Source organism: Pinus tabuliformis, chromosome Q, assembly GCF_031772625.1.
Source record: "Pinus tabuliformis cultivar Carrire ecotype Pingquan chromosome Q, CPIR1, whole genome shotgun sequence".
NCBI lineage: Eukaryota > Viridiplantae > Streptophyta > Pinopsida > Pinales > Pinaceae > Pinus > Pinus tabuliformis.
Genome location: NC_142296.1, coordinates 41,813,602 through 41,885,690, shown reverse-complemented (window position 1 = coordinate 41,885,690; position 72,089 = coordinate 41,813,602). Strand labels below are relative to the sequence as shown.

The window sequence follows — 72,089 nt, the reverse complement described above, 5'->3', positions numbered from 1 at the left end:
ACGCCTTATAGAATGTCAGCTCCAGAAATTCAGGAATTGCAAATTCAATTAAAGGAACTACTGAATATAGGGCACATTCGGCCCAGTACATCACCTTGGGGCGCTCCTATAATTTTTGTGAAGAAGAAAGATGGATCTTTAATATTATGCATAGATTATCGAGACTTGAATCGAGCTACAATAAAGAATCAATACCCTATGCCTCGAATCGACGATCTTTTCGATCAAATGAAAGGAGCTGCTGTCTTTTCAAAAATTGATCTTCGATCAGGCTATCATCAGCTAAGGATTTCTGAAAATGATATTTCTAAGACTGCATTCTAGACACGTTTTGGACATTATGAATTTACTGTGGTACCATTTGGGTTAAAAAATGCGCTAGCCGTATTCATGAATCTTATGAACAATGTTTTTTCGTGAATATCTTGATCAATTTGTGCAAGTCTTTTTAGATGATATTCTCATCTATTCCAAGAATAAGAAAGAGCATGAAGATCATTTGCGGATAGTATTGTCCTGTCTTAGAGAACGCCAGTTGTATGGAAAACTATCTAAGTGTTCATTCTTTCAGGAAAGGATTCATTATTTGGGACACATCATATCAGGTGAAGGGATTTCAGTAGATCCCGAGAAGGTAAAAGCGATCATGGATTGGCCAATACCGAAAAATGCACACGAGATACGAAGCTTTATGGGTTTAGCTGGTTCTTACCGAAGATTTGTGGAGGGATTCTCCAAAATCGCAAAGCCAATTACAACCCTTCAGCATAAAGTTGTTAAGTATGAATGGACCGAGGAATGTAATAAAGCATTCTCTGAACTCAAAAGACTACTCACCAGTACACCAATCCTAAGAGTCCCTGACATGGACAAAGATTTTACGATATGTACAGATGCATCCAAACAGGGACTGGGTGCAGTGTTGATGCAAGATAGAGGAGTGATAGCATATGCTTCCAGAAAGTTAAAACCTAATGAAGAACTCTATGCTACTCACGATTTAGAATTAGCCGTTGTAGTGCTAGCTTTAAAGATTTGGAGACACTATCTAGTGGGACGAAGTTTTACACTTAAAAGCAACCATCAAAGTCTACAATATTTGTTCACCCAAAAAGACTTAAATGCTAGGCAAAGGCGATGGAATGAATTCCTAAGTGAATATGACTTCGAAATATCATACATTAAGGGAAAATAAAATGTAGTAGCGGATGCTTTAAGCAGAAGACCTCGGATATTTTCTCTCATACCCATTAAAGTAGACTTAAGACAACGAGTATTGGATCATCTTATAAAAGACAACTGGTATTTAAAGGTGAGAGCAAGTTTTGAGGGTAAAAGGGCAAAAGAATCTACATTTGAGGGATATGATTTAGAAAACGATGGGATCTTACGATTCCATGGAAGGATGTATATTCCTGAGGATAAAGATCTTCGAGACACCATCCTTGGGGAAGCCCACATAGTAGTATATTGTGCTCATCCTGGAGTAGGGAAACTATATGCGGATACCAAGAAACTCTTCTTTTGGGCAGGCATGAAGCGTGATATCACTCAATTTGTTGCAAAATGTTTGGAATGTCAGCAAGTAAAGGCAGATCATTGTCACCCAGCGGGCCTCTTACAACCCCACGACATTCCTATGTCTAAATGGGAGACCATTTCTATGGATTTTATCATTGAACTACCTCTTACTTCTCAAAGACACAATGCCATTTTGGTAGTGGTGGATAAATTAACAAAAAGCGCCCATTTCATTCTCGTAAGAGATACTTACGATGTTGCTGACGTAGCTCGAGTATTCATAAATGAAGTTATTAGATTTCATGGAGTACCTAAGAAGATTATATCCGATAGAGATTCGCGATTCACTTCCAAATTCTGGACTTGCATGCAAACAGCCTTAGGTACTTAGCTAAATTTAAGAATTGCTTACCATCCTGAGACTGATGGGCAAACTGAAAGAGTAAATCAAGTACTTGAAGACATGTGTGAATGTATGTGATGGATCAGCAATCACACTGGGAAAAGTACTTACCCTTAGTCGAATTCGCATACAACAACAGTTACCACAATTCAATTGGGATGCCTCCATTTGAAGCTTTATATGGCAGACCTTGTAGAACACCGTTAAGTTGGGACAGTTTAGAAGATCGAGTGATAATAGGACCAGAATTAATCCATGAAATGGAAGCGCAGGTAAGACAAATTAGACAATGATTAAAGGAAGCACAGGATAGACAAAAGAGTTATGTTGATGCTCACAGAACTGATAGGAGATATGAAGTAGGGGATCAGGTCTTCATCCGCATCAAACCAGATAAAAGTACTATTCAATTCAGAAAAGGGACAAAGTTGTCACCCCGATTTATTGGACCATTTAAAGTCGTGGAAAGAGTTGGACCTGTTGCCTATCGTCTTGCCCTGCCACCTCACTTGCATAAAATTCATAATGTATTTCATGTTTCTGTATTAAGGCATTATATAGCTGATCTATCTCATAACCTTCAATGGAAGGAATTGTAGGTATCGGACGAGGGAGTCATAACGGTCGAACCGTTACGTATACTGGAACGTAGGGTTCGACAGCTGAGGAACCGCCTGGTGGACCAAGTTAAGGTCCAACGGGACCAAGTATAGTCTTGGATCAACAACTTGGGAAAATACAGAGGACATATGTCAAAGATACCCTAGTCTATGTCAATTTTGAAGAACTTTAAACTATGTTTAGTATATATTTACTTCACTACAATCAGAGACTCAGAAACATTTTGAATGATTATAGATAAACGTGAAATTTTGTGACATAATATATGTTTAACTTCTGCTGGTACGTGGATACCAAAACGATATATGTGGTTCATTTTACTAAATTATAGTTGTCAAAGTAAAGTTAAGACAGTTGAATGATTTTACTTCTGATAGAAATTAAGATATTGTAAATCTGATTTATTTATACATGTCAATATGATCAATGGGATAGAAATCAGGAAGTGAATACATTCTAGATAAAAGTCAAAAGACATGCATGGAATATCGCAAAATATGTTGTACTATAGTCTCCTAGGTGAATAATACATGAGTTATTTTGAATATGTTGATGCACATTTTACGAATGCATGGATAAGTGTATGATTGCAGGTAATAAACAGTTATCAGGATGACCACGTGATGACAGAACCTCAGAACAATTAAAGCTCAAAGTGATCCTATGATAGGGTCTTAGCCCTAATTCTACTGGGAGGGGTGGAGGTGTTACCCACCGTTTATCCTCCGAACCCTGGAGTCATGGGAGGACTGTGTGAATCACGCTCCCCTAGACGTGTGATGATGACTGCCGGATGCCTACTGGGAATCAGGTCGGTATAACCGACGCTGTCACCTTAGAGTTTATGAATGGTTAGGTCAGTAAAACTGACGCCATGGCATACTCCAGTAGAGGATGGATAGGATGGGAGCAGAAGAGATTAGGAAGGTGTTGTGCTCTACAACAACCCCCCATTTCATACATATTTTTATTTTGCGTTAACTATAATATGAAATGGGTCCCTTTTTATTTAAATTGGTATCAACTTGTCATTATTCAAAAAGGTCCGAAACGAAATAAAACATTATAAAACCTTTTTGATAAATCACTTAAGCGGTCTTATAATAAAGAATGAGTAATCTTTTATTATTGCGATAAAGCGATCACAAGATCGCATATCGCAATGAAAAAGGATGCATGACTTAAAAGACCCATTGATTTTCCCCGACGCGACAATGCACAAAAGGCTATCGGATATCGGGAAGGTAAGCGATCATAACAAAAGGCCCCTCTTTGCTCCGATGTGATATCGCTATCAGCGATCGGGGATATACCATGCATGCATCTAAACCCCTCATTTAAATCTCCCGATGCGAATTGGCGATATCGCTATCGGCGATCGGGGATATACCATGCATGCATCTAAAGCCCTCGTTTAAAACTCCCGATGCGAATTGGCGATATCGCTATCGGCGATCGGGGATTCCGAAAGGACACCAATATAACAACTTAAGCTTTCCCCCGATCGCCGATTGCGATAAAGCTAAAGCGCAAATTTAAAAAAAGATCGATAAAAGTCGGGATATATTATGGTTATTTAGTATTAAAGGCCTTTCTCTTCCCGATAGCGATTCACTTACGCTCAACCGCCAAAACATCAAAGCCACGCTTAAATGAATCATTCGGCCAATAAACGATATGATGAGCATTTAAAGGATTGACAGGTTTAAACGGCCATTTAATGAAACAGTAAGGCTAAAATCTCTTCAGGGATTGTATCCACGACCACCTTAAGTTAAATCCTCCATTATTCATTGATTAAAATATCTCGTTCAGCTTTGGTTTGCGCTACCAATTCTCTGCATTACGTTCATTTTCTTTCCTGTGCAGAACTCTTCCGAAGCAGCAAATTCAAGCCAAATGGGGAAGAAATCTAAGAAAACTGCAATAGCTTCCGCTTCGGCAGCTACAGGACAACACATTGCCAATCCAGAAGCAAGCAAAAAGGGACTGATATCCAATACTACATGTCTAGGACTTGGTAAAACTACTTGGCTGAGCATCTACAATCTGATTGAGGCCGAAGAGCCTGAAGTAACAACGGTGCAAGCCACAGCAGACACGACTCGGAAGTCTGATGCTACTCTAAAGGATTTAGCCGACTCTTACCTTCATCGGTTAGCAGCCCGAGAACAAGTTCTCCCACATACAGATGTGGTGATATGGGCAATTGAAGAAATCCCAATCACAAACAGGACATTTTGCACCATGGACGGGAGAGTCTTCGGCTCGTTTCAACCTGATGATTTGAGGCAAATGTACCATTTGGCTCCACCGGAGAAGAAATACAACAAGGCATTCTTGGAGAAATTCAGAAATGAGAACGACATTGAATCAGAACCCATTCAGGATTGGAGGCAAAACCCAGCAAAACACAAGCATGAGTCTTTGGGTAAGTACTCTGTCAATTCCTTGTGTTCTCCTTATTGTTATGCCGGAGTAATGATGTGTAGATTGTGGGGGTTATGTGATTCCGCAAACTTCACTATAGAGATGGTGCCTTTGATGGAGGCAGCATGCAATAGTGAAATAATGGATTGGGGAAATATACTGTCTGATAAGTTAGCAATCGTAGTCCTTGAATTTAGAAACAAATCCCGCATTACTGAAAGGTTCATTCCCCCATTTTACTATAATGCCTACATCTTGGACACCCTGTGTTTTAATTCCGAATTTCCTGTGCTTAGGTGGAGATGGACTCCACAAGACCCCATGCCCATTCATATATACCACCAAAAGTTATGGAAAGCCCACTATAAACACCATTTATATCAAGTTTGCAATGGTTTTATGTTACCCATTCACTATGCCATTTTTGACAAACCTGCTCCTAAGATTTCCTACCAAGCGGAGATTGACTTGACATCCATAGGGAGATGGTTCGGAGAAGAAAAATTCACCTATGTAAGAGTTTTCGGCAGCCAGGCCAAGCCTCATGTCCTCCCTTTGTATATACACGACAAACTGTTAGCCCGAGAGGTAGGATATCAGATTACATCCGAAGGAGTTACACAAACTCTAAGGAATGAAAAGAAGCAGGTTTGGCCTTCTTTTCCTCTAAGATGCGGTGTCTACGCTCTGCATGACTTTAAACATGCAGAGAAAAAAGCAGATAAGATTAAGGCACTGAATCTAGCCACTCTTCCTAATAGGCGATTCGATCCAAACAAAGTCGCCTACAATGCACTTGAACAGGCAAAAATAACTAAATTTGACCATAAAGATGATATTTTTGATGACCTGTTCTCCTCAGCCGAGTCGCTATTCTAGGTTAAATCACTAGCCAGAATGAAATATCAGGATGATGGGTTAGTTGAATTTAATAGACTTAGAGAACAGAGGTTGCAAACTCTGCCTCTAGATCTGTTAGCAACGACCCCGATGACACAATCAAGTGAGCCTGAGCAGCGACTCACTAATGAACCTCCTGCTACATCAGGAATTGCTGGAGAAATCCAAACAAAAGAGCAGGAGGAAGTGCAGAGAAGAGAGCAGGAGGAAGTGCATAGAAGAGAGCAAGAGGAAACACAGAGGAAAGAATAGGAGAAAAGCAGCACGGAAGTGAATGTAGATGCCCAGATTGACCCGAAATTGCTCCAGGAATGGCAGCAATTCGACTCAATCATAAGCAATCTTGAGAGCTCAAAGGAAGCCGATACATCAAAAGCGGCTGACACACAAGATACAAGATCTAAAGAGGTTCCAAGTGGAGCCAGCGGCCTACATTTCTACAGGAATAGAGATAATTCCTAAGGATCCTTCCGATCAGATTTTTTTGCAAGTGGAGGAGATACCTCCATTGGATGTCTTTTACAGCCCAAAGCACAGGGCTGTAGTAAAACGACAGCGGAAAAGGAGAAGAACTGATCAACCTTCCTTATTCCCTGAACAAACAGTGACAGCCAATGTGGTCTGGAAAGAGGAATTTGATCCTTTTGATGACCTCACTAAATTGTCCCAATATGCTGGAGCCTATTCGGCGGCCACCATGGACAAGGCATCAGAAGTGACTAATCTGTTAAGAGAAAAGGACCAAGCAATCGCCTCGCTACAAGTACAGTTATCGGAGGCACAGCAGAAGGCAGAACAACTTGAACAGCAGTTGTCTACACAACAACAAATAAACAATCAACTGAATAAACAACTGCAGGAAGAAAAACAAAGAATTGATTCAAGTGCCATTCAAAAGCAGAAGGAGTTGTCGGAAGCGCTGGCGAAATTGAAAGCAGTGCATGAACAGATGGAGAAATCTAAAGATGAGCAAATTGCTCAATTATCAGCCCAAATAGAAAAGTCCAAGAATCTTCCACAGTCAGCTGAGTACAGAGCTGAAGCATTACAGATTAACAAATCATTGGTGACACAAATAAGGTTGTTATGTCAACAGATCGCCCAAGCAGAACCCTTATGTGACTTAACAGCATCAATAAGTGATAAATCGGTTGATGCTAGAACAGACTTGGAGCAGGCCGATGAGACCTTGACCAATTTTCTTGAGTGGCAAGACACTGATGAGGAACAGGCAGCTAATTTGCCAAAAATCTTAGAATCCCATAAAGAGATCCTATTTATGGAATGGCGGTCCCAGTTAATGAAAGCAGAGAGAGCAGTTTCCATATGCAAGTTAACCATAAATAGTTTGGTTGAATTGATTAATGATACTCTCTACTTATCTAACATGATCTCTCAATGTACCCCAGGTAAATTTCTATCGGTTAAAACATTGGAGCAGTCATGTTATCAAGAGCTGGAGAAGAATGGGAGATTGATCGCAGGTATTAACAGTTTGACTTGGGACACCTATTGGTTGTTCCTAGTCAAACCATATAGCCAGAGAGCTGCCCTCAAGTGCCTGACAGATGCAATCGGGTGTATCATTCCCGATATACAAGATGCCACCTATGTTGCCCAACTCAATTCTCGTCTCGACCGATCACCAGAAGTGGAACCAATGCTTTCAATATGCCAACTCAGGTCGAAAGGCAAACAGCCTAAGTGATGAATCATGCTCGCGACTGCCAGATTGCTATGAGGAACATACTCCAAATCAAGTTGTACCAATTAAGTAGGATTTTAATTTCATAGTTAGTTAGCTTTAGTCAAGTATTTATAGACCCTTTTGGAAAGGGTCGTAAGTTTTTGTATATGACTTAAACCTGAAGTTGCACTATTGTACTTCAGGCATATTCTTTTATAAAGACTGGGCCAATTATTCCAATTTTGATAACGAAGCTTTTATGTGGATGTGCACTATTGCCTTTGTTTAAAAGCATTTCTGCGTCGGAAGAAGGAATTCAAATAGCGATTGATATTGGGAATGATTTACAGCTCATATGGTACTACTATCTATGTCTGAGTTCATTCTGTTTATGTGAATTGTTGTTTGATCGCTCTTGCTATTATAGGATATATGTGTGTGCTTTTAACAACATTCTTTATTATTTCCACTATTGGATGTTTACAGCATGCTTTTCTTTTGTCATACATGTATCGATAATATAAAAGGATAAGTGTAACAATGTTTTGTTAATCACTTTGTTCAACTACTTGAACAAAGTAATCATTAAGTAAAAGAATTTCTATGTTTGTTGTGTAGAGTCATCTATATGCTTATCAATGAACAGAGATCATCAAGAGTTGCACTTAAGAGAATAGAAGCCTCCCGGGATAGAATAGTCATTTATGTTTTTACTATTAGATTAAGTCATCCATTCATTATCATTTATTAGAAACCAATCATTCATCCATCCCCTTTTATTCATTATTGGGAAACTGGTCCCATTATATCCAATCGGAGCCACCATTCCAAACGGAAAAGGAGCTGTATTAAGGTCCAGACCGGGTGGTTATCCCCCAATGTTGATACAACGATTTTCGGGGCATCAACAGAAGGATAGGACGATTTTAGAATAGCTTGGGAACCTGGGTAGGGTAAGATTTATCCATTAAAATCGTAAACCTAAAACTCTAATTTTATAGTCTCTTGATATTAAAACAAAAAATTTAAAATCTAAGAAGGGGGTACTAATTACTATCATAAGTAATCAGATAAGATAAAAGCTCTAACATCGGGACGAAGTTTTCTGAAGGGGGAGTGTATGTAACGACCCATCTAAACTAATTAACTAATATAAAGTTCTAAACTTTATATTAAAACTGATATGATAAACTTCATATTAAAAATAAATATGAGTTAAACTTTAAAATAAATATGAATTAAACTTTATAATAAATATAAATTTAAACTTTATAAAATATATAAAATTAAACTTCATAAAAGTAAATTTTATAATAAAAATAAAATTTAAAACCTTATATAAAAGGTGACGCTTAAACCAAACCTGGTGATATAAACAAAGTACATGTATAAACAAAATAGATCAGATCGATAATATCTGCGGGTCTGGAATGCATGCGAAGACGTGGCGGGAGGAGAAAGAGCGGTGGCTGCAGGGGGAGGGCGGCCACCGCCAAGCCGCAATTATAAAACCGCAGATCTGAGCCGGGCACGGGGGGAAAAAGACAGCGGAAAAAGGAGGAGGAGAAAATCAGGAGAGAACCAGGAGGGCAAACCAGAGGAAGCAAATTGACCATTGGAAGAGCTTTAGGCATTCTGAGGTTCTGGGCACGGGGGATAGTGAGCTCCTGTGAGAAGCTTACTGGATTGAGCAGCCAGGATCTGCTCAGTCTGGCTGGGTGGAATTGGTCTCCCGATAATTGGAGCAGAGCAGTGGCAGCATCATCAACTACACCAGATCAGATAGCAGTCCAGGTAGGTACCTGCTTTTAATTTGTACTGTTTCCGCATTTCCATTTTATTATGGTTATTACACATTCTCATTATATACTTTACAACCTTAGGTTTATGTCAAACGGTCCTTGGTCCCTTCTCCATAAAATATCCCATAATCTTATCACATGTTCTTTTAATAGCAAGTACTTTGTCCTCAAATATCAAATGGCTCTTGGTTGTCCAAATGTCCCATGCTATGTATATAGGAAGTGTTGCCCAATTTGGGTGTACATTGTACCAATCTTTAAAGCAAGCCTCAAAGATTTCCCCATTCCAACTAAAAACGAGATTAAATTACTTGAACAAAAAATGCTAGATAGTCAAAGAAAATGGGCACTTAAGAAATAAGTGTGATATATTCTCCTCCTCCTCCATATAAATAACACATCTTACTGGACCAAAGAAACCTCTTTTACGAAGGTTATCCCAAATAAGAATTTCATTCCTCAAACAAATCCACTCAAAAATATTTTGGCTTCATAGGGATTTTCCAATTCCATAATTTTCGATGCCACCAAATAGGGGTTGGGCTAATCACTGTTGATGTTATACATCAATAGACCTCCTTAACCGTGATCTTCCCTTTTTAGTATTTCCGTTCCATATAAGGATATCTTCCTCAGAATTTAAATAAACTCCTGCTTGATGTAAATCCAAAGTATATTCCTTCCACAAATGGGCCAAGTCTTCAAAAAATCCTAGGTCATTAGCTGTCAACCAAATAGTGCCAATGTTGTGTTCCAATTCCTCTTCTTTAATTTGCTTAATACAGTAATAAACTCTATTGTGTAAGATATTAGTGAATAATGTTGAGGAGGATCCAATGAAGTCTTCTCTGATCCTAACCCTCGAGCCATCTCCATTTTTTCATTTTATGTTCCTGGTTATCCAACGTTTGACTAATAACATACATTCCCAAATCAAAGATGCATTATGAGTGCCCATGTTAGGAGATTGTATTCAGACCTCAACCACTATTTCAGAAAAATACTTATCCTTGCAAATGTCTTGCCAAAAGCCTACTTCAAACGGATTCCGCCATAGTGATTTGGATGCCTAGAATTCCTATCTAAACCAAAGGAGGTTTTTTAGCCCCTAACCTCCATCTAATTTCAGCCTCGATAAATCCTCCAATTAGCCAAGTGAATTTTACGATGCTCAGTATTGCCTCCCCAAATAAAACCAATAATGATGGAATTAATTTTATGGAAAATTGAAACAGGGATCTTAAAAATATGGAGCTAGTAGACCAGTAAATTCCAAAGAATAACCTTAACCAGCATGAGTCTACCTCCAATTGTCAACTATTCATCAACTTATGACCAAATTTCCCTATCAACCACCTCCAATTCTAGACCAAATATTTATTTGGTTTGAGGGAAAACCCCAAATATTGAAACCTTGTGTAAGTTTAATAACCTTGAAACCAAAAAGATCAGATATTTCTTGAAGAACCTCCCTGTCAACCTCATGCTCAATAAAAAATTACTTATTACTGATGATCAGTAGGTCCATCGCCTTGCGGAAAACATCAATAATCTTATAATATCGCTCCCATTCAAGGAGTGTTCCCATCCCAAATAGCAAGACATCGTCTACAAAAAGTAAATGGGAGACATAAATGTTTTGTGAAACCTGAATGCAAACTGTTGTAACATGCATCTTCATTGTTTATAATTTTCATTTTTCATTTAAAAATCAATGAAAAATAGATAAGGCACAAAAGAGGCGATGCAATAATTGCATATTGAAATAAAAAAGGCGATGTAATAATTGCACATTGAAATAAAAAGAAAACAAGTATTAAAGAGTCGGCCATAGTTCAGTGATGCGATTAAATCACAATCGCAAATCACAGCGGAAGCGGTTATATATGAAGTGCTGCCTCCGCCGATTGCGATTTGCGATGGGCGGACCCGAAATATATATATATATATATATGCACCGTGTCTAATAGTCCCGGCGGGTCTGCTTATCGCAGAGTTTATGTACATTGGTTCCACTGATTGCGATTTGCGATGAGCGGACTCGAAACCTATATACATTATGTTTAATAATCCCGGCGGGTCTGCCATACAGCAGAGCTTATGTACGTTGGTTTCGCCAATTGCGATTTTCGATGATGGGCCAGACCCGAAAAACTATATGTTGCATTTTATAAGTCTTGGCGGGTCTGTAAAGCACCAAATGTATATGTATATAGTTATGCCGATTGCGATTTGCGATGCGAAGTCAATGGAGCGCTGAATGGGTAGATCCGACGGATTTATGAAGCAAAATTAATTCTTTCTGAGTTCCGTATTAATCAAAGGTTTACGTTAATTTTGTTGTGTAAAGGGAAAAATCAGTATTAGAGCCGAATCCGAAGAGGAAGGCAATTGGTGTTGTTTCCTTTGTATTTTGGCCAATCAAAATGCCCGATACATATGTAAGCCCAAATTTACGCACGGTTAACATAGTTTATGACGACTAAAATGGATTAATCATTATTTAAGCATATACAGAATAACTCAACGGTCGATTAGCAGAGCAAGCTAGCAATTATCCTCATCTTCTAGTTTAGATATTTCTTGTTATTTGATGTTCTTGGAGGTGTCTTTTACCCTCTGTAAAATTCTGTAATAGTTTTTACTTCATATAGTTAGAGAAGCAGTTACATAATTTGGGCAGTTTCAGAAATCAACAACTGTTCCACAATGTAGAAAAAGATGAAAATTTACAAAGAAATGGTTCGGAATTTTGGGGAACCTAGAGACTAAGCTACTATATTCCTGATATAGTTGTTGATTAATGAAAGGATCAGAAGTTTCCATGAATTGTTGGGTATAATTTTGTAACTTCTTTGTCATGTGTCATTTTATGTTTTCTTCTTTCAAGTATAGTAATGAAGCTGCAGGTCTTTATTTGCTTATGTAGATAAAGTTAAAATTCCTTAAAAGAGCACTCCTATACTTGAAGTTTTCACCTTCCTTTCTAAGTTATAGATAACAGTTTCTATGTAAGGCAACATATTATCTTTAACTTCTCCAAGGGTTGCAGATAATAGTTTCTGTGTCAAGCAGCATATTGTCTATGATTCAGTTCTCATTTTCATAATTCTTCTAAGTGACGGATAGTAGGTTCTGTGTTAAGCAGCATATTATCTTAAACTTCTCCTTCAAGCTTTCTTCATTCATCATTTATATCTAGCAACAAATGGCATTCTGAGATTTTACGGTCACATATGTATTAAGGGTTAAAGGCCAAGTTTTCCAGGTCCTTCATTTAAGAATACAACAAACAATAAAGTGACAAATAAGTGACAACAAACAATAATCATTAATGTCTTAAGCACAATTTCTCCACAGCCAGGAAAATGGTTTCTTAAGGTACAACATTAATTGGCGTCGTTGCTGGGGAGAGAAGATAAGAACAATTTTCCCTGGGTTTTTAAGATTTTCCTCTGGTTTTTCAGTGAGGAGGAAATACTTGGTTGTTTTGAATAAAATCAATAAAAGGCGACTCCATAATAGCAAGGACCACAGCCTGCAAAATAATTGAATAAGAACACTTTTCCATAGGTTTATTAAGTTTGAAGTTGATCCTTGAGAGTGACAAGTTTCAGCAGTTGGATGTACATTCACCCTGTGATTTTCACTTACAACATTGATTGGCGACTCCACTATACTTTGAAGTTTTCTTTTATGGGTTTTAATGGCTCTCCCTGCATTCTTAGTCCATAAATTTGATCCAGTTGATTTTACTGGGATCACCGACTATCCTCATGATATGCCTGCATTTTATGAGTGGAATGAGTATCTTCCAAAATTCAATATGAAGGAATATGAAGATCCAGCTCAGCACCTCCAAGAGTTTCATGAATGCATGGAGCAGCAGGGCATCATTCATGAAGATGTGGAGATGAAGTTGTTTTTGTTTTCTTTGGAGCTAGAAGCTAGGCTTTGGTTCAGGTCTCTGCCTCTTTCAAGCATTTCATCTTTGAAAGATTTCCATTCAATGTTCAATTCTTCTTGTAGAACTTATTATCCTCACAAGTTTCTTTTTGAAGGTTATTGTGAATATTATGATGCTAAAGAAACTTTAAAGGCTCAAGATAATCTTGTTGATGAAACTAATCATTTTGTTGATAATATATCAAGCATTCAGAGAGGTTATAGCCAGATTAATCAGATCCAAACAAACGCATTAGAGATAGAAGCAAATCTGGTGTTTGCAGGAAAAGCACCAGAGACACAGCCTATCCAAGACAAGGGAGAGGCAAAGATGGAATCCTCTCAAAGTCAAACATTGGAGGATATGTGGAATGTAATTAAAACTTTGCCAGATAAGTTGAATAAGTTAGAGTTAGAAAATAAGAATTCTCAGAGACCTATGTTATATGCAGTAGATGAAGATGAACTTGGTATCGAAGGAGAAGAGTATGAATACGATTAAACAGATGCCATTCATGATGAAAATAAAATTGATGAATATTGGAAGCAATTCTCTGATTTTATGCAGACTGAACTACTTAATAAATATGACTTGAGATTGAGGAAAAGATCAAGAAATCAAGAAAATGAAAGTGAGCAACAAGTTTCAACTTCCTCACCAAAGGCGACTCCACAAGAATCTCGGCCTGCAAAACAAGTGAATAAATCAAATCAAGAGAGTATTTAGATAGAGGAAAGTTCAAACATGCATCAAGAATTTCTGCTCAGCAATCAAGAAGAAGAAGAAATAATTGAGTTGCAAATAAATCCCCAGAGATCTTATTTTGATAAATTTGATGGTCCTCCTATCTATAATGAAAATGGTTTAAATGGGGAGCAGGATGAAGCTCTTCAAGTTCATCAGTTGGGTGTTGAACATACAGGAAGAAACCAGCAAGTGGGATATGTTGGACAATAATATATTGAGCCATCTATCATAGCAAAAGAGGCTATCCTATGTAAAAATAAAGCTGATAAAGAGATTGTATATCAGTGCATTGAAGAACACAATGATGCCCATGGATTAAAGGTAGACAACCTATTTGAAGTTGATCACATGTCGTATAGTAATGTGAAAAAATTTCTTTTTCTTCCTGAAGTTAGAATTACAAATTATTTTCAATCAAAGCTTAGAGATGAAAAGTAGAGACATGAAAATGACATAGATCATTTTCTTAAAGATGTTGTTGATTGTTCTGTTGAACATATTATCCCAACAAAAAGGGTTTAATCGAGCAGAAACCTTCACACATAGAGAATTTATTTTTTAGAGCTGATCAAGACCATAATTTTTCCTTATACTTTTGAAGATCCTGTGGTAGATTACATGGAGGAATTTATCAGCAGCCTACACATCCTACCTTGTGGATATATTCCTAACTTTTGTTGTGAGCTGCCCTTATGCATAATTTATTTTTTGTTCAGGATGAATTGTATTTTCAAGATTAACTGGTAGAATGGTTCTAGATCAGGCAGTCAAATGCTAACCTGGTACCATTGGAAGATTGACTTCACCTGATGGAGATCAGTCATGCACATAGGTAGGAACCTGTACATAACTACGCTCAAGTGTTGAGAATTTGGTTTTCAGTTGGTGTTCTTTAGTTTAATTTTAGCGGATAAATAAGGATCACTGTCCCAGTTGGAAACTGGTTTGCAGAGGTTTCAGACTTCAAGAATGTCGGGTTTTAGTTTGTCAAATTTCAGGGTTTTCACAATTTTGGACTCCATGCCCAATTGAGGCTACTGATCTACGATTCTCAATATTTTGCTATCAAAGCACAAGCATCCTATCACTGCAGATATCGGTGTGGGTTCACTGTACAAAATTTTCACACAGTTAAGTTTGGCGAAGCAATGTATGACTCCATGCCCTAGGTGAAGGCACTAATCTATGGTTCTTAGTGCTTCTGTGGCAAAAGCACTATCCCTAGGTGGAGCCAGATGTTGTAACATGCATCTTCATAGTTTATAATTTTTATTTTTCATTTAAAAATCACTGAAAAATAGATAAAGCACAAAAGAAGCAATGCAATAAATGCAGATTGAGGCATATTGAAATAAAAGGGGTGATGCAATAATTGCACATTGAAATAAAAAGAAAACAAGTATTAAAGAGTCAACCATAGTTCAGCAATGTGATTAAATCTCAATCACAAATCACAATGGAAGCGGTTATATATGAAGTGCTACCTCTGCCGATTGCGATTTGCGATGGGTGGACCCGACATATATATATATATATATATATATATATATATATATATATATATATATATATATATATATATATATATATAGCATCGTGTTTAATAGTCCCGGCGGGTCCGCTTATCGCAGAGTTTATGTACATTGGTTCCGCCGATTGCGATTTACATTGAGCGGACCCGAAACAGATATACATTACGTTTAATAATCCCGACAGGTCCACCATACAACAGATCTTATGTACGTTGGTTCCGCCGATTGTGATTTGCGATGATGGGCCGGACCCGAAAAACTATATGTTGCATTTTATAAGTCCTGGCGGGTCCGTAAAGCGTCAAATGTATATGTATATAGTTATGCCGATTTCGATTTGCGATGCGAAGTCAATGGAGCACTGAACGGGTGGATCCGATGGATTTATGAAGCAAAATTAATTCTTTTTGAGTTCCGTATTAATCAAAGGTTTACGTTAATTTTGCTGTGTAAAGGGAAAAATCAGTATTAGAGCCGAATCCGAAGAGGAAGGCAATTGGTGTTGTTTCCTTTGTATTTTGGACAATCAAAATGCCCGATACATACGTAAGCCTAGATTTACGCATGGCTAACACAGTTTATCATGACTAAAATGGATTAATCATTATTTAAGCATATACAGAAGAACTCAACAGCCGATTAGCAGAGCAAGCCAACAGTTATCCTCATCTTCTAGTTCTATTATTTCTTGTTATTTGATGTTATTGGAGGTGTCTTTTACCCTCTGTAAAATTCTGTAATAGTTTTTACTTCATATAGTTAGAGAAGCAGTTAAATAATTTGGGCAGTTTCAAAATCAACAAATGTTCCACAATGTATAAAAAGATGAAAATTTACAAAGAAGGGGTTCGGAATTTTGGAGAACCTGGAGACTAAGCTACTATATTCCTGATATAGCTATTGATTAATGAAAGGATCAGAAGTTTCCATGAATTGTTGGGTATAATTTTGTAACTTCTCTGTCATGTGTCATTTTATGTTTTCTTCTTTCAAGTATAGTAATGAAGCTGTAGGTCTTTATTTGCTTATGTAGATAAAGTTAAAATTCCTTAAAAGAGCGCTCCTATACTTGAAGTTTTCACCTTCCTTTCTAAGTTATAGATAATAGTTTCTATGTAAGGCAACATATTATCTTTAACTTCTCCAAGGGTCGCAGATAATAGTTTCTGTGTCAAGCAACATATTGTCTATGATTCAGTTCTCATTTTCATAATTCTTCTAAGTGACGGATAGTAGGTTCTGTGTTAAGAAACATATTATCTTAAACTTCTCCTTCAAGCTTTCTTCATTCATCATTTATATCTAGCAACAAATGGCATTCTGAGATTTTCCAGTCACATATGTATTAAGGGTTAAAGACCATGTTTTCTAGGTCCTTCATTTAAGAATACAACAAACAATAAAGTGACAAATAAGTGACAACAAACAATAATCATTAATGTCTTAAGCACAATTTCTCCACAGCCAGGAAATTGGTTTCTTAAGGTACAACACCAACAATCTAGCCCATTCCCTTTTCCTCCAAAAGAAGATGACTTAGACATTCTATGACAATGATAAACAAAAAGGGAGATAAAGAACACGCATGGCCACGTTGAAAAACATAGATGGGACACCATTACTAATGACAATAATTTGAATAGGGATAACACAAGCCATAATTCATTGAACAACACCAAATGAGAGCTCAATCCTAGTGAGAGAAAAGGTGGTAGAAAACCCCAATCAATACAATCATATGCCTTTACAAGGTCCAATTTCAAAATAAGGGTACTCAAATGTTTTTTTTTGTCGTGTGTAAAAATTCTTGTGTGATTGCAATGACATCATGTATTTTCCTCCCCTTGAGAAAACCAAATTGCTACAGTGAGATAGATTTTGATAGTTTATGTTTGAGCCTAATGGAAATCACCTTACAAATCAATTTATATATAATATTACTGAAAGAAATGGATCAAAAATCCTTAAAAATAATAGGCTTTGAGGTCTTAGGCATAAGAGCAATAAACGTTGAGTTTAAAGAGCCTGAAACCACCCTGTTCTTCTTAGAATCCTCTTCCAATTATACCAAGTCCTCCCCCATCAATTCGAAGAAGTGGATAAAAATCTCCACAATCCAACTATCCAGACATGGGCTTTTGTTTTTGGAAAAAGTCTTTAGGACTAATCCCACTTCTTCCTTGCTGACAAGCTTATAAATGTCTTCTAAATCCATAAGAGAGAAAAATGTGGGATATGAGTTGATCGTCTTCAATTGTGTATCAATCTCAATATCCACTCTAGCATAATATAAATTTCCAAAACATATAACAACTTCAATTTGTAACTGATCCCAGGTATGTAGTGAATTCCGAGCTTCATCTTGCAACTCCCATATAGTGTTCTCCTTATGCCTTTTTGATGCAAAATTATGAAAAAATTTAGTGTTTTTGTCCCCCGTAGTAACCCATATAGCCCTACTCTTTAAATTCCATTCTTCTTCTTGTATTCCAAGGACGTATCTTTTTAAATTATCAAGTTCCAATGCTTCCTTTTTAGATCTTTCTAATAGAAAACTAGGATGTTTGGGATAATCAAGTATCTCCAACTTGATATCAATTTTCAGTAACTCCTTGGAAATTCTCCTTTTTTCTCCTTTCCCATTTTTTAACCACTCTCTTAAGTATTTCTAAGCTCTAACATATCCAACCCATGTGTGATCTGACTCAATTAACAAATGTATATTTCAAGCATGTTTTTACAACCGGTTGAAAGTCCTCCTCTACTAGTCAAGCATGATTGAATTTAAAAGGATGATTTAATAGGTTTACAACATCATTCCGTTATAAGAAAATTGGATTATGATCTGAGATACCTGCATTTTGAGTCCAAGACCTCGTGGTACCCATAAATTCTAAAAGATCGGCCTTCACCAGAAAATGATCAAGACATTTTGCAATACCCTCCACCCCAATTCTACCATTATTATAGGTAGGTTGCTTCCGGGATGGGACAACATCAAAAATATTATACCACCTAAATAAATTCAGAAAGTAAATAACCATAGGAACCAGTAAATTGTTTGCAATGTGTAGTCTCTTCCCCCCAAAACTATGCACTACGCAATATTAGTGCTCAAGCCCAGCCCCTAAGCTCCATAAATTTGTAATCCTTGCCTCCTGCCAACCTTCTCTGTGCACTGCATAGTCTCAAGCATCAAGCCTTATCCTTGAGCTCTTGAACAATGCAACTGTGAAATTACTTTTCCTCTCACCCTCTAGAACTGTGCATTGGGAAACTTCAAGCCTCAATCCTCAAGCTTGAGGCCTTGTACCCCTCAACTGCGCAATCTCCCATCATGTTCTCCTGTTTGAACTGCGCATTGAGCAACTTCAAGCCTCAAGCTTGTCCTCTTGGGTTCCTCAACTATGCAGTACCTCAGCCCAGGCCTTCAAAAGCCTCCATCTTGAGCCCTTGATTCCCTAAATTGCGCATTCTCTCCTCCCAGGCCTCTAAAACTACGCATTGTGTAGTCTCAAGGCTCAAGCCTCCAGCCCGAGTCCCTAAGTCCCTCAACTGTGCAATCCTTTGACCCTATCCATCTTGAACTACGCATTGCACAATCTCAAGCTTCAGTCCTTGACCTTGGCGTCTGGAACTGCGCAATCCCTGAGTCAATCATTTAATCAGTCACCATTTCTAGCTCTAACAAGTGATTTTCATGAAGCATATTAGGCTAGGGGTTTATCGGATTGATGTCGTCTTGTCATGGGTGGATTGGATTCATATGTATTCTTTTATGTCATGAAAGTATGATGATGAAGGATATGGAGAAGGAGACCATGCTAGAAGACACCTAAGGATATGAGGAGATAATATGATCATTAAGAAAGAAGACGAAGGAACAATGGATTATAACAAAAGATGGAAGTGTTGGGAAAAATACTGAAAGGGGGGGTGAATCAGTATTTTAAAACCACTAAATTTTTCAATTTCATATCCAGATTTCTATGTGTGACTTTACTGAAGGGAACTCACGTGCGTATGCGACTATTATTCTTACAACTAGTGTATGTCCAGTAAAACATATTTTTTGGTTAATTAATTTTCTAGATTATCTTAAGCCAGATCATCAATACTTCATTCAACATTATATAAACAGTAACCATGTGCAGTAAGAACAAAATAAGCCATCACATAAGACACACATGAACACCAGGATTTAAGGTGGAAACTTAATGTGGGAAAAAACCACCGATGTTGTCGTCTCTGTCTTCTTTTTAATATAAATAAAAATTTCTTACAATCTTGTACTAGTATAGACTCATACCAGTATGCAGGCACCCATCTACAAAAAGCTACAACCTTCACTTGTTCTCCATCACCCACTAGAAGGGAGCACCAACCCCTTGATCTCGTTTACCGATAACCACCGGAAGGGAGCTCCAACCCCTTAATCTGATTTACCAGCTACCACTAGAAGGAATCTTCAACTCCCTCATTGAAGGCTCCAACCCTCAACACCTTCGTCGACCACGTTTCATAAATTTTCATACTAGGTAACCTTCAATGCCATTTTGGACCAGTTTTCCCACGCCTTCCTTCCCCTGCAAAAGATAAGGTTGTTTAGCTTAACATTTACATCTCTAAATTGAAAACCAAAAGACTCGTTTTTGCAATATTTAGCTAGTGCATGTATATATCAATCATAGAAATATTAGGATCATTTCCATGCCTACTTAGTCTAGACAGCTAGATGATAGAATGCAAGGTTAAATTAGGTCTTTTCTACAATTAATGTGTGTTAATTCTTAACTAGGTAATTTCATGTCATTTCATAGCACTTTCTATTTAGCACTTTCATTTCCTTAAAATAGGGAAGCATTTACGTTTTGCATCAAAGATAGCTTTACATTCATTGTCAAAAGTCAACCTCCTTCTAGTCAATAGAAGATTGGTTTAAAAAACCCTAGTGGTCTATCGCCCTAGTTGAGAAGTGACAAGAGTAGAATGTTGCATCTGTTGTGCATATAGCACCATCACCTCCAAGTTTGTACGAACCCCGGGTTGATAAAGTAAAGTTTGTCACCCTAGGAGTTGCAGCATCCTTGCTGCAATACTGGGGCTCATCAATTTGGACAAAAGGCCTTGTCAAGAGGGAAGTTTGAGTTTCACAGGTGCAGGATAGGGGTGGTTGATAATCTCTTTATTGCTGAGAGGGAGTGTTGAAAAATGCTGCAAGAAATTCTCAATTTGATTTTGCCTTGATTAAATTGAGAAAAATCGAATTTCCACATCAATAGAATACTTGGATGTAGTTAACTTGTGTGACATGGATTGTGTCACCTAGTTTACTCAGTAAATTCGAGTTGGAGGAGTTAGAGTTCAGTTAAGCTTGTGTGATTGCTAGTTTGTAGTAATCAAAGTCAATTATCTCAAGTTTTTTTCAGTTAAATCGGTTCCAACTGTTGGAGGAACTAGTGGAAGGTCAGTTGTGCAGTGGGACTTCAGTAAAACTCAATGATCATCCAGTTAATTGATCAATCAACCCAAACGAGCTAGTGCATGCAAAAAATTTGAGTTCCCTAGCTATTGTGGAGATTCCAAGGAAGTATAACATCAGCTGTAGACTAGTCTTGAGTGTATAATTGTTGCATTCAACCTTATGATCAACCTGAGGAATTGTGGAATCCATCTTGGAGAAATTCCTAAATAATAGGGGCCAAATTTCTCAAGGAATTGACAAGGAAATAAGGGCTCGAGCAGAGGCGAAAATTGACTAGGTCTGAGTCAAAGCTTCTCAATGAGAAGAGCGATATATTATGCACTTGTAGGTTGTGATCAGTTGAGAAAAGAAATTGTAATACATCTCTATTCATCAGATTAATGCAAGAAGGCATTGGGGTTTTTAGCAGATTGCTTTCCCCAAGAAAAATATTGTGTGCATGTGTGTTATTTCTTATTGCATGTATAAATTTTTTGTTCTAAATTATGAATTAACTTCCACATAACAATAGAGTAGGTTTGTGTCTTGTGATTTTGATTAAAACTTCATGAGCAGTTGCGAATCTACACCATAATTTCTACATTATTTTGTATTGGAAATGCCTTGAAAATTACTGCACCTACTTCAATTAGATCCACCACCATTGCTCACAAATATGCTTAGAAACATGTGAGATTTGTACCACCTGTGTCATCATCATTAACATCTGTGACACCTTTGCCATCAATGACAACACCATCATCAATGCTTTGCAATTGCCATCAATGACAACATCATCATCAATGTCTTGTAGGTGCCATCAATCCCAGCATATTTCCAACAATGGGTGCATCCCACCAAATGGGAAGACATGTGGGAAGGTGACTTGTGACTTTGTTCTATGTGGCATGCCTCCTCCAAACATGCAACGTGATCGATTGAGTGCAAATCATATTTTGGTGCTTTCCATACATTGTGAGGCAACATACCAAAATTTAGGTTAGACATATAAAAATATGGTGTTCCAGCTAAATTTCGATGTTGGTCGCAGAACAAAATTTGAGGTTTAGGAAGAATCAAATTTTGGGTTTCTGTCAGCCTGAATTTTGGTGTCCTAAAATTTGAGGTTAAGGTGAGCATAATTTTGGAGTTTGGGAATGCTGATTTTTGAGTTTCAGGTAGGACAAAATTTTTGTGTTTAGTAGAAATTTTGAGTTCTTTTCTAAATTTAGGGTTTGGCCCAAATTTAGTATTTTGGTTAAGAGAGGTTTTGCATGAGTTTTGGCACAGGTAGTTATTTTTGTAAGTTGGTGGGTTGTGATTGCAATATTTATCATTATTATACATCTTTTGAGTATTAGGTTGGTGAGTCACCCACACCAAATTATGTTGTGTACTTGTATGTTTATGTATAACATGATGTAAAAGATTGTAGTTTATACATGTGATATTTTGGTTAAGTAAACATAATTTTGCAAACACTTAACCATAGAATATGGGAGTAGGCCTAATCAAAGTTCAAGCAAGCCCAAGTTGAGCAAGTCATTGGGAAGAAAGAACGTTGGTGCCACATTCCTAGAGATTCATGGGGTGCCTTTAATCATATAGTTTCTCTAAGGGCATGAAAAGTGGTCTCCTTATTTTATAGTTCCTAACACGAATAAAAAACTACCATTGCAAGGGAGAACTTATGTTCTTGTGTCCTTAACTTAAACTTTTGATGATGGATCATTAATTTCCAATTGAGAACATATCTACCAAGTTAATTGTTAAGGATCCAATAAGAGTTATCAGAAAAACACATGGGAACCACTCTTTGTTTTTAGCTATGGAAAGGAAGAAATTGAGATCAAATAAGTTTTCATTTAATCTATGTCACCCATCTCCTTGTGTTGAGTCAATCGAGGTTCTAATGACCCTTGAGACAATAATAATAATACTACCCTACTCGAAATTTCTAGTAGGAGATCCAAATAGAAAAACAAGATGGAAGAAGGATATCTAAGAATAACCCAATGTTTCCTAGGAGTGAGTACTTATTTCTTGTGGAAAAGTATGTACACAAATTCATAAAATTATGCCATGTGTGATGCTTAGTCATCATCCATTGTCGTGTTGAATGTATGGAAAAAATTCTCTTATGAGTGTAATAATTACATGATTGCTAATCCATAACAATGTCAATGGGTATAAAGTTACATGATTGCTAGTCCATAATAAAGTCAATGGGTATAAAGATGTTTATATTTCTTATATATTTGTGCTTTTCCAATCATTGATATGTTTTTATGGTTCACAATATAGTTGGTGTAATTAACTAATTATTGTTAAATACAAACATAGAATTTCTATGTATGCTATGTGCATGAACATTTATGACTTATAGAAATTTAAAAGAAAGAGCATATTATATATCAATGATTGTCTAGACACTCCCATAAACATTAAAGGGTTCATATATAGCTTGAGACACACATTAATGAAATCAAATTTTGAATCTCAAAAGCATTCTAATGATAAAGAATTTCTAGAAAAATAAAAGCTTTGAGGATTGTTATTTTGCAATACAGAAGTCATTGTTGATAATGAATTAATAAACTACAACTTATGTAAAGCTTCACGCTACTGGACAAACACTTGCATTGGATATCCTTTTAATATTCTCTTGAAAAGATAGACTAATGATATCATTGAATTTATAATTTAATTTATATAATTTTTCATTTGTATATTTTTAGGATATCTACCTAAATGCAATTAATTGCAAGTAAATTTAATATTTTTTATATAGATGTTTTTTTTGTAACTACATTCAATTATAATACATTCTCACATCCCATATGTAAATGTAGGTTTGTATTTTGAAAATATATATATATATATATAAATTAAATTTATAGCTTGTAACGTGTAGTACGAGCGTGGAAAGAAAAGAGAAAATTTTTAAAAAATTAAATTTGTAGCTTATAACTTGTAGTGCGAGTGTGGAAAGAAAAGAGGTGCCTTTTAGTTAAGATAACAAGCGTTCTTCCTTTCCTTAAAAAAATTTGTTTATAACAACACGCAGGCAACAAAATAGATTTGAGATAACGACACACATGCAATAAAATATTACTTGAGATAACGATAGGCATGCACTAAAATATTACTTGAGCTAACAGACAGACAAGAAAGAGACACTCGAATTGGTTGCATTGCGCGAGGAACGATGGGTGTTTACTTACTGTTCACTGGTAGTTGTTTGTTTAAATAGCAACACACATGCAAAAGCCGCGAACACGCGCTAATATTACTTCAAAGAACAACCCACATGCAAAAGCCGCGAACACGCGCTAATATTACTTCAAAGAACAACCCACATAAACAGAGAAGCCATTGCATTATCATCTGCAAACGATTGAAGAAGAACAGAAAGTGAATTTGCTGCATAATAACAGAGAAATCAACTCAAAGAAACAAAGTGTGAATTGGCTGCATAATAGCAGAGTGAATTGACTGCATAATAACAGAGAAATCATCTCAAAGAAACCCGTAGCGATGGAGATTGACATGGGTATCCTCTCTGAGAAATCTGTAGCGATGGATATCGACATGGATATCATCTCAGACAAACCAGAACCAGCAGGAGGAAATAATAAAAGCTCAACCTCCTACTCCTACAGCCACACCTCCAAAAGGGTTGTAGCTCCAAAGAGATGTGAAGAAAACATGTACAGAAGGAATAATAGCAGATGCAGGAGAGGACAGATTCAGAAAAAGGATAAAGCATGCCGCTATTGGCTTGCGGGCAATTGCAAGTACGCAAGCGACGACTGCAAATATCTGCACTCCCATGTTATTGAAGGTTCCAATGTCACTTTCTTGACTAAGTTGGTTGGCCACGATAACAAGGTATGCTTAGGTTGTTTCTTAGTTTCCTTATTTGCTTTGCATGCTTTTGGTTTGGTTGTTTCTTGCTTTGCATATTCTTGATTTAGTTGCTTGCTCGCTCTGCATAATCACTTTATCAGAGTGTTTCCTTATTATTTGCTCTGTTTCTTAGTTTGGTAAAGTTTAGGTGAGCGTTAAATTTTTTCTGGGTATCCTTGATTTGTATGCATATCCGTTTGATAATTGAACTCCTTCCCGCAGCCTATTCGAGGAATCACTTTTCTTTCGCATTCAGGATCTGCCAAACTCTGTTCTGTTGGCCAAGATAACAAGCTTATAGCCTGGGACTGCCATACAGGGCAGGTACTTTAAGCTTTTACATACACTAAAATTCTCCTCTCCTCTCTCTCCTCTCTTCTAATCTATTTATGAAAGCTTACCATCTTCTTTCTTAAACAGGGCACGGATATCCCCTTGGGCAGCGACAGCAAAGTTGGATGTCTTCTGAGTGAAGGTTCATGGCTTTTTGTCGGCCTTTGTAATGTTGTCAAGGTAATTTAACACGCTTAGCCTTAGCCTCATAATTGATTTAAACAGAATGAATTCCGTAAATTAACACAGTGTATCTACTTTGCAGGTTTTGAATACTGTCAACTTGACAGAGTTAATATTAGACGGCCCTAAGGGACAAGTCCATGCCCTGGCAATCGCTAATCAAACGATTTTCGCTGGAACACATGTAAGGAAACTCCTGCCTTGCCTTTGCCTTGCCTTTCTGTAATCACGTGTCATTAGTTTTGCTCTATCAAATTAAATATAGGTAATTATTTTATTGAATTATATAGCCCTGCTGATTTGTTTTTTTACTTTCCATACCACAGGATGGCACTATTCTGGCATGGAAGTTTAATTCTGCAACCGATACATTTGACCCTGCAGCGTTCCTCACAGGTCATATGTTGCCTGTTATCTCATTAGTCTCAGAGAAAGATAGATTGTACTCTGCTTCTATGGACCACACAATAAGAGTAAGTTTCTTTGTATTTTGCAAATACTTTTATTTGTTTACAAATCAAGAGAATCTGTTGTTTTCCTTAAAACTAGTTCAATTTGGATATAGCAGTACTCCTAATAAATATCAATGTTTTCCATGAACTTGCAATTCAAGAAAAGTACATCTTAGATTTAGATGATTTAATTTTATATTTGACATTGTCCAAACAAATTCACAGGTTTGGGACTTGAGAACTTTTGAATGTATACAGACCTTGAAAGATCACACGTCAGTTGTGATGTCTCTTATTTGTTGGGACCAATTTCTCTTGTCGTGCTCTTTAGACGGCACAGTGAAGGTGAGGAAAGTTTCTTGATATATATCATTACATCTATCTGGAAATATGAAGGTGTACAAAGCTCATTGGAGGTTTTTACCTCATTAAAATCCAGGTCTGGGCTGCTGCATCAACTGGAGCCCTTGAAGTGGTTTACACTCATATTGAAGAACATGTATGTTCATTGTTATCTATATCCTTGTTGTCTACAATTTTTTTATGCATTGTCTATTTAGATGTTAACTTATGCAAAAACATGTTTACTAAGCTGCAATGCAATATTGTCTCTTTCTTAAAGTTGTTTGTCCTCTATCTATGAATTATCAACAAAGCTACATTGATCTATGCTTCCAAGGTAGCCTTAGGATTTGAAATCATAGATGGGTAACAATTCAATGGGATGGTGTTGCCTTTGTTTTTTCATTTTTTTTTCAGCGCAAATAGCTTACAGATGATATCTTAAATAGTTTTATTATACTTGTTCTAGTTTGTTGCAACTATTTAATTTTATGATTTATCGACTGTCGTAGTTTAGAGACCTAGGGAAAGACCTTTGTGAATCAGAAACTACATACAAGAACGAAAGAAAGTTTTTCATAGTTCCCTTTGGGGATTTCTTGACATTTTTAAAACCTAAATAACTAGGTTGAGAGCTTATAGTTTGTGCTTGGAAAGCATATCAAATTCTCTATGGATTCATGCCTGGAGAAGATATAGTATGGATTTGGAGAGCCATATGAAAATTCTATGTACTTTATTGGATTCTTAGCTGTATAGATTTTCTGAATTGAATTGACATGTTTTAACATTCATGTCCTATCTAGTCACTAGATAATGCACAAGGTTTATAAGTGAATTAATTTTTCTTGGTTTCCTTTTGCGCAGGGTGTTCTTGCATTGAGTAAAATGAACGATGAACAAGCCAAACCTATTTTGCTTTGTTCTTACAATGATAACAGTGTGCGCCTTTATGACCTGCCATCGTAAGTATACATGTTATTGGTTGGGTCATTTTCTGCATGGTTTAGAATGTTATTTGACTTTTTCATAGTTGCAAATATCTAGTTGCTTGAGACAATAAAATGCTCAAAATTTGTTAAATATGGGAATTTCAAGAGTCTTCAAATTATAATGTGTTGTAGTGTTGAATGTACATAACACTAGCATGTTACAATACCGCATGGTCTTGCTAATCTTTTTACTTTAATAGTGCATTGTCTTGTTGCCAAATCTCTTTAATTTGATAACGCATCGTCTTGCTAAACCTTTCGATCCCGAGATTGCATTCGTTATAATTTTGTGGGCACTAGACTCATTGCACACACACACAATCCAACAACAACTTCCTATTAAATTTACATAGCGAACTGAAACACATTGATGTGTCTAACCAAAAACAAATTATGCAGAATGAAACTTATAAAACTAGCAATTTGATCATGCACAATAAACATATTACACACATGTTCTGCCCATTTAATAGTTCTTCATTAAATTCTTCTCAAAACCTACTCGAACTCCCTTACTGGGATGATGGCCCTCGAAGAAATTAGATATACAACAATTGCCATGGATCTGATCCAGCGGATCAGGCCCTAGATCCATCCTCTTTCTGGCTTATCGGGATCTCCTTTGCTGGTCTGTGCTCTTTCCTCAGACTTGGCACAACAACAAATCTGCAATATTACTCATGCATATCTCCTTTGCTACTCTGTGCGCTTTCCTTAGACCTGGCACAACAACTGCACAACAAACTGCAATATTACTTATGCAGATCTCCTTTGTAGCTCAGTGCCCTTTCATCGGGCTTGTTACAGTGGAATATCAAACTCCTCCTCCTGAGGCTAGTTCCGATGTATGGTGTGTCTTCTCCTTGGATCCATCTCAGCCTCCTTTTGGTAGATCTCGAAAGAACATCTCGCTCCTTCAGATCTACAGGCCATGTCCCTGTTGTTAGTGTTGCTAGTCCATATTCAACCTTAGGAGCCTCTTACTATTGATCATGTACCCTTGTTGGCTTGCTTGGCCGTCTCAACCTTGCTCAGTTTGTTGGGCCCTTTTGGTCCTCTCGGCCCTTCTGGCCCTCTTGGCCCTCCCGACCCTTCTGGCTCTCTTGTCTCTCTTTCCAAGCCACCTTCAACAGGCCCTCAAAGGTCTGAGGCCTACTCAGCCTTCTCCTCCACAAGATGCTCTATTGTCGACAACTTCCTATAGGCCCTCTTGGCCCTCAAATTTTTGAGGCCTACTCGGCCTTCTCCTCCGCAAGGTGCTCTCTTGTCAACTACCTTCCATAAGCCCTCTCAACCCCTAAAGGTTTGAGGCCTACTTGACCTTCTCCTCTTGAAAAAATCACTCTCTTGTCGACCACCTTCCACAAGCCCTCTCGACCCTCAAAAGTCTAAGACCTACTCTACTCGGCCTTCTCCTTCACAAGATGCTCTCTTGCTCGGCCACCTTCCATGAGCCCTCTTGGTCCTTAAAGGTCTAAGGCCTACACAACCTGTGAGAATAACTCTCTCGCCAAGCCACACCATGACGAGAATGAATCACTCACCCTTGTACTTATACTTCTCGAAAGGGTGTACTGCCATGGGTCATAATACCATGGGTCATTCAAATACTATGGGTAATACCATAGCCCCATCACTTAGCCCACTTACACCACACGAGAGAATACTCTGATGCTACCCAAAACATCAACACTCCCTCTTAGCAAGTGATTTATTCTCACAACACCACCTCGAAGTGGCTTTGCCTTTAAACCTAGAACACATTTCCACCCTTGATTTGCTACCATAACTACTCCATATGACACAAAGGCAATTCTCATTATATGACAAGGGCTCTTCTTTATAGACACCATACTCTTAGAAGATTCCTGCTTTTGAGCATCCTGCATGGCCATCTTGCACCATGATTTCCTGAACCTGAAGGATGTCTTCCTCTAAGCTATTGACTCCCTCTAAGCCTATTGACTCTCTCTGAAGACTAACTCCCTCCTGAGCCTTCTCACTCCCTCTCAATCCTAACTCCCTCTCACTCCAGATTGCAGGCCTTCTCGATGCTCAAGGTCTTTACTTCACATTCACTTAAAGTTTCTCACTGGATCTCCAATGGCTATCTCAACCCTCTGAAGTATCTTTCTGAGATACAAAATCTAGCACCCGGTCTTTAAGTGAGGAAGGTATTTTTGGAAGAACCACCTAGAACTGGCTTACCCTTTGGTTCTTGTGCAATGTCCGAAGCCTCATTCTCCATGTTGTAGCTCCCAGTGCTAGGTCTATCTAGCATTGCTTCCAAACCGCTCGACTGGTATGGTCTCTTTCTCTCCCTTTGAGGGATGACCTCCGCCAATCTTGTTGGCAATCCTTTGTACATTTTGTACGACCTTTGCAAGTGGCCCTCTTGGTTGTTACAAGATTTGCTAGCTTGTGCTTGTCGCCACAAATTCTTTTCCCAACGACTCCTACTGGCCATTGCATCCTGCAACTACTCGATCATGCCAAACACAATTCTCTACCTGCGGCACGATCCTTCGCATTGCTTTGTGGCACTAGGCCTGTTGATCCTGGCCTTTACGGCCCATACAAGCAATGTGCCATACTTAGCCAACTCTCCTGGCATGGGTATTCAAAGCATTGTTGCTACTTGCAATAGTTCCAATAGCTCCTTCTTAGAGCTATCACCTGTGTGAATCTCATATCCAACTGCCTTTCTCAAAAACCATGCTCTGACAACATGTTAGAATTTTGTGGGCACTAGATTCAATGCGCACAAACACACACTAGATCTGGTAACAACTTCCTATTAACTTTACACAACTAATGAACTGAAACACACTGATGTGTCTAACCAAAAACAAATTATGCACAACAAAACTTATAAAACCAACAATTAGATCATGCACAATAAGCATATTACACACAAGTTTCTCCCAATCAACAGTTCTTCATTAATTTTTTCCCAAAACCTACTTGGGCTCCCTTATTGGGATAATGCCCCTCGAGGAAATTACATTTACAACAATTATCCTGGATCTGATCTAGCGAATCAAGCCTTAGATCCATCCTCGATCTGGCTTACATGGATCTCCTTTGCTGCTCCGTGCTATTTCCTCAGACTCAACACAACAAAAAGCTTGCAATTTTAGTCATCAAGATCTCCTTTGCTACTCTGTGCTCTTTCCTCGGACTCGACACAACAAGAAATCTGCAATATTACTCACATAGATCTCCTTTGTTGCTCTGTCCTCTTTCCTCAGAACTGAGCACTAGTGTATCACAACACTCCTCCTGAGGCTAGTGTTGTTGTATGGTGTGTCTTCTCCTCAGACCCATCTCGGCCTCTTCTTGGAAGATCTTGAAGGAACATCTTGCTACTCCTCCAGATCTATAGGCTATGCCCCTGCTGTTAGTTCTATTGTTTCATACTCAAACCTAGGGGCCTCTTGCTCCTGATCCTCTACCCTAGTTGGCTCGTTCAACCCTCTCAGCTCTGCTCGGCTCGATGGGATTTTTTGGTCCTCTCGACCCCCTTCTAGCCCTCTCAGCCCTTTTTCTAAGCCACCATCTAGACGCCCTTTCGACCATCAAAGGTTTGAGGCCTACTTAACCTTCTCTTCCACAAGATGCTCTCAGCCCCCCCCCCGCCACCTTATCACCCTAATAAGGAGAGGTGGTTACTATGAAGAGCCAATTCCCAATGTACCATACTCAAAATGTGTTAAAATTGGAAACCAAACTCCACATGGGTCATCTTATTTATGACAACTTATATTTTTATTAGATTCCTCTCTTAGAGAGGTGTAGGATTGATCTAAAGATCATCTAATTATAACATGTACAAATGAAGTTATGAATTTATTTTGATTATGGACAAATTGTCAAGGTCGGCCAGCCAACTCATGTAGGCTCTGAATCCCAACAGTGACGTCTATTCATCCTCAACGTTAGCCTATAAATACATGATGCCTCATCCTCATTTGGACATACTTCACTTCTCACACATCTCTCTCCCTCACATGATTGGGTATGGATTTCTGGGCAGCTCTCCACACGTGCAAAGAAGAACTGTACTTTTATGTTCCAGCAATTGACCAGTGTTGACCAAATTTGCAGAACGCTGTTTTCACTGTGTTAACCAAGCGTTGACCTGTTTTTGGTGCGATTCTGGGTGGAGGAATTATGTCCTAGCAAGACGCAGATCTGGGCACAAGAACCGAGCCAATCTGAACTCCTGTTTGACCAGCGTTGACTGTACCAGGGCTGGCCGCAGACTTGACTTTTGTTGACCAGTTTTGACTAGACCTTTTCGGAGTGTTTTGGGCTTATTAGACTTGTTGTTGGAGGCCGAAGTTGATTGGGTTTGACCGAGCTGAATTGAGGAAGAAATCTGCCCTGTTGACCAACGTTGACTTTTCTGGTTAGGGCTCTTTTGCTACTGCTATAAATTATCAAAATTTGTAAATTGTACTCCCCCTCTGCTGAACTATTGAAGACTAAAAGAAGATTTAATCAAGGGATCCCCACATTGGGGTTTGTCCTTGGTTGGTGCCACATCTTGTGTCCTCTTTCCTTGGCTTGTCTTCTACTGTTTATGTTTATGTTCTATCAGCATTTTACTTACATGTTTATGTGATTGCTAAACTGAAATTGATATTGGGCTCATAAAGATATTGAAGTAAAATTGCTTTAAAGCATAGAACATACCATTGTTGCCTAAAATTAACATGGTATCGGAGTTGAGGTGAAGACAAAGCCCAAGCAAGAGTGAAAGAGCAATCACCAAAGACAGTTGGACAAGGACAAAAGACTCAATGGGTTCCTCATCCTACTTCCTGGCTGAAGACAAGCTCCATGACGAATCTGACTATCATGGATGGAAGATGTCTCTTGATTTGACCTTGGAAGAGAAGGAAGTGATGGATTATGTGCAGGGTAAAACCCCTGAGCCTCCTTCAAATGCACCAACTGCTGCGAAGACCAAGTACAATAAGGTTGAAGTCAAAGCGAAGAAGATTATCAGGGATTCCAGTGACAAGCATCTGGTGGCCTATATCTCCGAATTGAAGACCTCCAAGGAGATATACGACAGGTTGGTCGGCATGTTCAAGGTTAGTAATGCTAATCAAATTATCTTTCTCAAGAATAAGTTGAATGATATACATTCAATCCTATTTCTTGAGGATTACTGAGATCAAGAATGATTTACTCTCGATTGGAGAAGTCATTCCTGACAGGGAACTTACTCTCACCACCCTTGGAGGACTCCCACCTGAGTGGTATGTATTTAGAACCATTATAATCATCAATGGTCGAATTCCAGGGTTTGAAGAATTGATGTCGAGACGCATTCAAGAAGAAACAAGAATGATGGAGAAAGAAATGCCTTCTAATAGAAACAACCCCACTACATTCTCCGCTTATGCCAAAAGGAGGAATAATGTAGGGTCTAAAGGTCATTTCCATGGAAAGCTTGGATCTAAGGGAGGAAGGAAGGGCAAGTGCTTTGTTTGCAATAAGTTTGGCCACTATGCAAGGGAATGTCCTAATAAAAGGGATACACCTCGAGATGATGACTATCATAACAACTCCAGGGCCAACTTCAACAATAACAACAACGATCAAAGGAATGGCAGGTCCAATGGCAAAGGAAAAAGGAATGCGCGACATCAAGGAAATGGTTGACCCTCCAAGAAATCAAAGAACTCCAGGTATGATGAACCCAATGTTGTTAACAATAAGCAAAAAGAGTACTATCTTATATCGACGCTCTTAACTGCCTCTCCTCTGGATACTTTGGGAAATTCGCTGATTGATAGTAGTGCCTCAAGGCACTTCACCGGATACAAGGAAGCCCTCCCTAATCTGATAGAAAAGGAGACAAACTTGGAGATCATCCTTGGAGACGATACCACCTATCTCGTGAAGGGAGTAGGGAATGTTACCCTTCAATTGAATCAAGGTAACACTATTCACTTGCAAGAAGTACTATATGTACCCGATCTCAAGAAGAACCCGGTGTCCATTTCAGCAATGGAAGATAAAGGATTCAAGGTGGCTTTTATTGATGGAAAGGTACGTGTTTGGAAAAGAAATTTAAAGGATGCTTTTACTCTTAGGTTCAAGGTTGAAACTTTGTATCAAGTTGGAGGAAGTCCATTGGGAGCCATGTCTTGCGACACATCTCTACAATTTGAACCATGGCACCGGAGGTTTGCCCATCTTCATTATAAGGCCCTACCTGATGTGAGACAGATTGTCACGACCACGAGTTGAGGTGCGCTCACATGCGCGACGGGCGACGGTGGGAGACAAACTTTAGTTATGTGCGACGAGTCGAGTTTGCGACGATGAGCGGTTGCATTCGGTTAAACGCTCCTCGGCAAGTGTGCGACGACAAGTTGTGCATGGTGCGATGAGTTACTTGGAGAGTCAAAAACCGAGATTGGGAAAATCAACTAAGTATGGGTGCACGTATGACAAGTTATAAGAGGTGTCGAAAAATTGACGAGTTGGGCCAACAGATGGTGGCAGACGCCCTGGGCGGGCCGACGTGCGCAAACGGACGAGTTGGTTGGCCGACGTGTTGTTTGGTATTTTTCATGGGCAATTTCTGTGGTCGGCCTGCCACCTTAAATCATGGAGAATGCCTATATATTGGAGATGGCGAGTTGGAGAAAGGGGCCATCGAACTCAAGCAAGTTCAAGTGAGCAAAGCTAAGTTGCACGAAATGGGGAAACGGATACGAGTTTTCGAAATGGGCACGGGTACGAAACGTGACCCCCCCCCCAATTTTGGAAATGGGGAAACGCAATATATATCTATATGTATATATATATATATATTAGGACATTTAAGAAATATGTGCAATCATAAAGCATATATGATACATTCTAATTTATTACATTATGATTAATATGTCAATTGTCAATGCATAAACTATAAGTCTGTAAATTTACATCACATTTACTCATGAATGATCACATAATGAAAATAGCAATATCCAAAATCAGCCACGAGAAATTTCTAATTTCTTGTCTTGTGCTTGATTGGGAGTCTCCTCCTACATAGTCAAACGACCTTAGTGCTCTTGATTAAATACAAGTTCCATACCCTAGTACCCTACATGCTCTTGATTATTGGGAGTCTCCCCTGCATAGAGGGCTTGGTTCTCTTGATTAAATACAAGTTCCATACCCTAATACATGACAAAATCCAATGGAAACATTGCAATCCCCCAATCCTGAAATCCTGAAAAACAAATAAGTCTGCTGGATTTTGAGTGAGATCTAAAATTCTACTTTCTCCATATGAAATCCAATGAGGGCGAAAGCACTCTCAAACATCCTGAGTCATTTCATGGTAATGTTAAAAATTTAAGTAAAATGATGAAAATGAAAAATAAGAATTTAACATTACCATGAACTGCATATCAACACTAGGGCCATAGGCTTGAACATTAGGCTGCCCCACTCAAAAAATCCTCTTTTTTATAACTTGAGAGGCATCTAGAAGCATCCAGAAGATATATTAGTCGCCCAATAAAAAATTAGAAGCGAAAAAATAAAAATAAAATACAAGATAAAATCAAGCTGGAAGAGGAAACTTCGTTGTATGGCCTGGAAACTCGTTTCCAGCCATATTGGCCACGTTTCCTACTCAGGAAACGAGCCAATATGGCTGGAAATGCGTTTCCAGGCCGTCTGGTATGAGTTTCCTCGTTTCCATTTCGTTTTCAGCCGGAAACGGACCCTTCTCCAATGTTTTCTGCAACTTAGGAGCAAAGTAATACTTGGGCGAGAAAGAGGAAGAGCAAAAGATCAAGGGCGAGGTGCAGGCGGATCGAGGGCCGCAGTACCGAGCTGAGGAGAAAGAGAAGCGAGTTGCGGAAGGTTTGCGGTGCGACGAGCTGCGGAAAGTCTGCCGAGTTACGACGAGCTGCGGAGGGCGACCCGACCTGGCAAGGTGGGCGCCTTTGCTCGACGACGAGTTGTGGAGAGCAACGGTGCAGACGAGCTACAGATAGTAACTGGTGCGACGAGTTGTGGACAGTTCTCGATGCGATGAGCTGTGGAGGGTGACCCGACCCGACAGGGTGGGCGCTTCTGCCCGGTGACGAGTTGCATGACACGACGGACATGGGCAGTCCTGAATGACGAACAAGTGGGCGTTGCTAAACGGAGGGCGACCCGACACGAGCAGGCCGAGTTGCTAAAAAATTGGCAAAATTGCTAAGGTGAAATTTGGGGTTCCTTGGCAAAGGTTGTACTCATAAATAAAGTTGTAAAAGACTGAATTATTATTATTGGGCAGACTCTAATCTGGGAATTTCCCCTCCCATTAAGAGAGTATTTTCGCTGTGCATATTGATAAATGAAGATGATGTAAATGTTATTTCCGCTATGTAATGAATGTGCTTAGTAGAATTGAAGAGAAAGAACTAAGTGTTGAATGTTAGGCGTAGCCCGTACTCATAAGTATTGGTGAAAAGAAAGTGGGTAGTGGTGCCGCGCCTGCCTATGTGCGTTGAAAGACCACCGCCAGGATAGGGGCGTGACAGTTGGTATTAGAGCTTTGGTTTCCGCGGGCTTTGAACGATTTGTAGATTGAAGATTTGAAGAAAAGTGAAGTAGGTAGTGAAGCAGTGTGCTTGGGCCAAGCTGAACGATAGGACATGGCAAGTTGGGAAGAATGCCAAGGGAGGCTCTTGCTTACCTTATACTGGTTGAGGCTTATGAAAGAAGAGAACCCACGGATTCATGATGAACTTGAGGTCTTGGAAAGGAATGCTGAAGAGGAACTTCTTCGACTTGGTTGGGCAATGGAGCAGGATGTAGCTGCAAATTGCGATGAAGAAGAAGAAGTCGTGATGTATGAAGATGTTGCAGATGTGACAATGATGGAGGAAGAACTTGAGGCACTTCCAATTGCTTAAGTTGAACCGGGATCGTACATATTGCAAACATTGACGGATGAAGGCACTCACATGGAGGAGCCTCATGATGAAGTAAGTATTCCTATTATTACTTGTGTTTCATTGGATATTTTGGAGGATGGGCCATATGCGGGGAAGGGCAAAGACAGTTTGTTGATGCGATGGACAACCTTACCATGGATGTCTCCGATGAGACCTTGTGCAGAGAAGTAAGGAACATTGATTGTTGCAGAGCTTGTTGGGGTAGGTTGTGACCTCATGGCAGGGGATGCAAATGCTCGTGACAAGGGAGGAACATGATGATCATTGCAGGGGATGGGTCGTGCTTTAGCCATATGGATAATTGGCTAAGTGCTCGACATGACTCATGGATAGATTGGAGAGAGGGCACACCAAAGTTATGATGATATGATACTTGGGTGGACTTTTTCATGGCTGTGACCAAGAGGCTGTCTTGGTGGACCTTTAGTGGGGGAGGCAGTGATGATGGAAGGAACTTGTGATATGATATGATATGATGTGCTATGTGGTTTGAGTGACCGAGGGCACTAAACCTGTTTGAGGACTAGGATGAGATTACAAATGTTGTGATGAGTCTACTTTGATAGACAACATGGGCAGCTTGAGTCATGGACATCGAGTTGGATAGATGGAGCATGGCAGACATTATGCAGGGACATTTTGTAGGTGCACTTATATAGAGATGTCACTTATGGGCATCCAATGAGGAGTGCCAAGGCAGGGATGTTGTGTGGATGGACTTGCTGATGCAACATGGAGACATTTTACTTATGAGTTGATGGGGATGTTGTGCACTTTTGTACAACAAGGCCATGGACTGGTTGGATTTGTGAGCAGACTATGAGAGTATTCCTACCACATGGAGTGCAGAGGCATCTTGCAGTGGCATTTGAGACTGAGACATGTATGCTTGCCGAGATGTTGGATGGAGATGATTCGTGGAGCTCATGATGACTTGAGATTGTTGCAGCCATTGGAGACTTCATGTTATGGTGGTCTTGGAGTATCTGATCCATTGAGGAGCTGAGGTCAGTGGTGTACTTGATTTTAATGTAGTGTGGGATGCATACTCTTGGGCACATTTATGGGGTGTGTTCAGAGGGAGTGACTTGATGGAGATGATCGAGACAAGACACTTTGGAGTTGGTGGAGTTGCAGCGATGATGATGCCTTGGTGGCAGCACTTGGGCATGGGTTGATCCGATGAGACTTAACCACTTTGATATACATAGTGGCTGATTGGTTTATGACCATGGGCAACACATGGATGATGAGACAGGTGTATGCTTGTCCCCTTTGACAGGTTTGATGGATAGCATATTGCAAATGTGATGGAGGTTGCTTCATGGACCTGGATATGGTACATTGAGAGTTATTTTGATGGGAGGAGCTCTTCATTTTGAGGGATGGACCTCACACATATATGGATGCTGATGTTTGGATAGATGCCACTGATTGATATGCAACACATCGACACCAACATCATGGAAAACATGTTACAGACGAGATGGGGACTATTTCATGGACCTAGGCATGGCTTACTTACATTTTGATGGAGATGGCATGGATTCTTGATGAAGTTGATGTTGTGATGAGATGTTGAGAGAAACGACTGATGATGGCATGAGGACGTGCATTCTCATGATTTGAGTGTGATGGTTGGACTGATCACCCGACTAGTTCGAGTCATGGGGAGCTATAACAATGTACTGAGCTATGTCTGAAAGATATGTCGGGGTTTTTACTGAGATATGTTTGAGTTGGGTTGGAGTATCATGGCATTAGTTCACATGATGACGATACATGATGGGGTTGACACGATATATGTTACTGTGATAGCATGTAGCTTAAGTTGGAGGGACTAGCCATTCATGGTGGGTCAGCATGTGGAGATTGCGATAGATGTGGTTGATGATCATGGATTGAGGAGACTTTCCTATTCATGGAGTCATGAGCCTTGATGGTTTATGCGATGACAGAGCAGAGGTGGGCAACATGGACATTTTGCAAATGCTGGAGCTAGGGACACTTTGTAAAGTTGTATGATGGACTTGTTGAGGACGACAACCGTTTAAAGTGTGGGAGTATGTCACAACCACGAGCTAAGGCGCGCTCACAGGTGCAACGAGCGACGGTGGGAGACAAACTTCGGTTATGTGTGACGAGTCGAGTTTGTGACAACAAACGGGTGTGTTCGGTTAAACGCGCCCCGACAAGTGAGCGATGACGAGTTGTGCGACAATGCGATGAGTTACTTGGAGATTCGAAAAACCAAGATTGGGAAAATCGACTAAGTATGGGCGCATGTACGACGATTTATAAGAGGTGTCTAAAAACCGACGAGTTGGGCCGACAGATGATGGCGGAAGCCCTAGGCGGGCCGATGTGCGGAAACGAGCGAGTTGGTTGGCCGACATGTTGTTTGGTATTTTTCATGGGCAATTTGTGTGGTCGGCCTGCCACCTTAACTCATGGAGAACACCTATATATTGGAGATGACGAGTTGGAGAAAGGGGCCATCGAACTCAAGCAAGTTCAAGTGAGCAAAGCAATACATGGGCGAGCAAGAGGAAGAGAAAAAGAGCTAGGGCGAGGTGTAGGCGGACCGAGGGCCGTAGTACCGAGCCGAGGAGAAAGAGAAGTGAGTTGCAGAAGGTCTGCGGTGTGACGAGTTGCGGAAAGTCTGTGGATGGTACCGAGCTGCTGAAAGTCTGCGAAGGGCGCCGAGCTGCGACGAGTTGCAGAGGGCGACCCGACCTGGCGGGGTGGGCGCCTCTACCCGGTTATGAGCTACAGAGGGCGATGGTACGGACGAGCTGTAGAGGTTGTGATGAGCTACGGGCAATTACTGGTTCGACGAGCTGCGGAGAGCGACCCAAACCGGCAGGGTGGGCGCCTTTGCTTGGTGACGAGATGCATGCCACGACGGACGTGGACAACCCTGAACGACAAACAGGTGGGCGCTGCTGAACGAAGGGCGACCCAACACGAGCAGGCTGAGTTGCTGAAAAATTGGCAAAATTGCTAAGGTGAAATTTGGGGCTTCTTGGCAAAGGCTGTACTTGTAAATAAAATTGTAAAAGACTGAATTATTATTGTTGGGTAGACTCTAATCTGGGAGTTTCCCCTCCCATTAAAAGAAAGTATTTCCATTGTGCATATTGATAAATGAAGATTATGTAAATGTTAATTGAAGATGAATGTTATTCCGCTGCATGAATGTTAACACTTGAAGAATTGGAAAATTAGTTAAGTGTTGGAGTTAGGCATAGTCCATACACTCTAGTATTGGTGAAAATAAAAAGTGTAGTGGTGCCATACCTATGTGCAGTTGAAAGACTACCGCCAGGATAGGGGCGTGACATAGATGGTGACAGGTATGCTGGAGTTCAAAACAGAGCATGAAGGTGTATGTCCGGGATGTGCCAAAGGAAAACTTACAAGGGGACCATTCCCCTCAAGTAATATCAAGACCACAAACATATTGCAATTGATCCACTCCGACATATCTGGTGTGATGCCCGTAAACTCCTTGGGAGGATACTTATATTATCTCACCTTTGTGGATGATTATTCTTGCAAGACCTAGATTTAATTCTTGAAGGAGAAGGATGAAGTGTTCACCTGGTTCCGACATTTCAAAGCCTTGATCGAAAACCAATCCGGGAAGAAAACCCAAATATTGAGGACTGGTAATGGGATCGAGTATGAATCCAATGAATTCCAAGATTATTGGAGAGAAGATGGCATTAAGAGGGAGACTACAACACCATACACTCCTAAGCAGAATGGTGTTGCTGAAAGGAAGAATCGTTGTATTGTAGAAGTTGTCCGTGCCATGCTTCATGATCAGGGCCTTCCAAAGTTTCTTTCTATGGGGTGAAGCTGCAAATACCGTCGTGTATGTTCAAAACCGATGCCCTCATCAAGCATTGGACTGCAAGACTCCTGAAGAAATGTTCATTGGTAAAAGACCTGATGTCTCTCATTTTAGAATTTTTGGAAGCCCTGAATATTTTCATGTGCCGGAAGAGAAAAGAAGCAAATTGGGTGCATTTGGGCTATAATGAAAATTCTAAGGGATATAGAATTTATGTGGTTGGTCAAAAGGAATTTGAGATAAGTCATGATGTCACCTTCGACGAAGATATGGCCCTTAGGAAGATCAACAACCTTCCTATCCTAAGGAAGGACAAAGAAGCTGACACGGGAAATCAGGGTGAAAAAGAGGACGAAATGATGCCTGATGTTGATGAACCTATGGATCCTATTGATCCACTCCCTCATGAGCCTTCCTCCTCCAAGAGGAGACCCTCATGGCTTAGGGAGACTCTCGAAGATGCTGAGAGGCACATTGCACCAAGGGGGACTTTCCATGAAAGCAAGAAGCCGAACAGGTACCAAGGATATTTGACCGCCATGAGCACTATCATTCAAAATGAGCCTTCATCATTCGAAAAAGCCGTGAAGAAACAAATATGGAAGGATGCTATGAATGAAGAATACGAGTTAATCATGAAGAATGATGTCTGGGATGTGGTCCCTAGACCATAGGACAAATTGGTTGTCACTTCTAAGTGGCTCTACAAAATCAAGCATGGAGCTGATGGAAGTGCAAAAAAGTTCAAGGCTCGCTTTGTTGCTTGAGGCTTTTCTCAAAAGGAAGGTGTAGATTACGATGAGATATTTTCATATGTTGCCTGATACACCACCATCGCTCGATCATAGCCCTGTTGCCTCGCAAGGATGGAACCTACATCAGATGGATGTCAAGACCGCTTTCTTGTATGGTTCAATCAAAGAGGAAGTCTATGTGGTAGTGCTGCTTGACCTGAATTGGGAAATGCTTTTGAGTATCGTCAACTCATAGGAGCACTGATATTCTTGGTGAACTCCCGTCCGAACACATGTTTTGCAGTTAACACATTGAGCAAATAGATGGCTGAGCCTCATCACATACATTGGATTGCTGCCAAGAATCTTTTGAGATATCTTCGGGGCACAGTCACTCATGGACTAAGATACACTGCTGGAAATGTGAGGCTACATGGTTATTCTGATGCTGATTCGGCTGGCAGTGTGGTGGATCGCAAGAGCACTTCTGGATGCTATTTTTCTTTGGGTTCTACTTCAATATACTGGATGAGTAGGAAGCATAAATCGGTTGCCTTGAGCACCGTCGAGGCTGAATACATAGCTACTAGTAAGGCCTCTTGTGAAGTTGTCTGGTTGAGGAAGCTCTTTAGTGCGTTGTGTGGACTTGTGCTGGATACCACCATGATCCTCTGCGACAACCAGAGTGGGATCCGATTATCAGAGAATCTTGTGTTTCATGATCGCTCCAAGCATATAGATATCAGGTACCACTTTATCCGGGATATGGTACAACGAGGAGCAATAAGGCTCCATCACATTGCGACTGATGAGTAGGTCGCCGATGTTCTGACAAAGCCTCTAGGGAAGGTCAAATTCTTGGCCTTCCAAGAACAACTTGGAGTCGTGGAGAGACCGTCTTATGAGGGTCTTGTATGAGATGGACATTGAGCTCTGGGAGCTCCAAGGGGCTTGGGGTACTTCTTGGAGCGATGAGCAACCATAGGGTGAGTGGTTCATCCTTCCCCTGTGATACCCCTTGGTGACATGTGGGCAGGACGAATGGTTCATCCTTCTCCTGCCGAGATAGCCTACCCATGCAGTCTAGGACTCATGGGAAGTACCTCTCATCTAGGTAATGAGTAGGGAAATGAGGATAGGGACCATAGTACTATCGATGGACGCATCGTGTACTACCATACTCCCTATGCTAGGATGTCCGATATTGATCTCAAATAAATGGGAACTGACTTCGGGTCAGTAAGAGTGGTATGAGACACTCTCTTTTGATTGGAACTGACTTCGGGTCAGTAAGAGTGGTATGAGACAATCTCTTTTGATTGGCGCTGACATCGGGTCAGTAGAGAATGGTATGATACATTCTTGATCACTTCTTCTTCTTCATAGTTCAACAGAGCAGTGCATGGATGGCAAAGATAGTCAGATTGGCAGATAGATTGGCAGGTGGAGTTCTCCCTAGTTGAGAGGGAGTGTTAAAATTGGCAACTAGGGCCAAATTCCACATGGGTCATCTTATTTATGACAGCTGATATTTTTATTAGATTCCTCTCTCGGAGAGGTGTAGGATTGATCTAAAGATCGTTTGGTTCTGACATGTACGATTGAAGTTATGAATTTATTTTGATTATGGACAAATTGTCAAGGTCGGCCAACAAACCATGTAGGCTCAGAAGCGGAACAGTCACATCTATTCATCCTCAACGTTAGCCTATAAATACATGATGCCTCATCCTCATTTGGACATACTTCATTTCTCACACATCTCTCTCTCCTCACATGATTGGGTACGGATTTCTGGGCAGCTCTCCACATGTGTGAAGGACTGTACTTTTCTATTCCAGCCATTGACCAGCGTTGACCGAATATGAAAAAGGTTGTTTTGACTGCATTGACCTGTTTTTGGTGCGATTTTGGGTGGAGGAATTTTGTCCTAGCAGGCCGCAGATATGGACACAAGAACCGAGGCAATCTGACCTCCTGTTTGACTAGTGTTGACTGTAATAGGGTTGGCCGTAGGGTTGACTTGTGTTGAACAATTTTGACTGGATTTTTTCGGACTGTTTTGGGCTTATTAGACTTGCTATTGGAAGTCGAAGTTGAGTGGGTTTGATCGAGCTGCATTGAGGAAGAAATCTGCCCTGTTGACCATCGTTGACTTTTTTGGTTAGGGCTCTTTTGCTACTACTATAAATTATTAGAATTTGTAAATTGTATTATCTCTCTCTGCTAAACTATTGAAGACTAAAAGAAGATTTGATCAAGGGTTTCCCTAGATTGGGGTTTGTCCCTGGCTGGTGCCACATCTTGTGTCTTCTTGTCTTGGCTTGTCTTCTACTGTTTATGTTCTGTCAACATTTTACTTACATGTTTATGTGATTGCTAAAATGAAATTGATATTGGGCTCATAAAGAAATTGAAGTAAAATTGCTCTAAAGCCTAGAACATACCATTGTTGCCTAAAATTAACAGAATGGGATCTAAAGGTCTCTCTCTTTTCTTTCCTTTTTCTTTGGAGTCTCATTTCCAAGTGGTCTCATTCCCTCCCTCCCCTACCTTATCACCCTAATAAGGAGTGGTGGTTATTGTGAAGAGCCAATTCCCAATGTACCATACTGGGAATGGCATCTGAAGGTCTCTCTCTTTTCTTTCCTTTTTTTGGAGTCTTGTTTCCAACTAAGTTGCAGGAAACGTGGGTCTAGGGTCTGTTTCCGTACGGAAACGAAATGGAAATGGGGAAACCCGTATCGTATGGCCTGAAAACTCGTTTCCCGCCGTACTGGCCCATTTCTTGAGGAGGAAACATGGCCAGTACAGTTGAAAACGGGTTTCTGGGCCGTACGACGGAGTTTCCTCAAGCAAATTGACTTTTTCTTATGTTTTTTTTTCATTATTTTGTTTTCTGTTTTTTAATTGGGCGACTAAAGTGGCTTCTAGTTGCTTCTAGATGCCTCTCTCAAGTTATAAAACTGACCTTCACATCATTCTCTCATCACACAATTGAGCAAGTCGTTTCTCTTGGAGACTGGCGATTTTAGCAAGGGAGAAGAGAGGAAGAGATCAGTGGTTTCAGCTAGGGCGTTTTCAACAGTGAGCAGGATATTGCATATATATAATAAAGGCTGATTTTGAGATTTGGATATATAATAAAGGTTTCTTTTGGATATTCCGATATTTTTATTTTCATTATGTGATCATTCATGAGTAAATGTGATGTAAATTTAATCATAATGTTTAAATGTAATAAATTATAATGTATCATGTATGCTTTATGATTGCACATAACATTTCTTAAATGTCCTAAATTCTAATATCTATATATATATATAGGCTGACTTGTCCCTTCATGTAGGCTGACTTGTTCTTTGCACCATGACAAGGTCTTGGAGGGTCTTTTGATTTTCTTTTGACTCAAATAAATTTTCTTTACAATATGTAACATGCCCAAAAGGGTCTTTCATACATGACAATGACTCAATTGATCTGTAGACACAATGACAAGCGCTAGAAACTTTCAATGGGTGCTTGACCTAAAAATAATTTCCCTTGAGCATGAAACCCATGCCTCAAGAATAACAATAATAAATTTATTTTTTTCATTACATCAAATAGATAAAATCATGATTACATATTTCATTATGAAGACCGAACCTAGTTACATATTTCAACGCTCCCTCTTAACTAGGGAGGTATTCATAATCCATACAAGGTACTTGGACATTCTTAATATGAAGAATTCTCATAAGAAGAGTCGGATTGGTAACCCATCTGTTTAGCATCATATCATTCAACATTGCCACATAGCAAGGACTTGACTAACAACTCTATCTCTCCACAAGATCATAGCACAATGCTGGTGAGACCAATGACTTATAGACATCATCATCATTGTCTCTCAAGGAACATGCCCCACACGGGTGTTCACAAAGTATGTCCTTCTAGGACTATTCTTATCTTGGATGCCCAGTCCTCAAGGAATATCGGTCCTCTTCGACTATTCTTATCTTGGATGCCCTACCTCATCCTCAAAGAGTATCGGATGTCAGATGCTTACCCAATCCTCCATACTTTCTTCCCAATGTGAAGACATGAATGACGTGTCTATCTCTTCCTCTCAACTAGGGAGATATACCCATTCCTATAAAAGGAATGTACCCAAGCTCCCTTTTATCCAAAGACTTGTCCAAGCTCCCTCTTAACCAGGGACTTGTCCAGGCTCCCTCTTAACTAGGGACTTGCTTCCAATAACTTTCTTCTATTGGTGGAGCTCATGGGACTCTCATCTCCTTGTGGGGATTCTTTCGATGTCATGAAGTCCATCCTTTTATTATGGAGCCTTCATCAGTCGTAGGGCATCGACCATCCATCACTTTCCTTCACGAGCTACATCAGTGATGGCATCCTTCTTTCATCAAAAAGTGATCTTCTAGTCCACATCTGGTTTTTCTTTATACAATTACCTCCTCCAATTCATGTTTACTTTCGAATCTTCCATCCAACCACATGAGTGCTAGTTGTAGATGACATCTACAACCCTATTTTCGGTAGCCCTGTATGAACCCATCCAGATGTTGTTCAAAAATAAAAAATGAACATCAAATCAAAGTTACCTTTTGTGATGGCCTTTTATCATGACATCTTGCTTGCCTACAACATATTGCATATTCATAAACACATCTCCAAGACTTCATGTGTCAAGGGTATTCTTTCTTTTATAGACCTTATCAAGGCCTTCATACCTTCTTAATGGAGATGTTACATCAGATTCTTTATCGGATGTTGATTCCTTATCTTATGAGACCATAGTTGCAACTTTTACGATCTCTTCTTTCTTCCTTAACATATTGCTTCCCCATGAACTTCTTGACAAAGTTCCTTCATCATGATTGTCAACCACCTCATATTCCATATGAGGACATATTATGTTGATTTCATCTTGTCAATATGTGAACCTTGTTTTCATTCATTTTTCAAAGGAAGAAATCCTTGATCATTCTCACAAGGTGGAGCATTTACCCATGATGTCAACAACTATATGATTACATGACTTGATCTATCAAATATATATGTTGAAGCCTAATCTTGCACGGTCAGAAAAATCTAAATTGCAGGTGAACTTGGGCTAGTAATTAAAATTAAAGGATGCTAATTTTAATGAAGGTTGTTCTAACAAGGCTATGAAATAGGTTTGCACAAGTTTTTTCTGCTTTTGCTGAAGCCAATGCTTATAATTTCTGTTTTAAAAAAATATATATAAATTTTTGGGGCACAAACACTATTATGCTCTCAACATAATTGTGATGCGACATAACATTAAAAAGATGAGCCAAGGCTCAATTCGAAGGTTTCAAGCCAAGTACCGACTTCATTAATCAACAATCAAAGTCAGAGTTCACCATGATCTTTGACGGTTTGGATGGAAGGTATGCATAAAGCGAAGGAGTTGAGGTTACTTCTTACAGCTCATGATATAAATGTGGGGAGGCTATACCCATTAATAGGGTTGGAAGACAAAATCTGATTGGAGAGAAAGGTACTTGCAAAAAGAACATAAAACTTAGTCAATGGTCAGCAACGTCCAGTGTTCCAGATCAATGGTTCACAATTACAGAGCTCAAATCAATGGAGTCCCGACAATACGAAGTACACGAAACTTATGCAAAGCAGTGGTCCTGTAAGAAGTATCCTCAAACTACTCATCGAACAAATTGACGGTCCATAGTTGTTCCGACACCACTCGTCTTTGTTTCCAGTAACCGCTAAGTGTGATCCTAAAGACAGTTTTGGGATTTTATGAAACCACCTTTCTCGGATACGTCCATAAGTAGGGTCACGGGGCTACTCGTCCATTAATAATTTTATTATTATGCATACGGGCCACATGTTTCCTTTAGTGCGATGTTGAAATTTTAGAAGATGAGACTTCATTTGGGCCAAATATGATGTTTTTACATATGCATTATCTAAAATTATTAAAATCATTAGATTGAAGGGATTTCATTTTATAGGAAGGGAGAAATATCTATATATATATATATATATATTCAAATGTTTTTATTTGTAAAATTAAAAAAAGAAGAGAACGGAGAAACAATTTTTATAACTATTCCAAAATTGATTTTCAGAACTCAGTTGACAGTTAGTTCGTTAGGCTGAGGGGGGAAATAAAAATCTGAAAGTGACATTTTGTAAGTGTTCAGGGGGTTTTGGAGTCCAATATCCATGACTGGCATTGTAATGAGAAATTCTCTTTGAAACCAAAGAACACACAACAGTTTTGATCCCAGTTTTGGGTGTAGTTGCAATCATTTTTTTCTCTTGTGATTCAACATTCATCTATTTTTTTCTTCTCTTGGATAGTGTAAGATGCAGCTTGTGCTTTCAGTTTAGTTTTTCATGAATTTACTTATTTGTACTCATGATTATTAATCTTGAAACCCTTAATGAAGAGCTCCACATCCAGGAACTCCATTCACATTTTCTCAGTCTTGCATGATTCTTTCTGCAGTAGTTTAAATTCAGATTCTTAAGTGCCTAATTTGAACTTTGTTCTCTATTTTTCTTCAAATCACTCCTTTGATGCAAAGACCCTACAACCCTCAGACTTTCTCTGACCATTCTGTTTTGAAAGCTAGGATTTTAGAATTAGAACTTTTGGTTGCAATCCCTCATGGCCTTTCCCTCTATCCACTTATTTTAACTATTTCTATTCTATCTTAAGATGTCTCGGGCACTGGTTCCCCCACAGCTAGGAATCGTCTCTGAGAATTGCAACAATATACATACTTCTTTTCTCCTTTTGGTCATCTAGACTTCCTTAGGAAACTTCCTTTCCTTGATTGAAAGTATTTCAATCAACTTGACCTGCTGCACTACTTTGCCACCATACCATCATCCTTGTAATGTAAACAATGTATCCCACACAAAGTGGAATGATTAGCGAGACATTTGCTTCTTCCAAGTAGAGGTGAAACTACTAATAATAGCGGATCTAGATTATTCTCATCCGACAGAAGCTCCTTTCTCATGATGATGATGTATGATGAATTCCTTCCATCATGCTAGATGACTTTCTTTTTAACCATATGCACTACACATGATTTCAATGGCGTTACCATGAGCTACTTCCTTTATGTGATGATTGCTACATCAATGTATACTTCTGCTTCAATTCTCCTTTTCAAGTTACTATAATGAGCTCTTGCTTCAATCGTATGCTTCTACCATGATGCCATCTCCTAATATGATGCATCCTATCATACTTACAATGCTTCCTACCATGATAGCTATTATTTACAAAACTGAAAAGAACTTAGTGGAGGAGATTATCTTAGTCATAGTAGAGATCTCTTACTTCCTCCTTCTTTGATTTCTTCTTCTCAAGTTCTTCCACTTCTTCAGTGATATGGGCTTCTTCCCTTCCTCTTTTATTGTTGTCCTTCTTTAGTTTAGGACAATCTCTCTTGTAGTGCCCATATTCATGACAACCATAGCATTGGATTTTCGACATATTCTTGTTCTTTTTCTGAGGACCAAACTTTCCTTTCTTCCTAGCCATGGAAGCAAATGCTTGTACTTGCTCAATTGATCCTACATCGTTTTTTGCCTTCAACCCGGTTTCTTCAATTCTACATAATGACCACTGTTCACTGAATGGGGTGGCTTCCTTCTTTCCAAATATGCTAGATGTGAAGTTGCCTCATTCCTCTGGAAGTGCATTGAGCACTATGGTGGTAATTTTTTTATCGGGCATTATTTCTCCTAACTCTTGTAGTTGGTCTCTTATTTCTCATACCCTCATAAAGTATGAGGCTATTCCATCATCCCTTGAGATCCTCATTCTGTACAGTTCATTCCTTAAAGATATCACTTCTCCTGTAGTACTTATGGAGAACAATTCTATTAACTTGTCATATATTTCTTTCGATGTCTCCAACTTTGATACATAAGGTATGATTGGATCCTTGATGGATTCTATGAGAATATTTTGAGCCCTTACTTCCCCTTCATATACTTTGCAAGAGCTTGAGCTTCTTCCTTTGGAGGTTTAGTGATTGTACCCTTAACATGTTCAACGACTTCATTTTTTATGAGGATCAAATCTGTCCTCTTCTTCCATGCAAGAAAGTTTGATGACCCAACCAATTTGTTGCTTTCCTTGCAAAATGAAGTCATTTTGATAACAGATTTAGTCATAAATATAGAGGTACTCGTCAAGTGAAGATGCTCCTTGAAGACAATATCTTCAACTTGATGCCTTCTTGATTTAGATGATGATGTTGATAACAGATGTCTTCTTGATGAAGATGTCTTCCTTCAAAAGTGATCCTTCAAAGAGAGGGAGATCATCTTGATTCTTTGATGATGATGACTATGCTTCTTATTGCTTCCCTTGGATGTATAGACTTCAAGATGCTTCAATGAGTTTAAGTGGATGTAGGGTTCTATAGATTTTTTCTTTGTGATGATGACGTGATCTTTCCAAGATTGCTTCAAGTATATGACCCTTCTTTGGATGTGCTAGGGTTTTGAGGTCTTCTTCCTTTGAGATGTGATGATCCTTGAGATGAATGGCCTTTCTTGATGATTGATGCTCTTGATGATCTTCTAGTGCTTCGGCCATTGAGTTTCCTTCTTTAAGCTACCTTTGCTTGATGTAGTCACCTTAGCTCTGATACCATGTTGAGAAATATATGGGCAGCTAGATTAGGTGATTTCTCTTCTTTGATAACTGCTCGTGATGTATTTTTACTTAACCTGATTATCTTTTTCTTTCACTTGATTATTATTAGTATTCTCTTCATCAAACAACTACCAAACCATACAGAACAATGAGACAAAGGACACAAGATATAGGCGATCATCTAGGGGAAAAACCTCTCCAACTGAGGGAAAAACCCACACAAATTATTCTCTTCTTATAGAATCTTCAATTGACGAATTCCAAGACTTATGACCCTTGACAAAGACCCGCCAAGACCAAGTCAAACGTTTCTTCCTTAACAAGCTTTCCTTCCAGCAACTTCTGCAATTTCGACCTCCCAACAAATTCTTCTGCAACTTCGACCTGCCCAGTAGATTCTTCTAGAACTTCGACCTACCCAACAAATTCTTTTGCAACTTCTACCTACCCAGCAAATTCTTTTGCAACTTTGGCCTGCCTAGCAAAATCTTTTGCAACTTTGGCCTGCCTAGCAAAATCTTTTGCAACTTTGACCCAATAGTTTCTTCCTAGCACTTTGACTTTCCCAGTAGCACTTCGACTTGCCCAAAACATTCCAGTACTTCAATTTGCCTAGTAGCTTTCCAGCACTTCAATTGGCCCAGCAATTGTAGAAACCCTAGCATGAGGGAGAGAGAGAGAAACCCAAAACTTTGATCTTGTTCTTCTTCTTCTTTTTTGCCCTTTTCTAGCTAATTTCTTGAGGAGATCGAACTTGCTTGAGAGTCTGTCTAAATGAGGTCGAGTTCTTTCTTATTTATACGCTTTTGAGAGGTACGAATTGTTATCTTTAGGCCGACTTGCCCCTTCATGTAGGCCGACTTGATCATTGCACCATGACGAGGCCTTGGAGGGTATTTTGGCTTTCTTTTTACTCAAATATTTTTTTTTACAATATGTAACATGCCCAAAAATGTCTTCCATACATAACAATGACTCAATTGACTTGTAGACTCTATGAAAAACCCTAGAAGCACACAATGGGTGCTTGAACTAAAAATAAATTTCCCTTGAGCATGAAACCCATGCCTCAAGAATAATAATAATAAATTTATTTTTCTCATTACATCAAAACAGAAAAAATCATGATGACATATTTCATTATGAAGACCGAACCTAGTTACATATTTCAACATCATCGTCCTTTCTCATTTGCCTAATTGAATACAGTGAAGTAAACACATGGAAATTAGGACGCAATGGACAACTTGTTGCACCTTATTTTGGTCTCTTTGATAGATATTATTTCTCAGTTTGAAGTGGTAACCAGCAGTGCTCCTAAAGAAAAACAAGGTCTAATGCCTCACTTGATGACTCCATTGTGAAGAATCTAGTAATGTTGGAAATTGAGGAAGCCATAAAATCCACCTAAATCTGCAAAGAAGGTAATGGTCAATTCACTCTGTGATTGTTGTAAACAATCATAACCATGTAAACAATCAATCTGGGCATCCACAACCATGTAAACAATCATAACATGCATAATCGGAGATTCATTATACCAAGCAACAGGAGGTATACTTATCTTGAATCTGAGATTGGGCAGCCGAGCCAGAGACTGCAACTGATCCAGATTTAAACAGGAACGCAACAAATTACAGAGATAACCATATACACAAAGATGCAGCGGAAATAATACTTCATTTCATTAATGGAAAATACTGACTATGCTTACAAACAGAAATGGCAATAAACTAGCTAGGGCGATGGTAGCTTATCTCTGAGAAGAGATGTGATGGCTACATGCCTCTGAACTGTTCTGAACTGTATTACAATGAGGCTCGAAGGCCTATTTATTGTTGAGAAACAATGGAAAACCCTTCACATACCGAAACCTAACCCTAGAAGATGAAACGCCAAATTGTGGGCCCCGTTTGGGTAAATTGGTACATCAATTTCCCGGGGTCGTAACTTTGGCATACGATCTCCGTTTGACGCGTACGATAGCTCGTTAGAAAGATCTATCCGAGTACTACCACTTTGGGAGGCAATAATAGGGCTCGGTCGCCCCAGAATTCCAAAAAAACGTCGTTTAGGGCCTCAAAACGGCTCCGGAAGTTCAGGACCCGAAAAACTGCTAAAAATAGTAAACTGTGCTACAATTAAGGAAACTGAAAATGCTGAGAAAGACAATGGTGGGGGTCCAGGTGGACCTGGCAGGTGGCCACCAATATCCACCTGGATCATTCCTCCCCCCTTAGGAAGCAATGGTCCCCATTGCGTTGAGCTCCTCCATGAGATGAGGAAACCTCTGCTGAACTTGTTCCCTGGTGAGCCACTTGCCCTGCTGAAGGAGTTGGCCTGCTTTGACAACTCGATACAGTTGGATATGCTGTTGGCGAGTGTTCTTGATCTGTGTGTCCATGATCCGATCAGTTGCAGCTTGTTCCATGCAATCGGGATTTAATTCTGTGGGTTTGAGCTGTTCTGCAATGTCGGATGTGTCTAGCAATGGTGGAAAGTATGGCCGAAGGCGGTCCACATTGAACACTGGGTGCAGGCCAAGGAATGGGGGAATGCTGAGCTCAAATGCATTGTCTCCCATAGCCTTAGTAATGGTGTAAGGACCATATCGAAGTGGTCTCAATTTCCGATAGGCTCCAGTAAGGCGTTCCTTTTGCAAATGCAACCAGACTTTGTCGCCCACCTGAAACTTGTGTGGCACCCGGTGTTGATCATGTCGCTGCTTGTACTTGGCATTTGATTTCTCAAGAATGTCATGGACCTGCTGGCGAATATGTTGGATGCGCTCAATGAAGCTGGTGGCCTTATCTGTTTCGGACTGGACATGAGCTGAATTCATGTGAGTAGCTGCAAGTGGCATGGCCACATCAATGGGGCATAGTGGCTGGAATCCTAAACCCACCTGAAAAGGGCTATGGCCAGTGGAGCTGTGAAGAGCTCGGTTGTAGCTGTGCTGAACATAGGGGAGGCTCTCGTCCCATGTGCGTGGATGCTTTGAGTTATACATGCGCAGAATGTGCACAATCATCCTGTTGACAACCTCTGTCTGGCCATCAGTTTGAGGATGGAAGGCTGTGGACTTCGTGAGTTTGGTGTCCAGCATTGACCAGAGACTGGACCAAAATGTGCTGAGAAATCGACTGTCCCGATCTGAGATGATAGACTGTGGGATCCCAAAGTGCACCCACACTCGTTCAAAGAAGAGTTTAGCAGTGGCTTCTGCTGTGATATTCTTCTTGCAGGCCATCATAATGGCCATCTTTGAGAACCTGTCGACGACCACAAAAACACAGTCATTTCCATGCTTAGTGGAAGGAAGGCCTGACATGTAATCCATGGAGATGGATTCCCAAGGTCGACTAGGGGTAGGCAACGGGGTATAGAGGCCTTGCTTCTTAATGGTCGGTTTGGCAATGGCACAGGCAGTACATGATCGGATGTACTTCCCAACATCCTGTCGAAGATTCGGCCAATAGAAATAGTTTTGCAGTACTGCCACTGTTTTCTCGACCCCGAAATGCCCAGCAGCCCGACTGTAGTGTGCTTCCCAAATCATCTTGGCACGCTCGCTTGAAGGAACACAAAGGTGACCGAGGTGGCATAATAGGGCATCCTGGAGGTGAAAATCTGCAACCTGCCGACCCTCCAAGAGTGTCTGGTATGTGTGGCCGAATTCTGGGTCGCTTTTGTAGAGAAGTGGCCAATCAGAAGTCTCGTGCCCGCAAGAGTTGAGCACGGTGGTTAGCGCCATGATCGGTGGTCGACTGAGGCAATCTGCAACATTATTGGTGCTGCCCTTTTTATACTTGATATTCAAGTGAAACTGTTGCAGGTATGTAGACCACTTCTGATGGCGATCATTCTGCAATTTCCCTTGGGTCTGTATGAATTGCAGAGGTCGGTGGTCTGTGTGGATGACCGTTTCCTTCCCCAAAATGTAATGCTTCCATTGTCGGCAGGCCTGTACAATGGAATACATCTCTTTATCATAAGTGGGGTACTTCCGGACTGTGTCTGAAAGTGTTTCACTGTGATATGCCACTGGATGTCCATGTTGAGTAAGGACTGCCCCAATAGCATAGTCAGAGGCATCTGTCTCGACCTCAAATGGTTGTTGTAAATCTGGTAACGCGAGCACTGGTGCCGTGCAGAGGCGATCCTTCAACTCCCTGAATGCCTTCTGTTGAGATTCAGACCAAAAGAATTTTGCTTTCGCCCCGCCCTTGGTGACTTGACTCAAGGGCCAAGAAATATGAGAAAATCCCAACACAAACCTGCGGTAGAAGTTGGCAAGACCTAGAAAGCTGCGGAGCTCTGTTAGAGTGGTTGGAGAGGGCCAATCCCGAATGACTTGGACCTTGGCTGGATCGACATGCACCCCCTGTTCATCAATGATGTATCCCAGATACTGGACCTCGGTCATGCCAAAAGTGCATTTCTCCAAATTGGCACATAGCTTGTGTTGCCGCAGTGTTTGGAGAACCTGTCGGATGTGGTGGAGGTGCTCTTCCCAACTCTGGCTGAAGATCAGAATGTCATCCAAGTATACTACTACAAAGGAGTTGGTGAATGGCCGCAAGATGTCATCCATTAGCCTCATAAAGGTTGCAGGAGCATTCGTCAATCCGAAAGGCATGACCAACCATTCGAAGAGGCCCTCCTTGGATTTGAAGGCAGTCTTCCACACATCTGAGGGTTCAATTGGTACCTGGTGATATCCTGACTTCAGATCGATCTTGCTGAAATATTTCGCCCCCTTTAGTTGGTCTAGGAGGTCATCAATCCGCGGGATCGGGTACCTATTACGGACAGTGATCTTGTTCAGCGCCCGATAGTCAATACAGAGTCTCCACGTCCCATCCTTCTTCTGTACCAACACTATCGGGCTCCCACAGGGCGAAGAACTCGGACGGATGTGACCTTTCTGTAGGAGCTCCTGAATCTGCCTCTTGATTTCATTGTTCTCCAGAACGGAGCGCCGATAAATTGGTCCATTGGGTAGCGGCGCACCTGGGGTCAGATCAATGGAGTGCTTGACTTGACAGTGCAGAGGAACCCCTGCCGGGGAGGTGAAGATGTCTTTGTACTCCTCCACAATCTTGTCCATTTGTAGCTGCCGTGCAGAGGGACCTCGTTTGGAGGCCGCGGCCACTGTCTTCTTCTTCCCTTGAGGGCGTATCATCAGGAAAACAAATTTCCTGGTTTTGGAAATGATCTTACTGCATTGTTTTGCAGTAATCAAAGAGATGGCGGCAGGTGGTGGTACCTCTGGTATCCTGAACAACTTATTTCCCAATGTAATAATAACAGCACGGGGCCTTGATTCATACACAGCATGTCGCTTCCACAAGTATGGTTGTCCTAGTAATACATCACAAACTTCAAGGGGAGCAATGTCACACAATACCTCATCCGTGAAGGGCTTGATGTTGTATGGAAGGCGACACTGCTGGCTCACGCGAAGATCTCGCCCTTGGTAAAGCCACCCAATGGTGTATGGTTGTGGATGTGCTGTGGTCGGTAAGCCCAACCGCTTCACGACCTCTGCCGAAATGAGGTTCTTTTGACTCCCGCTATCAACAATGAACTGTATCGGGGAGCCCTTGACCCACATCTGGGAGTGGAAGAGACGCTCCTCCTCCTCTGGATCTTCGGGTTCATTTTTCTGGATCTTTGCGGTAGCAACAGTGGCGCTGGGATCCGCATCAATGATCTGCTTCCCTTTTTCATACCCCTTATCGGGTTCTGACTCAGAGTCGGAACATGCATCTGATTCTGAAACCTTTAGCTCAGCCACCAGTGACTGTTTGGCCCGACACTCACTTGTGTTGTGAGTGGAGCTCTTATGGAACTCGCACCATTTTCCAGTGTCCTTTCTCGGCTTCGCGGCGTTGCTCTTTGCTTGCAGCTTCAGCTGGTTGTCTTGGGCTGTCCCGCCTTGGCTTTGTCCTTTGTTCTGTGGTTTAGGGGCACCTTTCCCCTGCTTTGGATTCGCAGATCCAAAGTCTCGCTTCTTTTGTTTAAACTTCTGCTCGACTTTGACGGCATACCGGTATGCTGCGCCGAGCGAGGGGATGTTTAGGAACTGTATTTCTTCCTGGATGTACTTGTGCAGGCAGCCACGGTATTTGAGTATCAAATGTTGCTCCGAATCCTTGATACCCAACTTTGTGCGAAGGGTATGGAAAAGATTGGTGAACTCCGGCACATCTTGGTCCCTTCCCTGCCGCAGCGTGGTCCACTTTATGTATTCATCCTCATAGCTTCCGACAGGGTAGTACTGCTCCTTGATGGCATCCCGGAACGAATCCCAGGTGGGTGCGGCTGAAAATAGTGAGCCAGTACTTTCATCCTTCTGCTCGCAGTAGGTTTCCCACCAGTCCTTGACGTGGGGGGCTGCTTTGAGAAGAGCAAAAACAATCTTTTCCCGACTCGAAAATTCATGAACAGAAAAATAACCCTCTAGCAGATTTAACCATTTATCTACGGCATCGGCGTCTATCTGACCCTCGAATATGGGGATTTCAAAATTAACTTGTACCTTAAAGGGTGTGGCGTTTCCAGAGGAGCTGCTGGAAGCCGATGCGCCGCTTCTGGGTAGCCGCTGAAGGATCTGCGCAAAGCTGTCCATCATCGCGTTCCGTTGTCGCTCGAGCGCTTCTTCGAGCAAGATTTTGATGGGATCTCCTGCCCCCTCGTCTTTCTTCTCGTCCGCCATGGGAGGCCGTCGGGATTTGCGAGGCTGGTCTTGCAAAGGTTCAACCAGTTCAAGCCCTAACTCCTTATATCCCGACCTTGTTGGGGACATGCAAAGAAAAACAGAGAAAAAGCAGACCGCTCTGATACCACTGATCCAGATTTAAACAGGAACGCAACAAATTACAGAGATAACCATATACACAAAGATGCAGCGGAAATAATACTTCATTTCATTAATGGAAAATACTGACATATGCTTACAAACAGAAATGGCAATAAACTAGCTAGGGCGATGGTAGCTTATCTCTGAGAAGAGATGTGATGGCTACATGCCTCTGAACTGTTCTGAACTGTATTACAATGAGGCTCGAAGGCCTATTTATTGTTGAGAAACAATGGAAAACCCTTCACATACCGAAACCTAACCCTAGAAGATGAAACGCCAAATTGTGGGCCCCGTTTGGGTAAATTGGTACATCAATTTCCCGGGGTCGTAACTTTGGCATACGATCTCCGTTTGACGCGTACGATAGCTCGTTAGAAAGATCTATCCGAGTACTACCACTTTGGGAGGCAATAATAGGGCTCGGTCGCCCCAGAATTCCAAAAAAACGTCGTTTAGGGCCTCAAAACGGCTCCGGAAGTTCAGGACCCGAAAAACTGCTAAAAATAGTAAACTGTGCTACAATTAAGGAAACTGAAAATGCTGAGAAAGACAATGGTGGGGGTCCAGGTGGACCTGGCAGGTGGCCACCAATATCCACCTGGATCATTCCTCCCCCCTTAGGAAGCAATGGTCCCCATTGCGTTGAGCTCCTCCATGAGATGAGGAAACCTCTGCTGAACTTGTTCCCTGGTGAGCCACTTGCCCTGCTGAAGGAGTTGGCCTGCTTTGACAACTCGATACAGTTGGATATGCTGTTGGCGAGTGTTCTTGATCTGTGTGTCCATGATCCGATCAGTTGCAGCTTGTTCCATGCAATCTGGATTTAATTCTGTGGGTTTGAGCTGTTCTGCAATGTCGGATGTGTCTAGCAATGGTGGAAAGTATGGCCGAAGGCGGTCCACATTGAACACTGGGTGCAGGCCAAGGAATGGGGGAATGCTGAGCTCAAATGCATTGTCTCCCATAGCCTTAGTAATGGTGTAAGGACCATATCGAAGTGGTCTCAATTTCCGATAGGCTCCAGTAAGGCGTTCCTTTTGCAAATGCAACCAGACTTTGTCGCCCACCTGAAACTTGTGTGGCACCCGGTGTTGATCATGTCGCTGCTTGTACTTGGCATTTGATTTCTCAAGAATGTCATGGACCTGCTGGCGAATATGTTGGATGCGCTCAATGAAGCTGGTGGCCTTATCTGTTTCGGACTGGACATGAGCTGAATTCATGTGAGTAGCTGCAAGTGGCATGGCCACATCAATGGGGCATAGTGGCTGGAATCCTAAACCCACCTGAAAAGGGCTATGGCCAGTGGAGCTGTGAAGAGCTCGGTTGTAGCTGTGCTGAACATAGGGGAGGCTCTCGTCCCATGTGCGTGGATGCTTTGAGTTATACATGCGCAGAATGTGCACAATCATCCTGTTGACAACCTCTGTCTGGCCATCAGTTTGAGGATGGAAGGCTGTGGACTTCGTGAGTTTGGTGTCCAGCATTGACCAGAGACTGGACCAAAATGTGCTGAGAAACCGACTGTCCCGATCTGAGATGATAGACTGTGGGATCCCAAAGTGCACCCACACTCGTTCAAAGAAGAGTTTAGCAGTGGCTTCTGCTGTGATATTCTTCTTGCAGGCCATCATAATGGCCATCTTTGAGAACCTGTCGACGACCACAAAAACACAGTCATTTCCATGCTTAGTGGAAGGAAGGCCTGACATGTAATCCATGGAGATGGATTCCCAAGGTCGACTAGGGGTAGGCAACGGGGTATAGAGGCCTTGCTTCTTAATGGTCGGTTTGGCAATGGCACAGGCAGTACATGATCGGATGTACTTCCCAACATCCTGTCGAAGATTCGGCCAATAGAAATAGTTTTGCAGTACTGCCACTGTTTTCTCGACCCCGAAATGCCCAGCAGCCCGACTGTAGTGTGCTTCCCAAATCATCTTGGCACGCTCGCTTGAAGGAACACAAAGGTGACCGAGGTGGCATAATAGGGCATCCTGGAGGTGAAAATCTGCAACCTGCCGACCCTCCAAGAGTGTCTGGTATGTGTGGCCGAATTCTGGGTCGCTTTTGTAGAGAAGTGGCCAATCAGAAGTCTCGTGCCCGCAAGAGTTGAGCACGGTGGTTAGCGCCATGATCGGTGGTCGACTGAGGCAATCTGCAACATTATTGGTGCTGCCCTTTTTATACTTGATATTCAAGTGAAACTGTTGCAGGTATGTAGACCACTTCTGATGGCGATCATTCTGCAATTTCCCTTGGGTCTGTATGAATTGCAGAGGTCGGTGGTCTGTGTGGATGACCGTTTCCTTCCCCAAAATGTAATGCTTCCATTGTCGGCAGGCCTGTACAATGGAATACATCTCTTTATCATAAGTGGGGTACTTCCGGACTGTGTCTGAAAGTGTTTCACTGTGATATGCCACTGGATGTCCATGTTGAGTAAGGACTGCCCCAATAGCATAGTCAGAGGCATCTGTCTCGACCTCAAATGGTTGTTGTAAATCTGGTAACGCGAGCACTGGTGCCGTGCAGAGGCGATCCTTCAACTCCCTGAATGCCTTCTGTTGAGATTCAGACCAAAAGAATTTTGCTTTCGCCCCGCCCTTGGTGACTTGACTCAAGGGCCAAGAAATATGAGAAAATCCCAACACAAACCTGCGGTAGAAGTTGGCAAGACCTAGAAAGCTGCGGAGCTCTGTTAGAGTGGTTGGAGAGGGCCAATCCCGAATGACTTGGACCTTGGCTGGATCGACATGCACCCCCTGTTCATCAATGATGTATCCCAGATACTGGACCTCGGTCATGCCAAAAGTGCATTTCTCCAAATTGGCACATAGCTTGTGTTGCCGCAGTGTTTGGAGAACCTGTCGGATGTGGTGGAGGTGCTCTTCCCAACTCTGGCTGAAGATCAGAATGTCATCCAAGTATACTACTACAAAGGAGTTGGTGAATGGCCGCAAGATGTCATCCATTAGCCTCATAAAGGTTGCAGGAGCATTCGTCAATCCGAAAGGCATGACCAACCATTCGAAGAGGCCCTCCTTGGATTTGAAGGCAGTCTTCCACACATCTGAGGGTTCAATTGGTACCTGGTGATATCCTGACTTCAGATCGATCTTGCTGAAATATTTCGCCCCCTTTAGTTGGTCTAGGAGGTCATCAATCCGCGGGATCGGGTACCTATTACGGACAGTGATCTTGTTCAGCGCCCGATAGTCAATACAGAGTCTCCACGTCCCATCCTTCTTCTGTACCAACACTATCGGGCTCCCACAGGGCGAAGAACTCGGACGGATGTGACCTTTCTGTAGGAGCTCCTGAATCTGCCTCTTGATTTCATTGTTCTCCAGAACGGAGCGCCGATAAATTGGTCCATTGGGTAGCGGCGCACCTGGGGTCAGATCAATGGAGTGCTTGACTTGACAGTGCAGAGGAACCCCTGCCGGGGAGGTGAAGATGTCTTTATACTCCTCCACAATCTTGTCCATTTGTAGCTGCCGTGCAGAGGGACCTCGTTTGGAGGCCGCGGCCACTGTCTTCTTCTTCCCTTGAGGGCGTATCATCAGGAAAACAAATTTCCTGGTTTTGGAAATGATCTTACTGCATTGTTTTGCAGTAATCAAAGAGATGGCGGCAGGTGGTGGTACCTCTGGTATCCTGAACAACTTATTTCCCAATGTAATAATAACAGCACGGGGCCTTGATTCATACACAGCATGTCGCTTCCACAAGTATGGTTGTCCTAGTAATACATCACAAACTTCAAGGGGAGCAATGTCACACAATACCTCATCCGTGAAGGGCTTGATGTTGTATGGAAGGCGACACTGCTGGCTCACGCGAAGATCTCGCCCTTGGTAAAGCCACCCAATGGTGTATGGTTGTGGATGTGCTGTGGTCGGTAAGCCCAACCGCTTCACGACCTCTGCCGAAATGAGGTTCTTTTGACTCCCGCTATCAACAATGAACTGTATCGGGGAGCCCTTGACCCACATCTGGGAGTGGAAGAGACGCTCCTCCTCCTCTGGATCTTCGGGTTCATTTTTCTGGATCTTTGCGGTAGCAACAGTGGCGCTGGGATCCGCATCAATGATCTGCTTCCCTTTTTCATACCCCTTATCGGGTTCTGACTCAGAGTCGGAACATGCATCTGATTCTGAAACCTTTAGCTCAGCCACCAGTGACTGTTTGGCCCGACACTCACTTGTGTTGTGAGTGGAGCTCTTATGGAACTCGCACCATTTTCCAGTGTCCTTTCTCGGCTTCGCGGCGTTGCTCTTTGCTTGCAGCTTCAGCTGGTTGTCTTGGGCTGTCCCGCCTTGGCTTTGTCCTTTGTTCTGTGGTTTAGGGGCACCTTTCCCCTGCTTTGGATTCGCAGATCCAAAGTCTCGCTTCTTTTGTTTAAACTTCTGCTCGACTTTGACGGCATACCGGTATGCTGCGCCGAGCGAGGGGATGTTTAGGAACTGTATTTCTTCCTGGATGTACTTGTGTAGGCAGCCACGGTATTTGAGTATCAAATGTTGCTCCGAATCCTTGATACCCAACTTTGTGCGAAGGGTATGGAAAAGATTGGTGAACTCCGGCACATCTTGGTCCCTTCCCTGCCGCAGCGTGGTCCACTTTATGTATTCATCCTCATAGCTTCCGACAGGGTAGTACTGCTCCTTGATGGCATCCCGGAACGAATCCCAGGTGGGTGCGGCTGAAAATAGTGAGCCAGTACTTTCATCCTTCTGCTCGCAGTAGGTTTCCCACCAGTCCTTGACGTGGGGGGCTGCTTTGAGAAGAGCAAAAACAATCTTTTCCCGACTCGAAAATTCATGAACAGAAAAATAACCCTCTAGCAGATTTAACCATTTATCTACGGCATCGGCGTCTATCTGACCCTCGAATATGGGGATTTCAAAATTAACTTGTACCTTAAAGGGTGTGGCGTTTCCAGAGGAGCTGCTGGAAGCCGATGCGCCGCTTCTGGGTAGCCGCTGAAGGATCTGCGCAAAGCTGTCCATCATCGCGTTCCGTTGTCGCTCGAGCGCTTCTTCGAGCAAGATTTTGATGGGATCTCCTGCCCCCTCGTCTTTCTTCTCGTCCGCCATGGGAGGCCGTCGGGATTTGCGAGGCTGGTCTTGCAAAGGTTCAACCAGTTCAAGCCCTAACTCCTTATATCCCGACCTTGTTGGGGACATGCAAAGAAAAACAGAGAAAAAGCAGACCGCTCTGATACCACTGATCCAGATTTAAACAGGAACGCAACAAATTACAGAGATAACCATATACACAAAGATGCAGCGGAAATAATACTTCATTTCATTAATGGAAAATACTGACATATGCTTACAAACAGAAATGGCAATAAACTAGCTAGGGCGATGGTAGCTTATCTCTGAGAAGAGATGTGATGGCTACATGCCTCTGAACTGTTCTGAACTGTATTACAATGAGGCTCGAAGGCCTATTTATTGTTGAGAAACAATGGAAAACCCTTCACATACCGAAACCTAACCCTAGAAGATGAAACGCCAAATTGTGGGCCCCGTTTGGGTAAATTGGTACATCAATTTCCCGGGGTCGTAACTTTGGCATACGATCTCCGTTTGACGCGTACGATAGCTCGTTAGAAAGATCTATCCGAGTACTACCACTTTGGGAGGCAACAATAGGGCTTGGTCGCCCTAGAATTCCAAAAAAACGTCGTTTAGGGCCTCAAAACGGCTCCGGAAGTTCAGGACCCGAAAAACTGCTAAAAATAGTAAACTGTGCTACAATTAAGGAAACTGAAAATGCTGAGAAAGACAATGGTGGGGGTCCAGGTGGACCTGGCAGGTGGCCACCAATATCCACCTGGATCAGCAACTCACCACCCAACCATAGATTGCGCTGCACAACAGTCTTTCTTGCATCCCAATCAGCCCGAAACCAAATTCTAGGGCCAAGGAGGCTGCACTAGGGACAAAATCAATCTGCCAATGAACCAGGAATTTACAGAGTTCTAGTCTACCTCCACCTTGAATAATTTACCATAGCACTCTTAAAGGAAAATTAAAACCCACTGTCACAACTATGGCCCACTCTCACACAAATTTCACTGCTCGATAACCCTATCTCCTCTGCAACATACTCATAGCAATAACAATCAATACTTACTCTGACTATCAGTCAAACTCAGCAACAACAAATCGACTTAGTAGTAAACAACAATAAGGATATCCATTCCTCCATGACAAAACATCAACTACACCATCCCAGAGACATAATTGCAAAGCTTCTCGTAATCCTGCAAGAACTATATCAGCACAATAGAACATTTTGTTCTAAATAGAAGTAACAAACTCTATTAAACACTTTGCAAAACCTTGATCAATGCTCAGGCACATTGGTTCAGCACTGTAGTATATTCCTTGCATCCAAGGTGCACAAACTCCAACAGTAAATGCTTAAATTGCATCTGTTCTAAAGCATTAACGTATTGGCACACTATGTTACCAGAAACGGAACGGGAGCATTCGTTTCTGAAAAAAAAAACGCAAAGAAAATGGAACGGTACGGAAAATGCCGTTTTGTATGGTTGTTTTGGTTTTTCAATACATGAAACCGGTTTCTCCAGAAACAAATGGTTTTTTGATACAGTTTTATGAGAAACATCGTTCTGGTTCATTTGTAATGTTGGTCTCATTCCAATTGGACGTTGAGCCGAATTAAAAAAAATGAAGGTTGGTTTTGTGGATAGTTTTCGGTTTTATGGTGTATTGTGCTTAACCTAAAATTTCTGTAACAACATTGTCTATTTAGGAATTTTGTTTGTTGAAATTATATTATTTTGATGTGTTTTCTATTGTTATGTTTTTTTAATGTTTTAATCATTTTTTCTTAATTTTTGTGTTGGTTCTATTTAAAAGTGTATTTAGTGTAGAGTTTCTTATATAGTTTTATTGTATTTAATATTTAAAAATTGTTTCTTTATACAAAATTATAAATTTAAACGCACATGGTTACATTATATATTATTTTTATTATTATAAAGATTAATTATTATTATAATGGATTAACAATAAAGTTTTGAAAGTTTGATGGTAATTTTTTTAAGGTTTTGTTTAGTTGTAGCATTTCTGGTTCTCAACCCTTCTGCTTTTTCTATGCAAAATGTCAGTGGAGGGAGCAACACTTCTTCCAATAGAAAGATTTTTGAAGATAGTAGTAGTTCTAAACAACCTTCTACTTTTGGCTCAATTCCAGAATCCCAATGGAGCTCAATTCAATCTTCACCATCCTATTACCCAACTAGGGAAAATACAACCTAGTAGTTGCTTGCCAAATACTACAATGTAGCCCAAATTTGAGGTCCGCTCAAATCATATGGGAGAATATACACATGATATGCGAGGTTATGTACTCATCCGGAAATTTCTAGGGATATGGCCTTCAAAAAAATCCCACTCTCACTAGGTCCAAATCTATGTTGCAGGAAACGTGGGGTAGGAGGGCGTTTCCGTACGGAAACGGGTATGAAACGCTGAAACGCGTTTGGTACGGCCCTAAAACGCGTTTCAGGCCGTACTGCCACATTTCACGAAATTGAAACGTGGCCAGTACGGCCTAAAACGCGTTTCAAGGCCGTACGACCCACGTTTCAGCATTTACTTGTGTTTTTTTTAATTTTTATTTGTTTTGTAATTTATTGTTACGTTAGCCTAGTGACTCCTAGTTGCTTCCAGATGCCTGTCTAAAGTTATAAAAGTGAACTTTTGCCCTAGTGTTGATATGCAGTTCTTGGTAATGTTAAATTCTTAAAGTAAAAGTGATATTCTCCTTTATTTTTCATTTTCATCCTTTTACTTAAATTTTTAACATTACCATGAAATGACTCAGGATGTTTGAGAGTGGTTTCGCCCTCATTGGATTTCATATGGAGAAAGTAGAATTTTAGATCTCACTCAAAATCCAGCAGACTTATTTGTTTTTCAGGATTTCAGGATTGGGGTGATTGCAATGTTTCCATTGGATTTTATCATGTACTAGGGTATGGAACTTGTATTTAATCGAGAGAACAAAGCCCTCTATGCAAGGGAGACTCCCAATAATCAAGAGAATGTAGGGTACTAGGGTATGAAACTTGTATTTAATCAAGAGCACTAAGGTCATTCGACTACGTAGGAGGAGACTCCCAATCAAGCACGAGACAAAATTAGAAATTTCTCGTGGTTGATTTTGGATATTTCTATTTTCATTATGTGATTATTCATGAGTAAATGTGATGTAAATTTAGATACTTATAGTTTATGCATTGACAATTGACAATTTTATCATAATGTAATAAATTAAAATGTATCATATATGCTTTATGATTGCACATATTTCTTAAATGTTCTAATATATATATATATATATATATATATATATATATATATATTCGCGTTTCCCCGTTTCCAAAATTTGGGGAGGTCGCGTTTCGTATCGCTTCCCGTTTCGGAAACTCGTACCCGTTTCCCCGTTTCGTGCAACCTTGGTCCAAATCAAGTGGAATTGGAAAGGTCAAATCAAGCTTGAGTTCAATGCCAAAGGTTTCTTTACTATAAGAGGATCAAACATGGGTCTTAGAATGACCCATGTAAGCAACACAAGCTTTGTTTCTCACTATCAATATTCGAGAATGGTCTATGTAAGCAAGGAAAGCCTATAAACAACTATCTATAAACCACATTATTGGAGAACGCAGATGATGTCTGTGTTGTTTTATGTTTTTCACATTTTTCTTGTTTTTTTTCTCTCTCCTCGTTTCTTGAATGCAAAACCTCCAAACTCCGTTTCTCGTCCCGTTGTTGTTTCTCGTTTCTGGTAACATAGCTGGCACATATGATCAGGCCTTCAATTTGCATACCATACATGGATTTACAACAATCTCGGAGCTCACGCTCTGATTTCGCTCCATATGCACAGGACTCTTCTTGAAGGCTTGCAACATCATGCTGACACCTTCAAAACTCCAGTTGACCTCAGGTAACTGTAAAACACACAGCCACTGCAATGCATTGCCCTTGTGCACCATATGCTTAGCCCACTCGATTTTTTTTTTTTATAATCTTCATCGCATTTCACACCAAAACAACCAATGCTCTATATTCAGTTGCGTACATTAGGTAACAGTGCTTATGATCCATTCTATGACTGATTCTTAACACACAGGTTACAGCAAAATACTCCATACACACCAAAACAACCAATGCTCTATATTCAGTTGCATACATTAGGTAACTGTGCTTATGATCCATTCTCTGACTGATTCTTAACACACAGGTTACAGCAAAATACTCCATACAATCGTACAATGTGCCACCCCAGCTCTTTCCATAACATAGCATACAAAACCAGTGCCCCTAACGCACTAAACCCATTGTTATGCCCCTCTTGACATCCTCTAACAATGCTTGCTATTTTAAGCCACACCTTTTCACACTTCAAGGTCCCCTTGTTTCGAATTCTTCCCCAATCTGTTTTTTTGTTTTCCTGTTTTACTAGACTCTCCCCAGGCCAGCCACATAGTGACACCTATCTCCTTGTCCCCTCGATTCTTTTTTCCCATCTCCTTGTCCCCTCGATTTTTTTCTGCCTTTGAAATTCTTGTTACAGTGGTTGCCAAGCTAACCACTGCATAGTCCAATCACCAACTACGCAACCCAGTCACCAATTGATTCTTCATTGTGTTGTCCTGTCTTCCTAAATCGTTGTCCCCCTTTGCTGGCATCATGCATGTTGTTGCAATAAATCCTATTCCCTGTCCTTTATCTCTCTGCTGGCAGTTAGAAAAACCGTCCCTTTTGTGAACATCTGTCAGCCTTCATGGCTTTCAAAAGCAACCAAATCCCAAGCAGTTTACCTCCTCAGCCCTAGAATAAGTGTCCGTTTGTATCAGCCCATGTTTAATTTATTTAATCTAAATTAAAACAGAAAAGGGTAACCAGGGCTGTCACAACACTCTCTTACTCGGCCACCTTCCATAGGCCCTCCTGGCCCTCAAAGATTTAAGTTCTACTCTCTTACTCGGCCACCTTGCATAGGCCCTCCTAGCCCTCAAAGATTTAAGGCCTACTCGACCTTGTCCTCATGTGAAAATTGGTCTCTTGCCAAGCCACACGATGACAAGAATGAATCACACACCCTTGTACTTATACTTTTCCAAAGGGTGTAATACCATGGATCATAATACCATGGGTTATCAGAATACCATGGGTATATAGGTGCAAAGTCCCATGGCTTAGCCCACTTGCACCACACGTGAGAATACTCCCAATGCTACCCAAAACATCAACAACTTTGTTTCACAAAGCCTTCCTACTTTGATACTACACTTTTCTCTACTCTTGTCTTCACAATTTACAACCATATATGGTTTTAATACAACTTTAAACCATATCTTTCTTACGATTTTACTCGAATGCCAGAAGGATGCTTTAGTATGTTCCCTCCGATGGGCATTTCCTATATCTGGTTTATATGTTTATCCTGAGAATGGCAGTAGGTTTGATTTTGGTTTGGGCTATTTGAGGATTATTTACTTCTTGTTTTAAAAATATTTCAGGCACTCGAAAATTTTGCAGGCACTCGTTTATGGATTGACCTTGTCAGTTTTGTAATTGATGTAGAGACAGTAATGTATGTTTTGTCGAAATGTTCTCCTATTGGCTATTTTTTGGGGTATAATAAACATTTATTGGTTTTTCCAGGTTTCATGAACGAGGTAGAGCGTTCTCAAGAAATGAAGTGCGAGCATTTCAGATTGGACCTGAAGGAGTATTTTTCACTGGTGATGGAATGGGTGAACTTAAAGTATGGAAATGGGCTACCCAGACACCTTGAGAAGCTGACATGGCCTATAAAATTATTGTTGTAATCAGAGACCTCAAAGTTGGAATGCTACTGTGGAATTTTTGTTGTAAGCATCAGTCTCAAGTTGCAAAGCTGCTATCGTGACCCCTTCATATTTATTTTTCACTGGTGATGGAATGGGTGAACTTAAAGCATGGAAATGGGCTACCCAGACACCTTGAGAAGCTGACATGGCCTATAAAATTATTGTTGTAATCAGAGGCCTCAAAGTTGGAATGCTACTGTGGAATTTTTGTTGTAAGCATCAGTCTCAAGTTGCAAAGCTGCTATCATGACCCCTTCATATAAAAGCGACTGCTGCCTATTGAATGCAGGCTGAAAAATGAGAAAGAACCAAATGACTCATGCTCATGCTGGCCACATACTCGGCAACGGCTTCAAGTTGCAAAGCTACTGTGGTCACCCCTTAATGTAAAAGTGACCACTGCCTATTAAATGCAGGCTGAAAATTGAGAAAGGGGCTACTACTTTCACCCTTTAATGTAAAAGTGACCACTGCCCATTAAATGCAGGCTGAAAAATGAGAAAGGGGCTACTACTTTCACCCTTTAATGTAAGAGTGACCACTGCCTATTAAATGCAGGCTGAAAAATGAGAAAGGGGTTCTTTGGCAGAAATGAACAATGACTGATATTTGCTGTAACAGGAGACTGTTAATAGGGGTTCTTTGGAAGAAATTTACAATGATATTTCTTGTAACAGGAGACTGTTAATAGCAAAGAGAGTATGATACTCTGTGATTCTTTATAAACATTGATAGTGATAATAATAGACTGAACATCACCATTTCAAGCTGGTTTTTCCACAATTGTGGTTTTCCCAAGTTGGGTTTGCCGGGTAAATTGTTGTCTCACATTGTCATTGTCAATTTCTGTGTGCATTGCTTCAGTGTTGTGATTACTTATTTCAAACAAAAAATAAAAAGGCTCATCAACTATATGTGTATCGAGCTATGATACTCTGATTCTTTATAAACACTAATAATGATAATAATAGACTGAGCATCGCCATTCCAAGCTATTTTTCCAAATTGTGGTTTTCCCAAATTGGGTATGTAGGGTAAATTGCTGTCTCACATTGTCATTGTCAATTGCCGTATGCATTGCTTCAGTTCTGTGATTATTTAAAAACAGGTACAAAAAGGCTCATCATCTGGGTGAAGGTATGTGTGTTTATTATTGTTTTGCTTTCACGTTTCGATATAGGTTTTATTAACCCAAGAGTCTCCGTTTCTGCATTCAAATATCTCATAAAATATTATGTGGATAGGTGCCACAATTTCAGAGTTCCTGCAATGCTTGCCACAATTTCAATACATCTGCAGTGGTAATACTAGGTCACGGGCTGAGGTACTATGGATTGGGTTGAAGTTGCTGACGGGCCGAGTTACTATGGATTGGGTTGAAATTGTTGATTTGTAAAAGGATTTCTGTTCCTCTCCTCTCCCAAATTCTGGGCTGAGGGCGTTGATTTGTAAAAAGATTAATATTATTTCCTCTCCTATACCAAGTTTTTGAAAGAGGGGTGGTTCAAGAAATGGATTCTTTATAAATGATGATCTGATGCAATTTTTGGATGTTGATATGATTGGTTTTAATTGTTCTTGCCAAATCGCAATTCTCAACATAGTAATTTTTCGAATGCTGGTTCTCTAGAGTAGACCGAGATGTGTAACCAGTGTGAAACTAGCTTTTAATGGTAATCTGGTTGGTGAGTACATTAAGGTATTACCACTGTTTGTCCTCGGTCCTCAATAACTTATTTTAAAAATGATGTGCGTTTACCTTGTAGAATAACAGCTTATTAAAAAACGATGTGTAATCTATGTGAATAATGGCTTATTAATAACTATGTGAATTTCAAAATCTACTCTAAGCAAACGAGTATATTTACAATGGAGTGTCCTTGGATCCTTACATATTTCCAGGCATTTTCAAGCCTCGACACAACCAGTCTTACTCTCAGAATTACCATCTACCTTGTACCATTTTTTTTTTCATTTTGGTGGGCTATTCGACACAACCAGTCTTACTCCCAGAATTACCATGTCCCCCACACCCAATTTTTTTCATTTCGCTAGGATAACGAGGAAATAGATTATGGGGCACACATACTTCTTTGTCAGCTACTTAATCAATGACCTATTGGAGATCACTCTCAGGACCAAATCCCTCCTTCATCCGCTAACTTGATGGGTTGTTGTGGATCACAGTTCCATCCTCATTTTCCTTAGATTGAATAATTGTTAAAAGTGCATGCTCACAAACTCATTTAGGCCACATCATAGAAGGACTGGACTTAGAAGAATTTGCTTGCAATGTTTGAGATATTACCTCAAAGAACAGAGTTCAACGAAATTCTCATCCTTTCATTTATTGATATGTTGAAGTCATAAAAAGGATTGTATGATTAGGCACTTGAATGTTAAGTTGTTTTCTCTGGAGCACTGCCTTGATTGAATCCACTGCTTAGCACTAAATTGATTGAAACCCCTGCTCATCGACTAATTGACCCATCGCAAAAAATGTGTGATAGACGATGTCGATTTTCATGACCCTTGGGGAATTTCTGTACTCATGCAAATATTCCTTCCCAGAGCCATTAAATGAAATTCCAACAACACATCCCACCTTTTAAAGCAAGCAATCTCCAAAGGGTCACCTGTCCCAAAATAATTATCACTCTCCATGAAATCAATTGAAGATCCTGGAATATATTCCTTGGCACCAAAGGCAATCATCTCTTGCATGACAAATTGATATATTCAAGGATTCATCATATGTTCCAACTTCCAACGAGCATCACCCCCTCACTCCCCTTAGTTGACATCTTTCAATGCTATTACAAATAGCCTAGTTGGCATCTTTCAATGTTATTACTAATGGCCTTTCATTATCAGATTTAAGGGTCTGCTTGCCTAAAACCAGGGAAACAGAAATATGCAAGGCATTCAGGAGATTTATTCATGACAAGTGAGCACTTTTCGAGACATATAAAGACTTGTGGAGGGGAATATATGCAGATTTTTGAACCGATTTAAAGCGATGCTTCTACCCCGAGTGTTTACATAATGTGATCAAATAGCCAAACTTAATACTTGAGAAACCAGGTCAGCCAGACTTGGTTGAAAAAAATACAACTAGAGGCTTTTTTAGTTTAGAGAAGATAATAATGGCTTGTTCTCCACCAAACCAATAGCATCAAACGCAACTCGTACTGAGCAGCCACTATTATTGCTATTAGGTCTCCTATCCTAGAGATATTTTAGATAGACTATATAAAGATTATACACTACTAGTTTATAGGGATTATATGTTACTATATTGCTAGCTAATATATTAGGATCTATGTATACGGTATAGTATCCTCTTAATATATTAGGATAGTAATATATGGGGATATTGGTATAGTATCATATTAAGATCTTAATATATTAGAATATCTTATAGTATATATAGATATAGGACTAGATATATAGGATATATTAGTGTATATATATAGAATATTTATGATAGTAGGATTTATAGTATATCTAATATCCTATATGTTTAGTATATTATATTTATAGGGATAGTAGCATATATATCCTATATGTAGTAAGATTAAATGGGGATTAGATCTCTTTATATATATTATAGATCTATAGTATAGTATATTATATGGCTAGTATATAATGGGTTGTGATGTAAGTTATATGAGACACTACTTGATAGGATTATGCATTGTTCTACTCACTTCTCTTGGGAAACTCATTAGTGGTAAGTGGTGTTATTTGGGGTGTTACTTTCATTTATTAGTTGGTTTAGTAGTGGATCTTTGTTGCTTTTTTTTTCAACAGGAAAAACCTAGCATTTTTATATTAAAATAAAGTGTTTATATCCTTCATAATATACTAAGATATGGAAATGTCTAAGATTGTTCAATATATCCAAATGATTGAAAAACTATAGTTGATAAACATACTCACATACATGATCAGATAGTACTAGATAAAAGGTAAAAATATTAGTAGAGAGGAAACTGTCCAAAAAACACTGGCTATCAACATCATATTTTGCCACATAGATAGACCCCAATTGTGTAGTTAGTCTTTTTTTTGGGAGAGCATCCGCTTGTCCATTCAATTCGATATAGATATATCCAATCCTAATGTCAGTGAAGAAGCTGAATAAGCACCCAACCCTTTGTTTCCAGTGCCGAAGAGTTGTAATGTCCAAGTTATATTTCCCATTGGTCCACTCCAACACTAGCTTTGAATTCCTGTATATCTACATATTTTCCAAGCCTAAGAGTTTCGCAAATGTTAAAACTCCCCACAAAGTTGTAAGTTCCACTTTTGTATTAGATCTTGATCCACATCTCCAGCATAGGTTATAAAAGTGTTGTTGCTCCAAGAAGATTACACCTCCACATCCACTAGTGTTTGAGCAAGTAGCCCCATCAAAAAATGAAGAGGGATAAACCATTCTCATTATATACTTTACAACCTCGGGTTTATGTCAAACAGTCCTTGGTCCCTTCTCCATAAAATATCCCATAATCTTATCACATGTTCTTTTAATAGCAAGTACTTTGTCCTCAAATATCAAATGGCTCTTGGTTGCCCAAATGTCCCATGCTATGTATATAGGAAGTGTTGCCCAATTTGGGTGTACATTGTACCAATCTTTAAAGCAAGCCTCAAAGATTTCCCCATTCCAACTAAAAACGAGATTAAATTACTTGAACACAAAATGCTAGATAGTCAAAGAAAATGGGCACTTAAGAAATAAGTGCGATATATTCTCCTCCTCCTCCATATAAATAACACATCTTACTGGACCAAAGA

General features: G+C 40.4%; 1 protein-coding gene across 1 annotated transcript; it reads left to right on the top strand.

The window, feature by feature from the left end:
• The first annotated feature begins 24,590 nt into the window (after window positions 1-24,590).
• LOC149218190 (zinc finger CCCH domain-containing protein 17-like) lies at window positions 24,591-67,231 on the top strand. Its single transcript, XM_089386502.1, has 9 exons — window positions 24,591-24,944; window positions 25,185-25,286; window positions 25,383-25,475; window positions 25,561-25,662; window positions 25,805-25,951; window positions 26,156-26,275; window positions 26,370-26,429; window positions 27,140-27,237; window positions 67,099-67,231. Exons 1-9 carry the CDS (start codon window positions 24,591-24,593, stop codon window positions 67,229-67,231), a joined length of 1,209 nt encoding a protein of 402 aa, XP_089242628.1.
• Window positions 67,232-72,089: the final 4,858 nt, after the last annotated feature.

Coding starts and splice junctions, on each gene's coding strand:
- LOC149218190 (XM_089386502.1), top strand. CDS start 24,591: ATGGAGATTGACATGGGTATCCTCTCTGAGAAATCTGTAGCGATGGAT. Junction 24,945..25,184: donor TGGTTGGCCACGATAACAAG/GTATGCTTAGGT, acceptor TCCTTCCCGCAG/CCTATTCGAGGAATCACTTT. Junction 25,663..25,804: donor CGATTTTCGCTGGAACACAT/GTAAGGAAACTC, acceptor TCCATACCACAG/GATGGCACTATTCTGGCATG.